The sequence below is a fragment of the Ranitomeya imitator genome, chromosome 8 (genome assembly GCF_032444005.1).
Source record: "Ranitomeya imitator isolate aRanImi1 chromosome 8, aRanImi1.pri, whole genome shotgun sequence".
In the NCBI taxonomy this organism is placed as follows: domain Eukaryota; kingdom Metazoa; phylum Chordata; class Amphibia; order Anura; family Dendrobatidae; genus Ranitomeya; species Ranitomeya imitator.
The window spans coordinates 121,346,954-121,419,042 of record NC_091289.1 but is presented as its reverse complement, the minus strand read 5'-3'; the positions used below and the strand labels follow the sequence as shown (position 1 = coordinate 121,419,042).

At 43.3% G+C, this 72,089-nt stretch overlaps 1 protein-coding gene across 1 annotated transcript; it reads left to right on the top strand.

Annotated features, from left to right (window-relative positions):
• The first annotated feature begins 26,135 nt into the window (after window positions 1-26,135).
• On the top strand, window positions 26,136-71,330 carry LOC138648112 (uncharacterized). The gene is made up of 15 exons (XM_069737618.1): window positions 26,136-27,062; window positions 27,405-27,688; window positions 28,229-28,399; window positions 32,755-32,893; window positions 35,960-36,018; window positions 45,425-45,500; window positions 49,911-49,990; window positions 50,742-50,836; window positions 55,739-55,862; window positions 56,950-57,053; window positions 66,222-66,332; window positions 66,426-66,527; window positions 66,629-66,749; window positions 67,678-67,795; window positions 71,199-71,330. Exons 1-15 carry the CDS (start codon window positions 26,136-26,138, stop codon window positions 71,328-71,330), a joined length of 2,643 nt encoding a protein of 880 aa, XP_069593719.1.
• Window positions 71,331-72,089: the final 759 nt, after the last annotated feature.

The window sequence follows — 72,089 nt, the reverse complement described above, 5'->3', positions numbered from 1 at the left end:
CAAGAGGATTTTAAAGAGGAATACTTGGAAATGTATGGGAAAGAAAGTAATAGTATCCAAGAAGACATGACGAATGAAGCAAACTCTGATATAGGTGAGAGTTCTACAATAGGCAACAATGAAGAAAATAAATGCGAGTCTATTCAGGAAAATGAGGAAGAGGATGACTTTCCTCTTGATGATATGGATAAAGAAAGCAAGCAGCCAACTTATGAATCACACAGACGACTTTCATATGAGATGAAATATGGACAAGGACAGGTTCATTACAAACTTCCAGATTTTTCAAAAGTGCCTCCAAAAGTGAAGATTCCCAAGTGTGACAATGGGAGTCCTAAGCCAAGTCATACTATAAAGAGAGCCCCAACCTCTACCAATTTAATTGGACAATCATTTCTAATTCAAGATATCCTTGATTCTATGCAACCTGTTATACAGCCGGGAGAAATAAAAAAAGACCAACAGGTGAGGGTGCGGTATCTATAATGAAATGACAAAGCTGCGGGTTTACGGCAATAACTGTTGTAATGTGATAATCAGGGAACTGTAATGACAATATCAAAATGATGTCATAATTAAAGGAGATCTGTCATTACTATTAGAGATGAGGGAATTTGTTCGGGTTCCCTCTTATTCAGCAAGCTATAGTGCTACAGAGGGAACCCGGATACATGGAGCACGCCGGCTGATCAGACGTTCAGCATCATGTGTCGTGGCTGTGTGACAGTCAGGACACATGCATGGAGAGCCTGTTTGTTGGGCTCTCCATGCATGTTCTGTGACTGTCACACAACCGCGACACATGAACAGCTAATAGGCCGGAGCGATCCAGGTATCCGTGTTCCCTCTGCAACTTATTCGGTAAGCACTGTAGCTTGCCGAATAAGAGGCAACCCGAAAAATTTTCTCATCTATAATTAATATAAAACTCTTTAAAGGGTCCAAAGTTTCTATACAAAGTTTCTCCATATTCCAATGTATATCGGAAAATTTGCAAAGTTATTATACAAATTGTCTCTTCAGAGAGGAAGAGAACTAGAACTCTAATGCCACCTATTGGAAGCAGCAATCCTAACAGTCAATGTCGACCCTTTAACGAGCCTTGTCACATGACTTAGGATAAAAGCCAAACCAGAATCTCAATTTGCAGACACTCTGTTTCGGGGTACTGCCCCTCGTCAGTGCAAAGTGGAGATCTGGTTTGGCTGATTGAGAGGCATCCAACCGGGATCCAAGAAGTATAGTTTCTCCTTTCTCCTTATAAAAATAAGCAACTTTGCAATTTAATAACAAAAAATAAATAAATCTTACAATTTCCAAGTTTTTAAAAATCCTCTTCCTTCTCATGAATGCAGTGATGTTTCATTTTATCGTTTATAGCTCTTTGCATAGGTCGCTGGCCACTACATTAATTTGTCCAATGTAGCTTATATGCGTGGCTCTAAAGCTCTCCAGGATCGCTGGAGCAAGTTGTTGGCTCTCATGCCCGGCCAGCTGTAATGCTACCTCTCACCGATGCTCTAGAGCAGAGGTCCCCAACTCCAGTCCTCAAGGCCCACCAACAGGTCATGTTTTCAGGATTTCCTTTGCATTGCACAGGTGATGCAATTATTACCTGGGCAAGACTAAGGAAATCCTGAAAACATGACATGTTGGTGGGCCTTGAGGACTGGAGTTGGGGACCTCTGCTCCAGAGGCACAGCTTTGTCATGATTGAAAGCTCACAGTTCATGTCAGTGGCGCATCAATGCCGCTGCTCCCAAGTGCACCTCCACACAGCAGGCGAGTAGCCGAGAGGCTGGGGAGTTTTGCACTGTTACTGAATATCAGGAGACAATCCCTATATAGTAAGGCATCTACGTAATGTTCTAATAAAGTTACGTTCATGTGTAATGTGGCGTGGACTGGTAGCCATGGGCAAAATACTTGTCTCTTACGCTCTGGCACGCTACATGGAGGTGTGGGTCATGGCTGGGTGTGTGGACTTATGCTGTGGGGGTGCTAGGCTCTTGAAGGCCCATTGTAACTGGGGACTTGGGTTGGCCAGGACCAGGTGTTAAACAGTTCAATGAGGTTGACCTCCAGTCAAAAATAAACTTTTTACTCAACAATAACTTGGGGAGGATTTGGGGCACATAACTTGATGAACGTGTCCTTTACAATACGGAGCATTTTCCACACACCGTTTCAGTTCCTTCCTCTTTACTTGCCTATCCTCTATCTTCAACGTTCCGCTCTACTTCACCATAGCCCGACTCAGCACTATAGTCCAGTCTGCAAGAGTCCTATTCTCACCCCGTGGGTCTGCATCTTCTTTTCCCTCTAGGGAACTATGTCGCCAGTATGGCCGCTACTTATCTTCTCTGTTTCTGATGCTCTGGAACTCCCGACAGGGCCACTCTTTGTCTTACATACTCTGTATTGTTTTGGCACGTTACCTCTATGAGTTATAAACTCCGGGCAGTACTGCTAGGCATCCCGTCTCCGATCGGTCACTCTGTTCCTTCAGTCACTTCTCTTCCACTTTCCGCTAAGATGTCACTCTCTCTCTCTGTCTCCTCTCACATTAGGGACACCCACGTCATGCGTCGCTGCTCACACTAGACCTTAGGTTTTCTTTCTACGCACATTGGGCCCGATCTGATGTTCTGACAGTCACTTCAGCTTAGCTCTTTGCATTCAGTCCCAACCGTTAACTCTTACTTTCCCTACTGTCAAACAGCACACATTATCAACACCATCAATGCATAGCACAACTCACATTACACAATAATAATTATTTTATTTTTTAGAGCACTGACATATTCCGCAGCACTTTACATTATAGAGGGGACTTGTACAGACAATAGACATTACAGCATAACAATAAATACGGTACATAGATCAACACAGATACCAAGAGGAATGAGGGCCCTGCTCGCAAGATTACACAATATAACAATACAGTTGTTGTCCAAAGGGGAAACTTGGGCAACATTTCCATCTCCTTACTGATGATTCTCCTACAGGTCAATGATTTAATGCTCAGGCCCATTCATTGCCCAATGTAAACCAGTCCAGTTATTGAACAACAAACTTTTAGTGCTTGTGGGTTGTTTGTGTATTTTTTTATGAAAATTATTGTTGATTGGGAGCACATTAATTACTTATACATAGAATATGTTGCTGGCAATGATGCAAAGTGTATGACAAAAGGGGGAACCGGTGATCACCCGAACTTTTCTATGAACGTCCATTCCGGTCATTGTCACATGTGAAGGTAAAGACGCATTGATCAACTTAAATTGTGGGCAAATCATCCATGTAAGGGCTGATTAGTAACCCATCTGGGCCTGTCAGATGAAAGGAAAGAGCTCCAATATCACATCTGTACCAAGCTTTAAACCTAGGAGGCCCAGTTAGCAATCATTCATGAATGACTGAAAAAATTAAATAGCAGTTGACCATAGACATTCTGTAATTGGGTGAAAGGAGATCTTTTGCGCATTCAATGTCTGATCAAAGTCAAACATTTTCCTGCATGTATAAATCACACTTTGTTTTATCCATCCTATTCTTTTTCTTTAAGATTTTAGTCAATTCTGATTTCCATTGTGAAGCTAGCGCCATATCTCCATCAGCTTTGGAATGGTTTCCTTCCAGTCTTCTACTTGAACAGAACCAAAGTGACACTTTTTACCTTGGACTTCGAGGTATAGTCCTTTATTCTCTTTATTCCGATTTCACACAAATGTGATAACCATTTATTTATTGATGTAGATAGTTAGAGATAGGAAAGCTGGAAGCAGCACAATAGTCCCACATTATAGGCAATGGTACACAGAATACAATAGTCCTTCTAAATGGATCAGTTTATGTACACTGAGAATAAAAAAATTTGATAATAGTTTTTTTGTATCCTGAAATGTCACATTACTCTGGATTCCTTTCTTAAAGGAATTTGTCACCAGCTTTTTGCCTTTTAACCTGACTGCAGCATAACGTAGAGACAGAGGTCTTGGATCCAACGATGTGTCACTTACTGGGCTTCTTGCTGTAGTTTTTATCAATTCACTGTTTGATCAGCAGCAGATTATCACTAGAGGACTAATAAACCTACTGCCATGTAGTTCGACCACTCTCCCTACCACTGATTGGCTGCTTTCTGCCTATGCACCGTGTACACAGAAAGCTGCCAATCAGTGATGTGGGTGGGGTTATACAGAGCTCTGCATTCAGAGGACTGGTAGATCTGCAGCAAATAAAGCTATGATTTTATCAAATCTGCAACAAGCAGCTCGATAATTGACACATCACTGGAACCAAGGTCTCTGCCCCTTTATTTTATAGAATAAAAACTGAAAATGTAGGCCCCTTAAAAAATAGTGAGGAAAGAATGGTTGTAGATGACGAGGAAAAAGCTAACATATTAAACACCTTCTTCTCCACGGTATTCACGGTGGAAAATGAAATGCTAGGTGAAATCCCAAGAAACAATGAAAACCCTATATTAAGGGTCAACAATCTAACCCAAGAAGAGGTGCGAAACCGGCTAAATAAGATTAAAATAGATAAATCTCCGGGTCCGGATGGCATACACCCACGAGTACTAAGAGAACTAAGTAATGTAATAGATAAACCATTATTTCTTATTTTTAGGGACTCTATAGAGACAGGGTCTGTTCCGCAGGATTGGCGCATAGCAAATGTGGTGCCAATATTCAAAAAGGGCTCTAAAAGTGAACCTGGAAATTATAGGCCAGTAAGTCTAACCTCTATTGTTGGTAAAATATTTGAAGGGTTTCTGAGGGATGTTATTCTGGATTATCTCAATGAGAATAACTGTTTAACTCCATATCAGCATGGGTTTATGAGAAATCGCTCCTGTCAAACCAATCTAATCAGTTTTTATGAAGAGGTAAGCTATAGACTGGACCACGGTGAGTCATTGGACGTGGTATATCTCGATTTTTCCAAAGCGTTTGATACCGTGCCGCACAAGAGGTTGGTACACAAAATGAGAATGCTTGGTCTGGGGGAAATTGTGTGTAAATGGGTTAGTAACTGGCTTAGTGATAGAAAGCAGAGGGTGGTTATAAATGGTATAGTCTCTAACTGGGTCGCTGTGACCAGTGGGGTACCGCAGGGGTCAGTATTGGGACCTGTTCTCTTCAACATATTCATTAATGATCTGGTAGAAGGTTTACACAGTAAAATATCGATATTTGCAGATGATACAAAGCTATGTAAAGCAGTTAATACAAGTGAAGATAGTATTCTGCTACAGATGGATCTGGATAAGTTGGAAACTTGGGCTGAAAGGTGGCAGATGAGGTTTAACAATGATAAATGTAAGGTTATACACATGGGAAGAGGGAATCAATGTCACCATTACACACTGAACGGGAAACCACTGGGTAAATCTGACAGGGAGAAGGACTTGGGGATCCTAGTTAATGATAAACTTACCTGGGGCAGCCAGTGCCAGGCAGCAGCTGCCAAGGCAAACAGGATCATGGGGTGCATTAAAAGAGGTCTGGATACACATGATGTGAGCATTATACTGCCTCTGTACAAATCCCTAGTTAGACCGCACATGGAGTACTGTGTCCAGTTTTGGTCACCGGTGCTCAGGAAGGATATAATGGAACTAGAGAGAGTACAAAGGAGGGCAACAAAATTAATAAAGGGGATGGGAGAACTACAATACCCAGATAGATTAGCGAAATTAGGATTATTTAGTCTAGAAAAAAGACGACTGAGGGGCGATCTAATAACCATGTATAAGTATATAAGGGGACAATACAAATATCTCGCTGAGGATCTGTTTATACCAAGGAAGGTGACGGGCACAAGGGGGCATTCTTTGCGTCTGGAGGAGAGAAGGTTTTTCCACCAACATAGAAGAGGATTCTTTACTGTTAGGGCAGTGAGAATCTGGAATTGCTTGCCTGAGGAGGTGGTGATGGCGAATTCAGTCGAGGGGTTCAAGAGAGGCCTGGATGTCTTCCTGGAGCAGAACAATATTGTATCATACAATTATTAGGTTCTGTAGAAGGACGTAGATCTGGGGATTTATTATGATGGAATATAGGCTGAACTGGATGGACAAATGTCTTTTTTCGGCCTTACTAACTATGTTACTATGTTACTATGTTATTATTAGTATAGTAATGTCACGCTAAATGGGTTTTTTGTTGCAGTGATAGATGTAAATCTGTGATTTAAAATAATATTTGGATAAAGCTATAGCTAAAATCTAAGTATGGTAACTAGCTACTCAATTTATATATAAAACATTGGTTGTATTTAATTAGTATAGAGATCATATAATTATTGTGTATTCTCTGCAGAAAGTCACCCTAAACTATGTGGTTTGGAGGAAGCAGTCACTGAGGAGGCACAGAACATGGAGTGTGCACGGGGACCAACTGAGGGAGAAAAGATGGCCGGACTGTTAATGGAGCAAGCCCAAACACTGAAAAATGAAGTAATTAGGAAACATATCTGCTTCATATGAATGTTGGTGTATGGCCGGTCAGAACCTCTCAGGGCTAGTAGAAAGTTAGTAAAGGCCTCGAAGTAGTTCCCCCGGACCTTCTCCCTTTTTAGCCTCCTATTAATCTGATCCTGTCTATAGAAAGAAAAATCTATATACTGTCAATACAAGAAGGATTGTTCCTACTTAAAAAATATATATTCTGATACTATTTCTTTCATCCCCCTACCGAGAGCCATAACTTCTTTCTATCGTTGACATTGCTTAATGATGGCTTGTTATTTCGTGGGATTTTTTTTTGGCGCCGTAGTGTGGGATGACCAAGAACCTCCTGGTTTGAAATGCGTAGACCATGCGTCCTCTAAGGCCACTAAGTTCTGACTGAACATTTTCAGGGGTTGTCAAATAAAATGAATGTGTAATTGTTTTTGTACTGCAGTTGCTGGAACTTCCATTTTTCTTTCTTTATGCCATTGTATGGTACCCCAAGGGAAGATAACCCAATCTTGGTCATGGGATTTCCGAGGACATAGTCAGATGTATGTTACATGGCGCTTGGTTCTTTGGTCAACCCAACACCGATACCTGTGATTGGCTGCAGGTGTCATGTGACAGAAGAACGGGATATCATCAATTCCTATCATAGTTTAGACCACCGGAGCAATGTGGAACCAGAGCAGTAGATATCCATTTTGTTATTTTTTTGCCATTATATTCCTCTATAGACAATTTTTGAAATCCACCACATCCTAACTTTTGCTTGTTAAAGGCCCCGATACACTTGAGATCATGTACATAAAGTATATGGTGGGTGCTAGGAGGCGAACGTTGATATTAATCTTCTGATTCATGTAGGGGGTGGGCACACAACCCTTCTGACCATCACCGTGTAATGCGGATTGCTAAGAAGCCGAGGACGTGATATATTTTACCCACCTTTTCCAGGACTATTACTTCACTAGAATACAATAATTAGAGAAATTCACTTTTAAAGGACACCTGTCAGCATAAAACCTGGTATACACCTTCAGGGATAGTGGTGATCTGCAGGAAAATACTGTTTTAACCCCTTCATGATTGGGCTATTATTATTTTTTTTTGCTGGACGGGTTGTGCTTTCGAATGACATCATTTATTTTATCAGGCGATGCACTGGAAAGCGGAAAAAAAAACTCCAATGCATTGAAATGACAAAAAAAAGTGCAATTCCACAATTGTTTTGTTGTTTTTTTATTTACCATGTGCAATATATGGTAAAAGCGATCTGGCAATACGATTCTCCAGGTCAGTATGATTATGAAACCCCAAACTTGTGTATATATATAAATAAAAAAAAAAAAAAAAAATATATATATATATATATATATATATATATATATATATATATATATTTTTTTTTTTTTTTTTTTTTTTATTTAAGTGGTAAAAAAATTAGCAAATTTGTAAAAAAAAATAAATAACAAAATACCAGTGAATACATTTTTTTTGTATTTGACGCCATTTTCGAGACCTGTAACACTTTCAGTTATCGGGATCTAGGGCTGAGTGAGGTCATATTTTCTGCGCCCTCAGCTGAAGATTTTTACTGATAATTTTGGTGTAGATATGAAGTTTTGATCTCTTCTTATTGCATTTTATTGTAGTGTTGCATCTGCAAAAAAAAATGTAATTCTGGCATTTTGATTTTTTTTCTCATTACGACGTTTACCGATCAGATTAATCTATTTTATAATGTGATAGATCGGGCCTTTACAAAAGTAGTGATACCAAATATGTGTATTTTTAATGGGACAAAAGGGGGGTGATTTGAATGTGTGTATTTGTTTTCATACATTTTTCTTTTCACGATATATAATGGTCTCCTCAGGGGACTTGAACCTACGATCACCCGATTGTTTGTATTATGCACAGCGGTGGAACACCTACAGCACCCCGGTGTATAGCCACAATCACAATCTCCTAACTATGCCAGATAAATGCTGGCTTTCACAGGAGAATTGCCATGACTAGCACCGATATCCGCGTGGAATCACGCCCCCTCCTGGCATGTTAATGCCACTGTCAGAGATTGCATAAATCAGCCCTCATCTGCCAACCCGACATATGATGTAACTGTACGTCATATCTCGGGATGGGGTTAAATATATGCAGTAGTCTTATTGGAAGGGTGGCTGCAGGGAGAGAATTAATTTTTTTCTCCCTGCAGCTGATTGGTTTCTGTCACTGGGGGTGGTGCAGGGGCAGTGATCAGTCAGCGCTCAGTATAAAAAAAAAACAAAAACATGGGCCAGCACACCCGTTGGTGTAAGTGTAATGTATAGGTGCACATTCACACTGTAACTTGCACTAGCAAACACAACCTAAAATAAAAGCAATACCCTGCAGTAGGTAATAAATGGTAGTCATGATATTAAATCACACATGGTACTTAGTTGACAGGTTTTTTTTTTTATAAAAAAAAGCGTAAAAGCCATCCCACCTCGACAAGGTGTACCCAATCAGGGATAGTCCCTAGCTCCAGTATCTCACCTCACTATGTGCCAAATGGGAACAGAGAAGGACCTGAGCCTAGCTGTTTTACACCTGCCTGTGGAAAGCTAAAGCTACTTTCACACTAGCGTCAGTATGGGGCCGTCGCCATGCGTCGGCCCAACATACCGACGCCAACTGCGAAAAAAAAGAACAACAGGGGCAGTGGATGCAGTTTTAAAACGCATCCGCTGCCCCATTGTAAGGTCCGGGGAGGAGGGGGCGGAGTTCCGGCCACGCATGTGCAGTCGGAAATGGCGGATTCGACGCACAAAAAAAGTTACATGTAACGTTTTTTTGTGCCGACTGTCCGCCAAAGCACGACGCATCCGTCGCACGACGGATGAGACATGTGGCAATACGTCGCAATGCATCGCTAATGCATCGCTAATGCAAGTCTATGGAGAAAAAACGCATCCTGCGGGCACATTTGAAGGATGCGTTTTCTCTCCAAAACGACGCATTGCGACGTACAGCAAACAACGCTAGTGTGAAAGTAGCCTAATCAGGCAAGGTGCACAGCCCAAAGGGGGAAAGGAGGGACGCACCCCCAAATATATCAAGGACAAGAAAATAAAGCAAATCTGGAGTGAGCGCACTGTAACTCCTCTGCTCTGGTTCATAAGCTGCACTTCCTATTATAATAGTATGTAGCTGTATAATACCACAATAGAGACAGGTAAATGCTGCTTTTTTGCTGACTGGTTCTCTATAAATGTATTATGTAATCTGTGTAATAATATTTTTCACCATCTCCGAGCATACAAACACAACACGATTGTTGTTTTACAGATGGAAAGCTTTTCTGATAGTCTTTGCAAGAAGGTGTTGTCTAGAAAGGAACAGCTCCTGGTAAAAGTTGTGGTGCTTTGGTTTGCAGTGGTTGTGCTTTGTGTTGTGTTATTCAGTTTATTGTGGTGTGTCTACACTTATATGCCATGGAGAGAATCTGCTTTATTTCAACATTTTACCCACCATCACTTGCAATGTCTGCTGAATATTTACCTCCATGAAGGATGGTCCACGGGAAATATTGCCTTATGCTCTTGTCTAATCTGTTTTTTCAGATAAAGGTAAGCTGTCGTTAGATCCATGTTGCCTGAGCCACAGACAGCATAAATTAGGCCTCGTTGTGTGAAGGCAGTCAGTCACGATGCGGAGTTTCAGGGAAGACGTAGTTTGAAAAAGCCAGCAGAGGAGTATAGGAAGACGTGACCTGTTCTATTGTTTGCCCCACCCTGCTCCAGATGATTGACAGGTCTCTCTCTATGCACATGCCTCTTTACACATTGCAGCCTTTCAGAGTAAACCATACTTGATTGCAATCGGACCACCAGGCTCTGGTTCATGCTCTCCGTTTGATAAGAGTGTGATCCGATTCTCTCGGATGAGAAGATGGAAAAAATAATTTCTCTGTCTTCTCCATTCTGTCAGTCCGTGGAAATTGGACTGCACTAAGATGTTTTTCACGGACTCATTGACTTGCATGCCAGAGTGCGATCCGAATATTGGATAAAAATCGGGCATGCATTGGACCGAAAATATGGCCGTCTGCACAAGCCCTTAGGGAAACCAGTAAAATTTAGCTTCTTTACCATATGTAAAGACTTCTCTTAGACACCATTAAACAATATTTATGTCAGCTTTGCAGAAAGAGACTATAGAAGCCATGGTGACCTGTTGCACCATAATTATGACCTCTCAGTGTCAGATTAATGGGGGTCTGACACATGGCACTTCACTGATCAGCTGTTATTTGTTCCAGTGGAGGCCAGATGTAAACTGGTAGATCAGAGCTGCACAGCACAGCTCCATTCTACAGTGGGGCAAAAAAGTATTTAGTCAGTCAGCAATAGTGCAAGTTCCACCACTTAAAAAGATGAGAGGCGTCTGTAATTTACATCATAGGTAGACCTCAACTATGGGAGACAAACTGAGAAAAAAAAATCCAGAAAATCACATTGTCTGTTTTTTTAACATTTTATTTGCATACTATGGTGGAAAATAAGTATTTGGTCAGAAACAAAATTTCATCTCAATACTTTGTAATATATCCTTTGTTGGCAATTACAGAGGTCAAACGTTTTCTGTAAGTCTTCACAAGGTTGCCACACACTGTTGTTGGTATGTTGGCCCATTCCTCCATGCAGATCTCCTCTAGAGCAGTGATGTTTTTGGCTTTTCGCTTGGCAACACGGACTTTCAACTCTCTCCAAAGGTTTTCTATAGGGTTGAGATCTAGAGACTGGCTAGGCCACTCCAGGACCTTGAAATGCTTCTTACGAAGCCACTCCTTCGTTGCCCTGGCGGTGTGCTTTGGATCATTGTCATGTTGAAAGACCCAGCCACGTTTCATCTTCAATGCCCTTGCTGATGGAAGGAGGTTTGCACTCAAAATCTCACGATACATGGCCCCATTCATTCTTTCATGTACCCGGATCAGTCGTCCTTGCCCCTTTGCAGACAAACAGCCCCAAAGCATGATGTTTCCACCACCATGCTTTTCAGTAGGTATGGTGTTTGATGGATGCAACTCAGTATTCTTTTTCCTCCAAACACGACAAGTTGTGTTTCTACCAAACAGTTCCAGTTTGGTTTCATCAGACCATAGGACATTCTCCCGAAACTCCTCTGGATCATCCAAATGCTCTCTAGCAAACTTCAGACGGGCCCGGACATGTACTGGCTTAAGCAGTGGGACACGTCTGGCACTGCAGGATCTGAGTCCATGGTGGCGTAGTGTGTTACTTATGGTAGGCCTTGTTACATTGGTCCCAGCTCTCTGCAGTTCATTCACTAGGTCCCCCCGCGTAGTTCTGGGATTTTTGCTCACCGTTCTTGTGATCATTCTGACCCCACGGGGTGGGATTTTGCGTGGAGCCCCAGATCGAGGGAGATTATCAGTGGTCTTGTATGTCTTCCATTTTCTAATTATTGCTCCCACTGTTGATTTCTTCACTCCAAGCTGGTTGGCTATTGCAGATTCAGTCTTCCCAGCCTGGTGCAGGGCTACAATTTTGTTTCTGGTGTCCCTTGACAGCTCTTTGGTCTTCACCATAGTGGAGTTTGGAGTCAGACTGTTTGAGGGTGTGCACAGGTGTCTTTTTATACTGATAACAAGTTTAAACAGGTGCCATTACTACGGGTAATGAGTGGAGGAAAGAGGAGACTCTTAAAGATGAAGTTACAGGTCTGTGAGAGCCAGAAATCTTGATTGTTTGTTTCTGACCAAATACTTATTTTCCACCATAAAATGCAAATAAAATGTTAAAAAAAAACAGACAATGTGATTTTCTGGATTTTTTTTTCTCAGTTTGTCTCCCATAGTTGAGGTCTACCTATGATGTAAATTACAGATGCCTCTCATCTTTTTAAGTGGTGGAACTTGCACTATTGCTGACTGACTAAATACTTTTTTGCCCCACTGTATGTGTAGAGGTCACTCCTGGTTACTCCAGAACAGTTCGTATACAAAGCAATAGGAGCTGTTCTGTGGTAACCAGCAGCGGCCACTACACTTTGGGAAGAGCTGCAGCTCCGTTCCATGTTTTCAGATCTGGCTAATGGCAGAGATATTTTCAGCTGATCGGTGGGGGGTGCCGTGTATCAAACCTCCAATGATCTCATATGGTGCGGTGTGACCAGTCAAACCTTTTAGGAACACAATGTGTATTAATACATTGTTTATGTGTAGGATTTCTTATGTTAATTTTTTTTTTATTTTAACTTCTAAGTAAAGAAACATAGAACAGATAAGATGGAGGTAAAGCGACATGTGGGGTGGTCTTCACCAGCGTGTCCTAGCCAGTCTAAGTGTGCCATCATGTGGAATACTGACCCAAGGAGTCCAGAACTTTTCAAATATTTTTGGGCTTCTTGTCCCACTTCTACCTCTTGGCTCCTTTAGGGATAAATTGGCAAAGTGTAAAAGCAACAGTGCTACAACTTGTGGGAAAATCCTGAAACTGGATATTGTAAAAGTGGTTCCAAAAGACTACGATATAATTCTAGAAGAATGTGATGCCATACCTACAGTCTGCTTTCTACACTTGCTCTGTAATTTGTTTCTCCTTTTTCTTTTTTTCAAAGTAATTGATGCAATGTCCTCTTCAGTATCTCTCTATCATCCACTTTTGGCTACGAAGTGGTGCATATACTGTAATTAGTGACCTGAATACCCAGCAGTGTTTTCTTGTGTATTTCCACAAGATCCGCTATGGAAAAAGCTACATTTATTTTTCTGCACTGTTTCCTCTGGGCGTCTATGTGTAGTCAGTTGTTTGCAGTTACAGGTCAGATATAGATCTTGTTAATCCATATAAATAGATTAAACACTCCTGTTTCCGCAGTCAGATGTCGACTGATGTCCTGCTCTAACTTTTTATTTGTTTTCTTAATATAAAAATCTGGCTTACTGTTTATTAGCTTATTTATTTTGATGCATGCAAATGCAGAATACTACAATAATGACCCATTTAGACAGGCCAAGCCAGGCTGTTAAAGGGACACTGTCACCTGAATTTGGAGGGAACAATCTTCAGCCATGGAGGCGGGGTTTTGGGGTTTTTGATTCACCCTTTCCTTACCCGCTGGCTGCATGCTGGCTGCAATATTGGATTGAAGTTCATTCTCTGTCCTTCGTAGTACATGCCTGCACAAGGCAAGATTGCTTTGTTCAGGCATGTACTACCGAGGACAGAGAATGAACTTCAATCCAATATTGCAGCCAGCATGCAGCCAGCGGGTAAGGAAAGGGTGAATCAAAAACCCAAAAACCCAAAAACCCCGCCTCCATGGCTGAAGATTGTTCCCTCCAAATTCAGGTGACAGTGTCCCTTTAAACGTCTGCCTGTTGGCAATATACAAGCTGGTCGTTGGTTGCTTACTAACCTGAGAAAACAGGAATGGAGACGTAATGATCACTAATGGGAAGACTCTATCACTATATGGGATCATGTCATTGGCGACACAGAGAAAGCTTCTTCTTCTACAGCGACGATGGTCGCATTTCTATAGCACCCTTGCAGCATGCTACACACCCTGAGTCCCAGCAACTTTGTGCATGTTTGAGAAAAATCCTATTGAGTGAAATATCAGAACATTCTTTGCACATTACTGGACTGTACATAATAAATCTAATTTCATCTTTGAATTTGGGGTTCCAGTTTCTTTTCTTCGATTGTAGACCCTATCCGAGCACCCTACAAATCTTGGAGTGCCTTACTTGCCTATCAAATATTGACGCTCTTTAGGGTGCAGTCAGATGACCATATAAATCGTACAGAGATCCAATCGCAATGCTTGGATTGGGCGGTGGCTCTCCTAACCCAAAAGTGACAGCTGCCTAGAATTACACGAAGCTGTCATGTTTGGGTTGGGAGAGCCATTGGCTAGTCTGTGCACTCCATTCTGATCTTGTTCCGATTTATATTGCTAACTGCGCCCTTACATAGGACAAAAAAAGAATGATTTTTATAGACAACTGAGCATTTTACCCTTTTGTCGGGTGAATGCTGGCTTGACTAGACGGACCAGTAATCTGATCGTTTCTACAAATGCTCACTGGGAAATCATTGGATCCAGTTTGATGGACATGTACATAGGCTGCCCTGCTGGAGTAATTCAATTCTTCAGAAGTGATGATGAGAATAAGATTTTGTATTCATAACGCATTTCAACGTCGCATCTTTATCAAGTGAGAAAACCAATGTCACATTTGCTTTGGTCACTTGATAAAGATGTCGATGTGGTGTTTAAACTCATTGTGAATGAAAACCCTAATTGTCATCATCATTTCTGATTTACTCCAGCAGCGCAGCCCACCTACAGTATGTGTTCATCCAACTGGATCCAATATCCCCTGGAGGATTTATCCTCTATCCTCCAGCCTCGGGCCAGCATCATCTGTTTTTCTTCATGCCTACATAGGAGTTGTGCCTGTCACACCTCCACCAGGTGGGCACAACCATCACTCTCCTACTTTCCCTCCATAGGGTACCACCCAATTGTGCGCGCTGTTCCCCAGTTCTAGATTTACACATTTGACAATCATTGGCTCATATAAATGGGCCAGTATGCTAGTACCGCCATTGCATCACAATTCTGGTTTAAATGGCCATACTATGGATACATTTTAGGGTCCTTTTGGACTTCCTGCAGTTTGGCTATTCCCCTACATAGATCATATTGGGGATCAATGGAGCTATTGAAGCTGTAGCAGGCATGATAAAGTAACCTTATCACATTCAAAGAAATCTGAATGAAACCTCGTTTAAAAAACCTGAACATAATGGACATTGTAGGATCATTTTCTAACTGTATTTTGACTTTTTTTAAATCTTTTTTTGCTTTGGTGTAGGTTTTCCAAAACTTAAAATCCTGCATAGAGATGTTGGAAATAGACTATCTGTCTACAAAAGAGAAGCACCGTGACTTGCAGCTTCAAATATACAGGACAGGAAGCCAAACAGTAGGAGAGTTCGATATAGAGAGGTATGATTTAACACAGAATCTGTCAAATACTTTAGAAAAAAAACCTGTCCCCTCCCCAACAGAACCCATGGCTATGAAGGTCTTGAAAATACAAGTTATTAGATAAAGGTATGTCCCATAAGTGCTGCTCCAATGCGGAGAAATCCTGCCCTGAATGTATATGCTAATGAGGCTAGAGCTGCATTCAGAACGGAGCAATGCACAGCATCACTCCCATCCATTGCTTGATTGACAGCTGTCAATAACAAAAAATATATATAATTACAACATCATTGAGGATATTGATGAGACTGCAAAGAAAGGAAAAATATGTATCACAAATAGTTCTATATTGTGAATCATGAGTATGACATTTATTTGGAATTAAATCTAATCGAATCTAATAAATCTATCATAGCTACCAAAATGTCATAATGATGTTACATGTTATGTGGGCTGTCTAATTAAATAATTAGGTGCCAGCCTGATGACCTATTAAAAAGTCTGCATGTTAGGCTACTTTCACACTTGCGTCGTGTGACGTCCGTCGCAATGCGTCGTTTTAGGGAAAAAACGGATCCTGCAAATGTGCCCGCAGGATGCGTTTTTTGCCCATAGACTTGTATTGCCGACGGATCGCGATGTGTGGCCATACGTTGCGTACGTCGTGCACTGGATGCGTCGTGTTTTAGCGACGGACCCGTACCGACGCAAGTGGGAAAGAAGCCTAAGTCAGACTGTACTCTCATTCAGGAGAAGCCATTAATGTGATTTACTGAGAGAAGAACCTTAGGCTGCTTTCACACATCAGGTTTTTTCATTCCGGCTGATTACGGCTCTTTTCAGAAAAACCGGAACCGGCAAAAATAAAAACCGGAACTGGTTTTTCCCCATTGACTTGTATTAGCGCCGGATTGCGCCGGATGGCCTAGCGTTCCTTCCGTTTTTTTCCGGATCCGGCGAACATTTCGATTCCGGCGTCTGGAAAAAACACCTACTGTAATGTTTTATGTCTGCGGCGAAAAAGCCGGAAGCGCCAGATCCGGATCTTCCGGCTTTTCGATACAATGCATGTCTATGGACGCCAGAATGCGCCGGATCCGGAAAAAGGCGGATCCGGCGGCCTGATCCAGTTTTTTTAATCTGAGCATGCTCAGATCCTATAGGGCTGCCCCAGGACACATATATAAAAGAATGCCATTGAGGCCCTCACTTATTTCCAGCCTTCCAGCAAGAGAGCCAACACCCTGCCACACCCTGCCTTCCAGCAAGAGCCTGCCTGCCTTCCAGCAAGAGCCTTGCCTCACCCTGCCTTCCAGCAAGAGCCTAGCCTGCCTGCCTTCCAGCAAGAGCCTTGCCTGCCTGCCTTCCAGCAAGAGCCTTGCCTGCCTGCCTTCCAGCAAGAGCCTTGCCACACCCTGCCTTCCAGCAAAAGCCTAGCCTGCCTGCCTGCCAGCAAGAGCCGACCTGCCATCAGCCATGTCTTCTTCTGGAAGCCCTCCCTCTAGTCAGCAGCGCATTGAGGTGAATATATCTTTTTTATATAATTTCTTGCTCAAGCTCTCTTGCGCTCTCTCTCTGTCTTGCTCTCTCTCTGTATGTATGTATATATATGTATTTCACCATCTTTCATTTTTGTAGGAAGCTGCTACTACAGAAGAGGTGCTTCCGGAAGAAGATCGAAGGGGTGGAGAAAGATCTGGAGCGGGATCACAAATGAATGATATGTTTCTTTCATGCATCGCGGAACCACAAACCACACACTATACCCAACACATAAAACAAAAGATTACAGAAAGAATAATGCACACAACACATAGAAACAGATGATTGGACACATCGCACAACATGAACAGAATGATCATTATAGATATCAAAATGTACACAACACATAAAAAGGCAAAATACAAGCACATAATTGTTATGTTTTTCTTTGGAGTACGGATTCTGGTGCTCCATCAAGAGGTCCTCCGAGTGGCTCCCAGGGTCGTCGGCGTGAGAGCCGTGGCGGCCGTCATCGTGTAAGCATCTTTTTTTTTTTTTTTTTTGGTATTTTCTTTGTTTTGAATCTAATTTTCTTTTTTTTTGGCCTTTTATATAACAGGCTTCATAGTGTGCTCCTGATTCGGACAGTGAGGAGGTCGGCCTCAATATTGACCTCCTCATCGATCTGATCCAAGACAGGGAGCCGCTGTGGAACATGGGTGACCGCCGCCATGCTGATGTCATAGTGACCCGTCAACTCTGGGAAGAAGTATGCCAACAGCTAGTTGAGAGCTGGGAGGACCTCGATGTTCGGGCCCAGAATCAAGAACGTAAGTATACACAGTTCTGTTATGTTGATGCGTTCAAAGGATTGTATCTTAACCAATTTGTGTTTCTCCATTTTTACAGGTGAGAGGATTGTGAAGCGGTGGCGGTCTAACAGGGATCGCTTTAAGAAGGAGTTCAACAAAGAGATGCGGGCCCCGAGTGGTTCTGGAGGACGCAGGAGCAGATACAAATATGCCCTAGCCCTGTCGTTCCAGAGGTCAACGATGGTGACCCGAATGTAAATATTACCCACCACATGTAATAAGCAATGTTTTACATGTCTAACCCTCTTTTGTTGTTTCAGCAAGGGCCATGCAATATCAGTATATTAATTACTTTTTTTTTCTTTGTTCCACAGCACTGTCGGGAGCACTCGGGAGCCTGCAGCACAGTTGAATCCTTCTGGGGCGATCCCTCAGGAGTCCGCCATCGAGGGACACTTCGACAGTCCCGGCCCCTCTGCACCTTCCCACTCTGCACCTTCCCATCCATCTGATCCCTCAGTCCCATCCACCAGCGCTGGAGCATCCAGGCCGGTTCCATTGCATGAATCTGCTGGTGAGGATATAGCTTTTCCTGTACCCCACCCCTCTGCTGCTGCCACCTCTAGTACACTTGTGGCTTCGGGGCGCCAGCGGCAGAGGGGTCAGGTACAGAGCTATGCACCCGAGTTCTTGCACCTGAATGCATCCTTTCAGAACTGTCTCAAATGGCTGCAGGTTTCAATTTAATAAATAAAAGCATACTCGAGTTGCATACACTTCTGCTAACGATGCATTCAGAGGCAAGTCAGTCACCGAACCACACTTTATTCCGGTTGGTACTCGAGCAAATGGAGAAGCTATCTACTGATCAGCAGATGCAAGTAATGGAAGCCTGCTAGTCTACTCTAGTGCTCATTGCCTCCAAAGCCACCACACTCGCCACCCCTCCTGCACCTGCCCCCCTTCAGCCACTGTCCCTCACTACAGCCACTACCATCCTCCTGACCCGTACCAGCAACGTGCCCGAGCCCCGTCCCACCAACCTCACCATTACCCACATCGTGACCGTGCCCCATCCCACCATCCAGACCACTACCAGTGTCCCGCCCGTGCCCCTTCACTACCACCAGCCTCATTCACCCGTCATGTCCCAACACCCTTCTCCACCCCTCAACGCTTCAGCCTCCCAATCCTCCCAAACCATCAGCTACACCCCTCCATCATACCAAATTCCTAACCCAACTCCCAGTTTCCTGTCCACCCATTCACTTGCTTTCTCCACCCTTTCACCACTAGCTATTGATCCTTCCCCTCCACCACCACCACATTCCTCTCTCCACACTCCCACTGTCGAAGTGTCCCTATCTGACAGCCCCTCCAGCACTATCTCCACACCGACATATTCAAACCTCTAAGTTTGAGGTTATTTTTTTGTGTTGCCAAACAGAATTTTATTATTGTTTTGTTCAAAAAAATTGTAATAAAACTGTGTTTTTACAGCAAATTTATATTTTATTTTATAAGGTATAGTTAACACTTGGGTTAAAGATGGTTTATTGGTACAGGTAAAATACTTTGAGTGGAACCCAAAGAGGTACACAACTTGGGTAAAAGAAGGTAAAATACTTTGGGTAGAACCCAAAGAGGTACACAACTTGGGAAAAGAAGGTAAAATACTTTGGGTAGAACACAAACAGGTACACAACTTGGGTAAAAGTAGGTCAAATACCGTTACAAGGTCAAAGACAAATTGCTCAAACTCTCTCATCCTGCCAGTCTATTCTTCCTTCCGGTGACAAGTATTCTGCGAATTGATCTCTAATTTGGGAAACTGTCACAGAACTTCTATACATTATGTTATTATAATCAGCCAAGGTGTTTTTTTCAGAGTGGCCCTCAATGGAAATCTGTTCCTTGGAAATCACAAAATTGTGCAGGACAACACAAGCTTTCACCACCTTGTCAAAAGTGTCTGTATTCAAGTTTATAGATGTCAGTAGAACTCTCCATTTGGCAGTCAAAATCCCAAAAGCGCACTCCACCATTCTCCGTGCACGTGTGAGGCGGTAGTTAAAAATTCTTTCAGTTTGGGTTAATCCACGACTGGAGTAGGGTCTCACAGATGTTGTGACAGCTGGAAGACTTCATCCCCAACACAAACAAAAGGCATTGGTGGCCCAGAGGTTTGAGGCAGTGGTCTTGGGGGGGGGAAAGGAATTGAAAGGTGTTTCCATACAAATGACGCCCCATTGCAGACAGTTTGAAAACTTGGGAATCATTAGAATGGCCATATGCCCCAATATCCACCGCTACAAATTTGTAATCCGCATTGGTGATGGCCATCAGCACAATGGAAAAGTACTTTTTATAGTTAAAATATTGTGATCCAGATGCAACCGGTTTCACAATACAGATATGTTTCCCGTCCACCGCGCCCAAGCAATTGGGAAACTGACACACTTGCTGGAATTTCTCGGCTACTTCCAACCAAATCTCCATTGTGGGATGTGGTATAAATTCATTGTGCAAAGAGTCCCACAGTGCACGGCAGGTGCGCTTTCCAATTACAGAGATGGTGGAAATTCCCAGTCTGAACTGGAAATGTAGTGACGAAAGGGATTCTCCAGTAGCAAGGAATCTGTGAACAAAATCAAGGCAGAAATTACTACAAAATCAAATTACAATCAATTAAAGTGTACTACAAGAGTACATACAATAAAAATGGCTTACCGAAGAGTGACCATCAGACGGTAGGCCGGTGAAATATAGAATCGGCAATACGTATTACTCCTTCGGATGAGATGTTCAATTTGGTCCACCAATAGATCAAAGTTCTCCATTTTCATCCGCACATATGAGAAAAATTTCTCTGGGTTTCCTCGTAGCTCCATGTGCAGAGTAGAAAACACCCCACGTGTCATTCTCTGTGCGGTGATGGGGTCGATCCACAAATGGCGTCGGCGCAGACGCATGATGCGTTGTCTCTCTCGCTCCTTCCCCCACGTTGTTCTGCAGAATCTTCGCAATAACGACATCCATCTTCTCTCCAAACACTTGCTCCTCTCCAACCTGTGACTGATGGGCTGTAGGAAGACTGTATATATAGTTTTGAGGGGGCCAATCACATTTTGGAGCCTCCCAGGGGTGTTCTTAAAAACCGGATCCGTCAAAAACTGGATGGAAAACCGGACGAAACGGATGCCAACCGGATGGGATGGATCCCGTTTCTCGCCGGATCCATACATCGGATCCGGCTGAAAACCGGATCCGTCCCATCCGGTTTTCACAAACTACGCTGGATCCGGCGCTGCGGCGTGACGCCGGAATAGGCAGGCGGCAAAAAAACTGATGTGTGAAAGTAGCCTTAGTGTTTTCACCTGCTACAATACCGATTTCTCAGCTCCCTTTAAATATAATACCCCCAAAATGCTCACCCCTTACATACAGCATGATATGCCTACAGCTAATTCACCAATATAAGCACAATTTGATGACCCCAAAGTGACCCCAGCACACAGTATGATGGCCCACAGCTCTCTACATGCTGTATGTTGGCCCTCATAGCTCTCTAAATACAGTATGCTGTTGCCCAGCACCTTATATACAGTATGAGAGCCCACAGCTCCCCTATATGCAGTATGTTGCCCACACAAATACCCTATATACAGTATAATGGCCCCAACAGCTCCCTATATTCAATATGGTGTAAAAGCCTCATATATATGTCCCCACAGCTACCCTATATAGAGTATTATATTACCACAGCTCACCTGTATGCAGTATAGGAGCACCACGGATCCCTAAATAGAGTATGATGTCAACACAGTTCCAAATATGGAGTACGGGGGCACCACAGCTCCCTAGATATAGTATGATGTCCCCACAGCTCCTGTATATGCAGTGGGAGTAGTGGGGGTGGGAATAAGCAGGTTGTCTGGACTACCTGGCATGAGACACCTAGTCCCGCAGAGATAATTTATTTCTGATAAAACACTGATTGTATTATTAAAGCTACAGTAAACTGCTGAGCAAGTGACACATTCCAAGAATAAGGCCCTTGCACCTATATTATGCTACTCTCAGATTAAATAGCACCTACTGACAGATTCCCTTTAAGTGCCATCGTATTCATTATATACAGTATGCTATCCCCACAACTTCCTATATACGGTATGATGGCTCCCATAGCTCCCTATATATAGTATGATCATACCAAAAGCTCCCTATATGCAGTACTAGCTATTGAACCCGATCTACGCCCGGGTGGCGAGCATTTTTATTGGCAAATTTCTGGCGCCATTTTTTTTAAGACACTGTGTCTGTGAATTCGCATATAGTGTCTTCAATAACATGGTGCTGGATAGCACAGAATGGGCATGCTCTGACTTTGGCGCCATTTTATTAAAGTATTGTACTACAAAATTAAAGGAATCATTCAATCAGAAAATGAGGCTGGCTCAGGGCCGGGGCACGGTTAGAGTGGCTGCTCTGTATGCTCAGAGCAATTACTGAACTGGCACCACCGCCGACCCCATGACTGAAACCAAATGTTCCCGCATCCTGGAATATGCTCCCCCATCCTGGAATATGCTCCCCCATCCTGGAATATGCTCCCCCATCCTGGTTTATGCTCCCCCATCCTGGTTTATGCTCCCCCAATTCAGAGCATTAATCATTGACCACAACTTGGGATATGGCTTTTATTAACATATCCAACTTTCTCCTACCTGCTTATAAAAACAAGTACCGTAATACTTTCTGGCATATCATTCTAATTGTAGATTATTACAGTTCCCTTTTAAAAAAAAAAAAATCTAATTTTTAGGGAGAGTTCATTCCATAAAAATGGTAACGCTGCCTCAATTTTTATATGTATTTCGTTCACTTCCAATTCCTATACCTTCCATGATTTTTAGAACACTCCACTCGCACATACGACGTTTTATATGGAATAATAAAAAACCTCACAACAGATATTATTCAGACATAAACGACAGGGAGGTGTTTCTTTACCGAATTTTGCTCATTATTACAGAGCAGTCCAGATTGCACAATTGGCAGCCGTGAATGCAGATCAATACCTGCCTCAAATAGAAAGCTCAAATTTAGCGCCTTAGTCTCTGGAGAGTCTCATTTGGGCTATCGGACCTTTACCAAAAGACCTGGCTATACACTCACCATACACATCCCACTCACTACGTATTTGGAGAGCCAACAGGTTTCAATTTGCTCTACAGTCACAACCATCACCACTTTTGGGACTGTTTGATAACCCCATGTTCCCCCCGGGCGTAGCATCCAGGAATCATTCCTGGTGGAAGCAAAATAACATAACTAGATACCAGCGTTTAACTACTCACTTTAAATTAATGTCGAAACAAACATCTAATATATAAAGCTGAATGTGTGTATGTGTGTATGTATGTGTGTGTGTGTGTGTGTGTGTGTGTGTCCGGGATTGGCATCTGCACCGTCGCAGCTACAGCCACAAAATTTTGCACAGTCACACGTCTGGACCCCGAGAGCGTCATATGCTATGTTGTGAGGTGAAATTTTAACCCCGCGCTTTCCAATTCACCAAACAATTTTGCCCCTATCTACATAATGGGGAAAAAGTGAAAGGAAAAGTGTTGGAGGCGTCGCAGCTACAGCCACAAAATTTTGCACAGTCACACGTCTGGACCCCGAGAGCGTCATAGGCTATGTTGTGAGGTGAAATTTTAACCCCGCGCTTTCCAGTTCACCAAACAATTTTGCCCCTATCTACATAATGGGGAAAAGTGAAAGGAAAAGTGTTGGAGGCAAATTGACAGCTGCCAGATGTGAACAAGGGGGACTTAAAGAATGAGAGCGATGGCGCCAAAGAGTATATACCGTACAGTTGCTAAGGTGGGGTCCCGACATGGGATACTCACCACACATGGGGATATGAACACACACACAAAATGCGCCACACACTACCACATGCTTGAACACATATACCACCCTCAGCACACATTTCACCACACATACACCAACCTCGCCACATAAAAGTCGAAACACAAAAGTCGCCGCTCAAAACTCGCCACGCGCAAAACTCGCCAAATGCAAAAACTAGGCTCACGCAAAAGGAGGTGTCACGATCGCCGATACTTACCTGTCCGGCCGGCGCGCTCCCAACGTCCCTCCTCCTTCTGGTCGGCTCGGCTTCTCTGCTTCTCGGTGCATCTGCGGTCCGTGCAGGCGCCGTAGGGCCTCTTCCGCCGCTCTGCCTGCTGGGAGGTTGTGACCCGGTGGCTCCGCCTCCAATATGGCGGCGCCCACCTGGTATTTCTGTTCGGCGCTTCCACAGGTAAGCGCCTGTGTATCTTCGCTGTAGCGTTCCTGCTAGCGCCAGCGTCGTATTTGGGCCCATCCTGAGGATTCCTTTCTGGGTTCCGTTTCTCCGGTTTCTCCCTGTTCCTCCGGTTTTCCTCTGTTCCCTGTTCCTGCTGGTTCCTGGTTCTGCCTTATCCTAACATTAGTGTTTTTCCTTTTCAGCTCTCCGCCTCGTCTTCCTCTGCGTTCCAGCTCCGCTGCTTCACCCAGTCGTCCCTTTGGCTCCGGCAGTTGCGGTTCCATCCACCTTGGGCCTGCTCCTAACACTCCCTGTATAGGGGGTGCATCTATCAGGTTTGCTCGCCCTGGGGGGCTTTGGGACCGTGACCCAGAGGGTCCACTATTGGGTTCACTACGTCTCGTCATCTCACCCCCGTGTAGCGTTATAGTATACACAGGCCATGGATCCCGCTGGAGCCTCGGCTGCTCAGAAAGAGTTGCTCTTTCTTCGTGAACATCAGTCCCGTATGATGGCTTTCATGAAGTATATGGATTCCCGTTTGTCCTCGCTGCAGTCTTCCGATCCCGGGAATGCGTCTTTGTTGCTTAGTTTGCAGCAAGAACTGGCGCAGCAGCGCGACACACAAATGCAAATTTTGTCTTATATGGCTGCGATAGATTCTCGCCTTCTCTCTCTGCAGACCTCTGCATCCGCTCCCGCTCCGGTCCCCGCTTCTCACGCACCACCTCGTCTGGCCAAACCCCCACGTTAAAATGGAGACCCTAAATTATGTCGGGGTTTCTTAAATCAGCGCCGTCTCCACTTTGAGCTCTTGCCCTTACAATATCCCACCGATCGGGCTAAGATAGCTTTCATAATTTCTCATCTTGAGGGGGATGCGTTGGCGTGGGTAAATCCTCTCTGGGAGCGTGACGACCATCTTATGTCTCACTTAGCCGATTTCTTTGAAACCTTCCGTCGAGTTTTCGACGAACCTAGTCGTCTGGCCTCTACTACCGAGTCTCTATTCAGCTTACAACAGGGGACTCTATCTGTGGGTCAGTACGCCATTCAGTTCCGCACGCTGTCGTCTGATCTTGGGTGGAATAATGAGGCCTTGGTAGGGGCATTTTGGCGGGGACTGTCCGGACGCATTAAGGATGAGTTGGCGGGTCGAGATACTCCTACCAATTTGGAGGATTTGATATCCCTGGCTACCCGTATAGACCTCCGATTTCAAGAGCATGCGCGTGAGAGAAGGATTCCTCGTCCTTCCCTGCCATTACGAAGACCATCTAGTCCCAGACCCAGGGCATCTACTATTGTGCCAGCGCCTGAGCCGATGCAAGTGGACCGGCTCAAGATGTCTGAGCAACGGCGCCAGGAGAGGCGCACCCAAGGCTTGTGTTTCTACTGTGGTAGTGCCTCCCATCTCCTCCGTGCTTGCCCTGATCGTCTGGAAAACTCCTCCGCCTAGGTCAGGTAAGAGAGGCCTTCCATAGGTACTTGTGATACCTCTCAACCCCTTACGCTTTCCGTCTTACTTCATGTCTCTGGTAAACGCTATTCTTTGCTAGCCTACATTGACTCGGGTGCTGCCGGGAATTTTATTAGACAAGAGGAGGTTGTTAGATTTTCTGTTCCCGTTAAGACCCTAGAAAGTCCTCTTTTTCTTGCTTCGGTGGACGGCAAACCCTTGCAGGAGACTGTAACCCAAGTCACTCAGGTAGTAGAGCTGCAAGTAGGGGTTTTACATAAGGAGAAAATTGCGTTTTACGTTTTAGCCAATATTTCTCATCCAGTCCTTTTAGGTTTACCCTGGTTACGGACCCACGAGCCCGCATTTGATTGGCATAATGGCAATATTCTTTGTTGGGGGGATTCCTGTCGGACTCGGTGTCTGTCGTCAGTACGTCCTGTGGGTGACTCTTCCTCTTCCCTTGTTCTTTCTGGTCTGCCTTCTGTTTACTCTTCTTTTTCTGATGTTTTCAATAAGAAGGAAGCGGAGAGTCTTCCTCCACATCGGTCCTACGACTGTCCTATAGACCTGGTTCCTGGTACCATGCCTCCGCGAGGAATAATCTACCCTCTCTCCCCTGCAGAGACTCAAGCCATGTCGGAGTACGTTCAGGAGAACCTTGCCAAAGGTTTCATTCGAAAATCCTCTTCGCCAGCTGGAGCCGCTTTCTTTTTCGTCAAGAAAAAAGACGGCTATCTTCATCCATGTATTGATTATAGAGGTTTGAACAACATAACGGTGAAAAACAAATATCCATTGCCATTAATCTCTGAGCTCTTTGACCGTTTAAGAGGAGCACGAGTGTTCACTAAGCTGGATCTCCGTGGTGCATACAATCTGGTACGAATTCGTGCAGGAGACGAATGGAAGACCGCGTTTAACACTCGAGACGGCCATTATGAGTACTTGGTTATGCCTTTTGGACTCTGTAACGCTCCTGCTGTATTCCAAGAATTCGTAAATGACATCTTCAGAGATTGTCTGTATGTTAGTGTCGTGGTTTATTTAGACGACATTCTCATCTTCTCTCCGAATCTCTCCACTCATCGACGTGACGTCCGTCTGGTTTTACAACGTCTCCGTGAGAATCATCTTTTTGCCAAGATTGAAAAATGTGTCTTCGAACAATCAAGTGTACCTTTCTTGGGATATATCGTTTCCGATGCCAGTCTGAAAATGGATCCAGCCAAAGTGTCTGCGGTTCTGGATTGGCCACGACCAGTAGGAGTTAAAGCCATTCAACGTTTCCTCGGCTTCGCCAATTACTATAGGCAATTCATCCCACATTTTTCTTCATTGACCAAGCCCATCTCGGCTCTTACTCGCAAAGGAGTTGATTCCAACAACTGGTCAGCAGAGTCGCAAAATGCATTTCTAACTTTGAAACAGAGATTTGCTGAAGCTCCGGGGCTTCATCGTCCTGATGTCAACAGACCCTTTGTTCTTGAAGTGGATGCATCTTCCTTGGGAGTTGGAGCAGTCCTCTTACAAAAGGCAGCCTCTGGACGTATCGTCACGTGTGGTTTCTTCTCCAAGTCATTTTCGTCTTCGGAACGAAACTACTCCATCGGAGACAAGGAACTGTTAGCCATTAAGTTGGCCTTAGAGGAGTGGCGTTATCTCCTCGAGGGGGCTGTCCATCCCTTCACTATATTTACGGACCATAAGAATCTAGCCTATGTGCAGTCGGCTCAAAGACTTAATCCTCGACAAGCTAGATGGTCCCTGTTTTTTGGACGTTTTGATTTCGAACTCCATTTTCGTCCTGGTGACAAGAATGTCAGAGCTGATGCTCTCTCACGGTCCTTTCAGCCGTTGTATGAAGTGGAGACTCCTGCACATATTATTGACCCTGCTAGGATCATTTCCGTTACTCCTTTAGAAGTAATCTCTTTACCTCCTGGGAAGACCTTCGTGGCAAGTGAGGACAAAAAGAGAGTTCTACTCTGGGGTCATTCTTCCAAACTTGCTGGACATGCTGGAGTTAAGAAGACCCTTTCTCTTATTGCTCGCCACTATTGGTGGCCGTCCCTTCGTCAAGATGTCCGAGATTTCATCGCTTCGTGTCCTTCTTGTGCTAAAAACAAGGTTCCCCGGCAATTACCTTCCGGACTCTTACATCCGCTACCAGTACCTTCTACTCCTTGGAGTCATATCGCCATGGACTTTATCACGAATCTCCCTCGCTCCTTTAATTGCTCCGTTATCCTGGTGGTTGTCGATCGATTTTCCAAAATGGCTCACTTCATACCCTTATCTGGTTTGCCATCTGCTCCCGAACTGGCGAAGATCTTCATCCGCCATATCTTCCGACTTCACGGCTTCCCTCTTCATATTGTTTCGGATCGAGGAGTCCAGTTCATGGCTCGATTCTGGAGAGCTCTGTGTGGCTTAATGAAGGTAACTCTGGATTTCTCCTCCGCTTATCATCCTCAGTCTAATGGCCAAGTGGAGCGCGTCAATCAAATTCTCACATCCTATCTACGACATTTCTCCAATGCTCATCATAACGATTGGGTTTCCTTGCTTCCATGGGCGGAATTTGCCTATAACAATCATCCTAATGAATCTTCTTCTAAATCTCCTTTCTTTGTGGTCTTTGGGCAACACCCTGGCATTCCTTTTCCCATTTCCAGCACGTCAGGCGTACCGGCGGCTGATTCTCTGTCCCTGGAGTTCTCCAAGATTTGGCTAGAGACTAAGGAGTCACTTCTAAAGGCTACTGATCGTATGAAAAGGTTTGCAGATAAAAGACGACTAGATGCTCCTCCATATCTACCGGGGGATAAGGTTTGGCTCTCCTCTCGGTACATTAGGCTAAAGATCCCTTCTCATAAATTAGGTCCTCGCTACATTGGTCCTTTCGAAATTTCTAGCCGAATCAATGAGGTGGCATATAAGTTAAAATTACCAGCTTCTTTGCGTGTGCCTAATGCCTTTCATGTCTCGCTCCTTAAACCTGCTGTATTTAATCGTTTTCACTCTGCGTCATCTTTTGTCCCATCCTTTTCCTCTTCCGACGATCAGTTCGAGGTGAGGGATATTTTAGCTCAAAAGACAGTTAAAGGCCGAACGCTATTTCTTATTGACTGGAAGGGATTTGGTCCTGAAGAGAGATCTTGGGAACCTCGAGAGAACATCAATGCACCCCATATTTTGAAGAGGTTTCTTTCCAGCTCTAAAAGAGGGGGGAGTAAGAAAGGGGGTACTGTCACGATCGCCGATACTTACCTGTCCGGCCGGCGCGCTCCCAACGTCCCTCCTCCTTCTGGTCGGCTCGGCTTCTCTGCTTCTCGGCGCATCTGCGGTCCGCGCAGGCGCCGTAGGGCCTCTTCCGCCGCTCTGCCTGCTGGGAGGTTGTGACCCGGTGGCTCCGCCTCCAATATGGCGGCGCCCACCGGGTATTTCTGTTCGGCGCTTCCACAGGTAAGCGCCTGTGTATCTTCGCTGTAGCGTTCCTGCTAGCGCCAGCGTCGTATTTGGGCCCATCCTGAGGATTCCTTTCTGGGTTCCGTTTCTCCGGTTTCTCCCTGTTCCTCCGGTTTTCCTCTGTTCCCTGTTCCTGCTGGTTCCTGGTTCTGCCTTATCCTAACATTAGTGTTTTTCCTTTTCAGCTCTCTGCCTCGTCTTCCTCTGCGTTCCTGCTCCGCTGCTTCACCCAGTCGTCCCTTTGGCTCCGGCAGTTGCGGTTCCATCCTCCTTGGGCCTGCTCCTAACACTCCCTGTATAGGGGGTGCATCTATCAGGTTTGCTCGCCCTGGGGGGCTCTGGGACCGTGACCCAGAGGGTCCACTATTGGGTTCACTACGTCTCGTCATCTCACCCCCGTGTAGCGTTATAGGAGGAGGAGATGACACACAGGTATATACTATATACAGGAGCAGATGACCTACAGGTATATACTATATACAGGAGGAGATGACATACAGGTATATGCTATACGAGGATATTCTCCATTGCTTCCATTATTTTTGGAGATTTATAACAAACCCCTATCAGTAATTTATTATTTTTCCCCCTCCCCTTATCTCCACCCACAGGGATTATACATTTTCATTAAATTCACCTATATTATCACGCAGGATGGGTTTTAAGGACGATTTTACATATAGACACACCCCACCCCCTCGCTTATCTGTACGGTCATTTCTGTACAGGCTATAGCCCTGCAAGTTAACAGCCCATTCATGGCTCTCATCCAGCCATGTTTCAGATATCCCCACCATGTCATAATTATGCTCCAACAACATTAGTTCTAATTCATCCATTTTGTTGGCGAGGCTTCTGGCATTAATAATAATAATAATAATCTTTATTTTTATATAGCGCTAACATATTCCGCAGCGCTTTACAGTTTGCACACATTATCATCACTGTCCCCGATTGGGCTCACAATCTAGAATTCCTATCAGTATGTCTTTGGAGTTAGTATACATACATTTTATGTTCCTCTCTGCACCTCTATTCTTTCTTAAATTATTAACTGTTCTAACCCCACCCCCCATGCCACCGCCACCCCCAACTTCCTTATTTGTGCCCAGGTCTCTATCTGCACTATCTTCCCCTCCTATAAAATGAATACCCTCCCCCCCAATTCCTAGTTTAAACACTCCTCCAACCTTCTAGCCATTTTCTCCCCCAACACAGCTGCACCCTCCCCATTGAGGTGCAGCCCGTCCCTAGCGTAGAGCCTGTAGCCAACTGAGAAGTCGGCCCAGTTCTGCAGGAACCCAAACCCCTCCTTCCTACACCAATTCTTGAGCCACTTATTAACCTCCCTAATCTCCCGTTGCCTCTCTGGCGTGGCACATGGTACAGGCAGTATTTCGGAAAATACCACTTTGGAGGTCCTTGCTTTCAGCTTGCAGCCTAATTCCCTGAAATCATCTTTAAGGACATTCCACCTACCTCTAACTTTGTCATTAGTGCCAATGTGCACCATGACCGCTGGGTCCTCACCAGCCCCTCCCAGTAATCTGTCCACCCGATCAGCGATGTGTCGGACTCGAGCGCCAGGTAGGCAGCACACCATTCGACGATCCCTGTCTTTGTGACAGATTGCCCTATCTGTTCCCCTAATAATTGAGTCGCCCACTACCAGCACCTGTCTGGCCTGCCCTGCTCTCCTATTTCCCTCCTTACTGGAGCAGTCACTCCTCCGGCTTTCAGAGGACATGCCTGGCTGCAGCAGTGCTACCCCTGTACTGGCACCCCCCTCATCTGCCAACTTAGGAAACTTATTGGGGTGTGCCAGATCAGGACTAGCCTCCCTGGCACTCTTCCCTCTACCCCGCTTCCTAACTGTCACCCAGCTTGCTACATCATCGTCCTGCAGCTCCATCCCACCATCCCCCCCCCCTCATCTGTCCCATTGAGCGTCTGCTCCGTGAGCAGAAGACTCCTCTCCATATTGTCTATGGATCTCAGTGTTGCCAGCTGCACATTTAGAGTCAGAATCTGGTTTTCCAAATGCACAACGTGCTCACATCTCGCACAGCAGTATGCACCCTCAATCGGCTGCTCAAGGACTGCATACATGTGACAAGATGTGCACTGGATGGCATTAACAAGAGTGGAGCACATTTCCTAATGGGGATTGCACCAGACAGAAAAGTTAAATAAAAAAATAAAAAAATAAATACAAAGTATTAATAAAAAAAAAAAAAAAACAGACAGCAATTCAGTAATTCCTCCCTTGGAAACTCCCTGTCTCCAAAGTCACTGAATCACAAGTCACACTTACCGCCGTTCACACTTACGCTCAGATCACACTCAGCTCGCTCACACTCGCTCTGCTGAAGATTTATAGATTTTTTTTTTCTCTAGTTCCCTTAACAGCAATCCACCTTGCTGTCCAAATGCACTTCCAAAAAATTATGTTCTTTTTCAGGTGAGTTTGGAGCCGGTCTGTTCTGTAATCTGCTTAAAAAGCACTTAACAAAAGAATGAATGTGAGCATTTCTATGTAACAACGACTTGCTTTGCATGTGTCCAGTATTTAAAATGCTTTTTAGGTGATTCAGCTTTCCAAAGACGTCAAGTGATTAAAAGAAGTGACCGTACTATTCTTCAGGCGGCTTCTCCTCTGAAGACACTCTGTAGTGTATAATTCAAGCCAGAGGGGTATCTAGGTTTTCTGGCACCCAGGGCAAGAATTCAGTTTGGCGCCCTAACACGGCGGGCAGAGCTTGAATTGTATTTACGTCTGTTAAACGTGAGTACAATTGAACACTGGGAGCTGGCGCGCTCCAGCTTCTCTGTGCTGGCTGACAACTCCCGACTCCCACTCCAGGGGGCGGCAGAATTCTGCCGCTGGGGGAGAAACTTTAGGCCGCCACACTAGCCCCCCTAGATACGCATCTGTACAAGCCAATGGGAAGGAGACGCCAGGATGTCTTTGTCCAAATAGTCTCTTCAGAGAGGAAGATGACTAGAACTCTAGTGCCACCTATAGTAAGTAGCAATTCCAAAAGTCAATGTCAACCCTTTAACCCTTGTCACATGACTTAGGATAAAAGCCAAACCAGAATCTCAATTTGCACACACTGTGTTTCGGGGTACTGCCTCTCGTCAGTGCAAAGAGTGAGATCTGGTTTGGCTGTGTGAGAGGCGTCTGACAGGGATCCAAGGGATAACGTTTCTCCTTCTGGAGAGTGACATGTTAAAAACATGCCGAGATGAGGAGACTTAAGCCGCAGTGCTCCTCTGGGAAGTATGCAAATTATGTCTTCAGAGAGGAAGAGGACTTGAACTGATATATGTTCTTATGATGATAGTTTTGTCAAAATTTTTGCTTCAAAACCTGCTATCTGTTTGTTTATTGCTGAATGGAGTTAAAGAAGACAAAAGTTGGAAAAATGCCCAAAAAACAACCCAGCGGTCAAAAACATTGGAAAATTGCTTAGGAAATGACAATATAAGATACTTCAGGTTTACAAAATGCAATGTTTTTATGAGTTTTTTATTGCTTTTATTTTTAATCTTTTTAACCATGCCATCCAACACATTCCATTTTTATGGGATTTTAAAATTAAATGGGTTTTATATTTGACGAGAAGGGGCACACCTGTGATTTGTTGGGGTGTTCCCCGTCACATTGGTGGGTGCATTTGTTGGTAAGTTTTCAAGAAACTGTTTACGTAATCTTTTGGGTTTGTTCTAGAGAAGTGGAAGGACAGATATTCAGACTAGGAATGTTATTGGAAGATATACAAGAACAAATAAGTAAAAGTGATGAGAATAAAGCCGAGTCTGCATCTCTGACTGCTTCGAGCACATCATACGTGTTGTCTCCCGCTCAGGTAAGGAAATTGATTTTAATGGTTTATTGAATGCATAGCGCTACTATTAGGGATATTTGTAAAATGCCACTAATAATGGCATACATTGTATAGCAGGGACTGATGTGAGTGATGACAATCTCAATACAGCACTGTGGAATATGTTAGCAACATTTAGGCATCAGAGAAAAAATCCATGAATCAATTAAAATAATGTTAGATATAGGGTTGGAAGTACAGTATAATTTAGCAACAAATATCTTGCTCACTTCTGCTCCTTGGCCCTCTGTAGTATTCACTTGTAAAGAATTAGTGATATATTTTATGAACTTTATAGCTTAGGGTACTGATTGGAAAGGGTTGCCGCTCATTGCCTCTTCATCACTTTCCAAAGGATTAGACATGTGAAAAAAGCAACACAACAAAAAGGCATTATATTGTTTCAGTTGATAGGGAAAAATCTGAATTTTGCAGAAAAGATCTAATCTTCACAGGTCGTATAAATAGAAAGGAATTTCTTCATTTCTTTAGAATACAAATTAAAGTTAAAAAAGGTGTAGATAAAGATCGTACATAAAAAAAGACGCATATGAAGACCCCCTATGAATATAAGAGAGGGGTCTGACCTACATTTAAGTCAGAATTTTGGCTCACAGCCATGGATGTTTTGCGCATGCCCAGACCACAAAATGTTGAACATCTGCAATAATTAATGCAGAAGCAAAACATCAACAATTATTAGTTTTCAATGATTGCAAAAGACTCTGAGGCATCTAGTTTCTGTGAGATTATCTTATCAATAGCACAGCATCTTACAGAACATGACTCTTGGATATGGGACGGAGCCCCATTCTACCTTAAAACAACTATAACTGCAGTAAACCGAGACCTGGGCACCACATTTAAAAAAAAGACATTGAAAAACTGGAGCAAGTTCAGAGAAGAGCTACCAGGATGGTGAGCAGACTGCAAAGTATGTCCAACGATGAATGGTTTAAGGATCTGGGAATGTTTAGCTTGCAAAAAAGAAAGCTAAGAGGAGACTTAATAGCTGTCTATAAATATCTGAAGGGCTGTCACAGTGTAGAGGGATCATCATTTTTCTCATTTGCACATGGAAACACGAGAAGCAATGGAATGAAACTGAAAGGGAGAAGATACAGATTAGATATAGGAAAACACTTTTTGACATTGAGGGTGATCAATGAGTGGAACAGGCAGCCACGAGAGGTGGTGAGTTCTCCTTCAATGGAAGTCTTCAAACAGAGGATGGACAGACATCTGACTGTGATGGTTTATTGAATCCTGCATTGAGCAGGGGGTTGGACATGATGACCCTGGAGGTCCCTTCCAAATCTAACATTCTATGACTCTATGATTCTAAACACTGGAATAAATACACAAAAGACAGCTTTGTTTAAATCACAGAATTCAAACAATCACAGTAGGAGTCAGGTGAAGCACTTGTACATTGGGATTCACAAGTACTGTCATACCCCCAGCTGTCTGACATACAGCATCAGGAAAGACAGCCACAAAGGGGCGGCACGCACTGGATTGCCTTTCAAGTAGAGCCAGAAAACTCTCAGGGCACCAATGACCCTATTATCCTCACTCCTGTGCTTAACCACAGTGTCCGCCCCTGATTGACATTACCATTATAACGTCCTTGAGGCTGGCCACCAAAAGCCAAGACTGTTCACCACCATGAGATTTTACAACCATCAGTCCAAGCCACAAATTACACTTTTTAGCCTTTTTTTTATAATTAAACACCTATTTCAGTTTGGTAAACATATAAAGTAGATGTTCCTGCAAAAGCATTAACAAGGGGACTAAACTTGGCAAACCTCCGACTCACAAAGAGTCACCCTACAGCGCTCAGGAGAAGAAAAAACCTGTGGAGGAAACCTCTAGGGAACTATGGTTGAACAATTGCCCTTCCCTTGGGCTTATAAGATTGATGCTGACATTAATTCTTTATAGCCATTATAGAATTGGACATGGTACAAGATATACAATGGCAATTCAACAAATTCAATAAAGCATTCATCATTATACAAGTAATAGTTAAATAAAGCATTGTAGGACAGGGATTATAACAGGGCAGGAGGACAGGTGATGTTTCCTCCAGTTCTTCCCGTGAGAGAAAGCGGGAAATGGAGATAAGACAGAGAGTTACCTCCTCTATATAAGCGCCACCCTCCTCACAGTAACACACCAGGCACAATACATACTGTGCTCCTTTCTCTCAAAGCAACACCACTCTTACTTAAAGGCTACACCGCTATAGAAACAGAACTGCAGACCTTAAAGGTCCACCCCTCCCAAAGTCATGTCCTCCTCTGCTTAGGGGTGTCTTTCTAACAGTACCTGCAGGCTTGCCATTGTTTTTTTTTGTTTTTTTTTTTTTAGCGGAAACAAAACATGATTTTATAAAGATGATATATAACTGTTATACAGTATATCATGTAATATTGGCGACTTATAATTTATTGTTAAAGCATTGTTGTTTCCGTGGTGCTGCACATGTGAAGAGGGCTTACATATAAACCACATAGGTAAATCACTGCGACAGACTGGTACAGAGGGGTGGAGGATCATGCCCTCAGGGGATTAGTCTACAGAGATTATATTGGTTATTTTCTTTATCACAATCTACTAACAAAAACTTTGTGTACATCACCAGGTTTATAAGATTGGTTTATTTTCCCTGGATTCTGGATGATAGGCAGCCCAGATTTAGGCTGTTCCAAACTTTGCATATTATGAGAAAACTTTGGTTTTTTCTAATTGACCGTGCATTATCCTTTCTTCTCGTCTAAGTCCAGCGGGCATCGAGTCGGTAAAATTGAAGATGTCAGATCTCCAGCCTTTCGGCCCATCACTGGATGGGAGCACACGTTACCTGGCGCTCTCTTGCCATGTGCCACAAATCCTCTAGTTTTGAGAGTTGTAAACAATAACAATACTAATTTTTCATTGCTTTTCTAAATTCAGGCATGGCATGTTTATTTAGAGATTCATGTAGTAACGAAACTACGCTAAAAATCTTAACCAAGGGATTTGTTGTTTTCATATGTGAAGGAGACTGAGGTTGTTGGTGACCCAACAACAGGCAGCAACACTGACAAAGCAGTCACACGGTGAGTGCCGATACAAATCTTCATGTATTATATCAATTATTTCTGTATGATTTGAAAACCTGGAATATGTAAACTTGGTGACCATTTTTGCTTTAATTTACAAAAAAAAACTCAACCAAACAAAAACAATCACAACTGTTAAATTGGCAGCATGGTGGCTCAGGAATTAGCACTGCAGCCTGTAGCGAAAACCTAGCGACAGATTCTTTTTAAGAAAAACGACTGTGTAATGAGTTTTAGTTGTCATATATACAGTATTTCTCCATTGGTTACCGCTTGTATTACCAGGAATTAAGAATTGTAATTATAGGCAACCATCCGCATTAAGGCGCCCATACATCTTAACCCCTTAGCGACCGCCGATACGCCTTTTAACGGCGGCCGCTAAGGGTACTTAAACCACAGCGCCGTTAATTAACGGCGCTGTGGAAAAAGTCCATAGCGCCCCCCAGAGGCCGATTTTCTCCGGGGTCTCGGCTGCCGAGGGTAGCCGAGACCCCAGAGAACATGATTCGGGGGGTTTTTAACCCACCCCGCATTTGCGATCGCCGGTAATTAACCGTTTACCGGCGATCGCAAAAAAAAAAAAAAAGCAATCTCTTTTTAATTTCTCTGTCCTCCGATGTGATCGCACATCGGAGGACAGAGAAAAGGGGTCCCAGGTGGCCCCCCAATACTCACCTAGCTCCCCCGATGCTCCTTGTGTCTCCCGGTGGGCGCCGCCATCTTCAAAATGGCGGGCGCATGCGCAGTGCGCCCGCCGGCCGGCACCGGGAGAATCTTTGGGGTCTCGGCTGCCGGGGGTAGCCGAGACCCCAAAGAGCATGATCAGGGTCGGTATTACCGACCCCTGTTTTGCGATCGCCGGTAATTAACTGTTTACCGGCGACCGCAAAAAAAAAAAGTAAAGTAATTCTCTGTCCTCTGATGTGATCGCACATCAGAGGACAGAGAAATAGGGGGATTCGGGGACCCTAGCATACTCACCTAGGTCCCTGGATCCTCTTGCTGCTCCTCCTGGCCGCCGGCAGAAGAACATGGCGGACGCATGCCCAGTGCGCCCGCCATCTGTCTCCATCTGCCGGCCGGCAGAACAGCAGTTGGGGCTAAAATTAGGGTTAGGGGTAGGGTTAGGGGTAGGGTTAGGGTTAGGGGTAGGGTTAGGGGTAGGGTTAGGGGTAGGGTTAGGGGTAGGGGTAGGGTTAGGGTTAGGGGTAGGGTTAGGGGTAGGGTTAGGGGTAGGGTTAGGGGTAGGGTTAGGGGTAGGGTTAGGGTTAGGGTTAGGGGTAGGGTTAGGGGTAGGGTTAGGGCTAGGGTTAGGGTTAGGGCTAGGGTTGGGGCTAAATTTAGGGTTAGGGTTGGGGCTAAAGTTAGGGTTGGAGCTAAACTTAGGGTTAGGCTTCTTTCACACTTACGTCGCTACGGGGCCGTCGCAATGCATCGGCCCGACATACCGACGCACGTTGTGAAAATTGTGCACAACGTGGGCAGCAGCTGTAGTTTTTCAACGCATCCGCTGCCCAATCTATGTCCTGGGGAGGAGGGGGCGGAGTTACGGCCACGCATGCGCGGTCAGAAATGGCGGATGCGACGTACAAAAAAACGTTTCATTGAACTTTTTTTGTGCCGACGCTCCGCCAAAACACAACTGATCCAGTGCACGACGGACGCGACGTGTGGCCATCCGTCACGATCCGTCGGCAATACAAGTCTATGGGCAAAAAACGCATCCTGCGGGCACATTTGCAGGATCCGTTTCTTGTCCAAAACTACGGATTGCGACGGAATGCCAAACAACGCAAGTGTGAAAGTAGCCTTAGGGCTAGGGTTAGGGTTGGGGCTAAAGTTAGGGCTAGGGTTGGGGCTAAAGTTAGGGTTAGAGCTGGGATTAGGGTTAGGGTTTGGATTAGGGTTGGTATTAGGGTTAGGGTTGGCATTAGGGTTACGCTTGGGATTAGGGTTAGGTTTGGGATTAGGGTTAAGGTTAGGGTTGTGATTAGGGGTGTATTGGGATTAGGGTTAGGTTTGAGGTTAGGGTTGAGATTAGGATTAGGGGTGTGTTGGATTTAGGGTTTTGATTAGGGTTATGATTAGGGTTGACATTAGGGTTGTTTTGGGGTAAGGGTTGTGATTATGGTTAGGGTTAGTGATTAGGATTATGGATCAGGTTGGGATTAGGGTTAGGGGTGTGTTGGGGTTAGGGTTGGAGCTATAATTGGGGGGTTTCCACTGTTTAGGTACATCAGGGGGTCTCCAAACACGACAGCCAATTTTGCGCTCAAAAAGTCAAATGGTGCTCCCTCCCTTCTGAGCTCTGCCGTGCGCCCAAACAGTGGGTTACCCCCACATATGGGGCATCAGCATACTCGGGATAAATTGGACAACAACTTCTGGGGTCCAATTTCTCTTGTTACCCTTGTGAAAATAAAAACTTGGGGGCTACAAAATCTTTTTTGTGAAAAAAAAAAAATTTTTTATTTTCACGACTCTGCATTCTAAACTTCTGTGAAGCACTTGGGCATTCAAAGTTCTCACCACACATCTAGATAAGTTCCTTGGGGGGTCTAGTTTCCAAAATGGGGTCACTTGTGGGGGGTTACTACAGTTTAGGTACATCAGGGGCTCTGCAATCGCAACATAATGCCCACAGACCATTCTATCAAAGTCTGCATTCCAAAAAGGCGCTCCTTCCCTTCCGAGCTCTGCCGTGCGCCCAAACAGTGGTTTACCCCCACATATGGCGCATCAGCGTACTCGGGATAAATTGGACAACAACTATTGCAGTCCAATTTCTCCTGTTACCCTTGTGAAAATAAAAACTTGGGGGCTACAATATCTTTTTTGTGGAAAAAAAAATATTTTTTATTTTCACGACTCTGCATTCTAAACTTCTGTGAAGCACTTGGGCATTCAAAGTTCTCACCACACATCTAGATAAGTTCCTTGGGGGGTCTAGTTTCCAAAATGGGGTCACTTGTGGAGGGTTTCTACTGGTTAGGTACATCATGGGCTCTGCAATCGCAACATAATGCCCACAGACCATTCTATCAAAGTCTGCATTCCAAAAAGGTGCTCCTTCCCTTCCGAGCTCTGCCATGCGCCCAAATAGTGGTTTACCCCCACATATGGCGCATCAGCGTACTCGGGATAAATTGGACAACAACTATTGCAGTCCAATTTCTCCTGTTACCCTTGTGAAAATAAAAACTTGGGGGCTACAATATCTTTTTTGTGGAAAAAAAAATATTTTTTATTTTCACGACTCTGCATTCTAAACTTCTGTGAAGCACTTGGGCATTCAAAGTTCTCACCACACATCTAGATAAGTTCCTTGGGGGGTCTAGTTTCCAAAATGGGGTCACTTGTGGAGGGTTTCTACTGGTTAGGTACATCAGGGGCTCTGCAAACGCAACATAATGCCCACAGACCATTCTATCAAAGTCTGCATTCCAAAACGGTGCTCCTTCCTTCCGAGCTCTGCCGTGCGCCCAAACAGTGGTTTACCCCCACATATGGGGTACCAGCATACTCAGGACAAATTGGACAATCACTTTTGGGGTCCAATTTCTCTTGTTACCCTTGTGAAAATAAAAACTTGGGGGCTAAAAAATCTTTTTTGTAGAAAAAAATGCAATTTTTTTTTTCACGGCTCTACGTTATAAACTTCTGTGAAGCACATGGGGGTTCAAAGTGCTCGCCACACATCTAGATAAGTTCCTTAAGGGGTCTAGTTTCCAAAATGGGGTCACTTGTGGGGGGTTTCCACTGTTTAGGCACATCAGGGGCTCTCCAAACGCGACATGGCGTCCAATCTCAATTCCAGCCAATTCAACATTGAAAAAGTAAAACGGCGCTCCTTCACTTCCAAGCTCTGCGGTGCGCCCAAACAGTGGTTTACCCTCACATATGGGGTATCGACGTATTCAGGAGAAATCGCACAACAACTTTTGTGGTCTAATTTCTCCTGTTACCCTTGTGAAAATAAGAATTTGTGGGCGAAAAGATCATTTTTGTGTAAACAAAAGCGATTTTTTTGTATTTTCACGGCTCTACGTTATAAACTTCTGTGAAGCACTTGGGGGTTCAAAGTGCTCACCACACATCTAGATAAGTTCCTTAAGGGGTCTAGTTTCCAAAATGGTGTCACTTGTGGGGAGTTTCCACTGTTTAGGCACATCAGGGGCTCTCTAAACGTGACATGGCGTCCGATCTCAATTCCAGCCAATTCTGCATTGAAAAAGTCAAACGGCGCTCCTTCACTTCTAAGTTCTGCGGTGCGCCCTAACAGTGGTTTACCCCCACATATGGGGTATTGGCGTATTCAGGAGAAATTGTATAACAAAATTTATGGTTACATTTCTGTTTTTACACTTGTGAAAATAAAAAAAATGGTTCTGAATTAAGATGTTTGCAAAAAAAAGTTAAATGTTCATTTTTTCCTTCCACATTGTTTCAGTTCCTGTGAAGCACGTAAAGGGTTAATAAACTTCTTGAATGTGGTTTTGAGAACCTTGAGGGGTGTAGTTTTTAGAATGGTGTCACACTTCATTATTTTCTATCATATAGACCCCTCAAAATGACTTCAAATGTGATGTGGTCCCTAAAAAAAAATGGTGTTGTAAAAATGAGAAATTGCTGGTCAACTTTTAACCCTTATAACTCCCTAACAAAAAAAAATTTTGTTTCCAAAATTGTGCTGATGTAAAGTAGACATGTGGGAAATGTTATTTATTATCTATTTTTCGTGACATATCTCTCTGATTTAAGGGCATAAAAATACAAAGTTTGAAAATTGCAAAATTTTAAAAATTTTCGCCATATTTCCGTTTTTTTCATAAATAATCGCAAGTAATATCGAAGAAATGTTACCACCATCATGAAGTACAATATGTCACGAAAAAACAATCTCAGAATCAGCGGGATCCGTTGAAGCGTTCCAGAGTTATAACCTCATAAAGTGACAGTGGTCAGAATTGCAAAAATTGGCCTGGTCATTAAGTACCAAATTGGCTCTGTCACTAAGGGGTTAAATTACTTATTTAGCTCATGAAAGTTTGGGCAACTATTCATGTATTTTCGAAGAGATGGGGGCAAAGCCCCTCTGCCGTACACCTTTTCACCTTTTATTTTCAAGAAAAATAAAAGGATTGGCTGTTTTAACTAAAATTGCCCAATCTTTTCCTATTCCTAAATCATTTGTAAGGGAGAATCAGGAGGCCCCTATACATGTTAGATGGTTGGCCAGACTCACTAAAATTATTGTGTTCAGATGACTTTTTTTGGAATATATTTTGTCTCATAGTTTCTAAAGTTGAAGGTAGACATAAGTCCATTGACTTCAACCTATAACCTAACATGTTGTTTCAGGGAAGGCAAAAACCCCATGAGGCAGATGCTAATTGCCCCGTATTATAGGAAAAATTCCTTCTCGACTCCACATACGGCAATCAGACTAGTTCCCTGGATCAATGTCTCATCACAGAATCTAGTGCCCATAACCTGTAATATTAAATTTTTCAAGAATGTCCTTCGGGCCTCCTTGTACTTTTAACAACAGGTTCCACTAATGCATATCAATCAAAAAATCACGGGGATAAACCCATAATTTGGACAACAATTAAATATCAGGAAAAGCTTCTCAATCAGATATATCCTACAACAAAACTCGGAGCATATAATTCCAAGACCGTAATAAAATGTAATGATTATATTTATTAATGTAAACAAAATATACATACAGACTTCATAGACAAGGTACAGACAGAGCAGGTATATGGGGACAGAAACCACTAAAATCGCAACATGGGTTCAATTTAACAAAGCACTAAGGACATGCCATGCTGAATACATATATAATAAGTTGTTTCAAAAAAGTGCATAGTGCCTAATAAAACGCAGCAGTACATCTGCCTAGTTTGGCCGCAACATTAACTTGTTATATATCCTATAGTAGAACCTTAGATAGGAAAAAAGGGAAATAATAAGGCCATGTTAATCTCACCCATAAGGTCTGTGCCAGTGTCTGTAAGTTTTATGAAAAAAAATTTTTTTGAAAAAATTTGTGAAAAATATTTTTAAGAAGTATAATTCATATTGAATATTTGTCTGTGTTTTCACATGGCCTAGATTCATGTACATGTGCTGCTGTGTTCTTTTTTTTATCTATATTGCAGTTTGCAGCTTGCACGTGTTCACAATAGGAGTGCTGGTTGTTTTTGTTTTTCTCTCTCTCTCTATATATATATACTGTATATACAGTGGGGCAAAAAAGTATTTAGTCAGTCAGCAATAGTGCAAGTTCCACCACTTAAAAAGATGAGAGGCGTCTGTAATTTACATCATAGGTAGACCTCAACTATGGGAGACAAACTGAGAAAAAAAAATCCAGAAAATCACATTGTCTGTTTTTTTATCATTTTTTTTTGCATATTATGGTGGAAAATAACTATTTGGTCAGAAACAAACAATCAAGATTTCTGGCTCTCACAGACCTGTAACTTCTTCTTTAAGAGTCTCCTCTTTCCTCCACTCATTACCTGTAGTAATGGCACCTGTTTAAACTTGTTATCAGTATAAAAAGACACCTGTGCACACCCTCAAACAGTCTGACGCCAAACTCCACTATGGTGAAGACCAAAGAGCTGTCAAAGGACACCAGAAACAAAATTGTAGCCCTGCACCAGGCTGGGAAGACTGAATCTGCAATAGCCAACCAGCTTGGAGTGAAGAAATCAACAGTGGGAGCAATAATTAGAAAATGGAAGGCATACAAGACCACTGATAATCTCCCTCAATCTGGGGCTCCACGCAAAATCCCACCCCGTGGGGTCAGAATGATCACAAGAACGGTGAGCAAAAATCCCAGAACCACGCGGGGGGACCTATTGAATGAACTGCAGAGAGCTGGGACCAATGTAACAAGGCCTACCATAAGTAACACACTACGCCACCATGGACTCAGATCCTGCAGTGCCAGACGTGTCCCACTGCTTAAGCCAGTACATGTCCGGGCCCGTCTGAAGTTTGCTAGAGAGCATTTGGATGATGCAGAGGAGTTTGGGGAGAATGTCCTATGGTCTGATGAAACCAAACTGGAACTGTTTGGTAGAAACACAACTTGTCGTGTTTGGAGGAAAAAGAATACTGAGTTGCATCCATCAAACACCATACCTACTGTAAAGCATGGTGGTGGAAACATCATGCTTTGGGGCTGTTTCTCTGCAAAGGGGCCAGGACGACTGATCCGGGTACATGAAAGAATGAATGGGGCCATGTATCGTGAGATTTTGAGTGCAAACCTCCTTCCATCAGCAAGGGCATTGAAGATGAAACGTGGCTGGGTCTTTCAACATGACAATGATCCAAAGCACACCGCCAGGGCAACGAAGGAGTGGCTTCGTAAGAAGCATTTCAAGGTCCTGGAGTGGCCTAGCCAGTCTCCAGATCTCAACCCTATAGAAAACCTTTGGAGGGAGTTGAAAGTCCATGTTGCCAAGCGAAAAGCCAAAAACATCACTGCTCTAGAGGAGATCTGCATGGAGGAATGGGCCAACATACCAACAACAGTGTGTGGCAACCTTGTGAAGACTTACAGAAAACGTTTGACCTCTGTCATTGCCAACAAAGGATATATTACAAAGTGTTGAGATGAAATTTTGTTTCTGACCAAATACTTATTTTCCACCATAATATGCAAATGAAATGTTAAAAAAACAGACAATGTGATTTTCTGGATTTTTTTTTCTCAGTTTGTCTCCCATAGTTGAGGTCTACCTATGATGTAAATTACAGACGCCTCTCATCTTTTTAAGTGGTGGAACTTGCACTATTGCTGACTGACTAAATGCTTTTTTGCCCCACTGTATATATATGAATATATATATATGGTGGAGTGTACATTGTAATAAGATGACCCCTAAGGCTAGGTTTGCATCGTGTTAGTGCCATCCGTTTAATGGATCCGTTAAACGGATGCGCTAACGCTGATGCACAAAATGTCTTTTTTTCTACAATCGCACTTACGCATGCACTAACGCATGCACTAACGCATGGTACCATTGCGTCGGCATGCGTTAGTAATGGAGGTCTATGCACAGTGAACGCAACTGTTCGCTGTGCATTATACCTGATGTACCCGAAAACATGGTAGACTGCGTTTGAGGGTGCGTCACAAAGTAACGCATCATCGCTAACGCATGCTGATTTTGACATGCGTTAGGATGCGTTATGGCAATGGGTGCGTTAACGGATCCATTACATTGCGTTAGTGCCTCTTAGTAATGGATCCGTTAAACGGATGGCACTAATGCGATGTGAACCTCTTCACTACATATGATATACATTTGAAGACACAAAAGAGCACAGTGAGGTCAAAAATACTCTGTTGTAAAAAAAAAATCACAGTAATAAGCAAGTGCTAGTCAAAAGATGGAAAAAAACAGGTTGATACGTTTTTTTGCAAAAAAATGTATACTAAGCTGCTCCACCAATCATCAAGGTATACCCATATAGAGCAGTCTTAACTAATGTATATAATCCCTATCTGATGATAGCTAATTTAATCTGCCATCATGTGCCTCTAACAGTTAATGCACTGCTATGTATGGTACAAGCGATCTGACAATCACAGCTTCAAGTATTAAGTACAGTAAAAAATAAAAACCGCTCCCACATGTCATTCCCAAATTCATTACTAATGCCCAGGTCACTATCTACACTATCTTCCACAGCTTTGCAGTAATTGCCCAATCCACCAGTCCCTAGTTTAGACACGCCTCCAACCTTCTAGCCATTTTTCCCCCAGAACAACTGAACCCTCAACATTGATGTGCAGCCCATCCCTAGTGTAGAACCTGTAGCCAACAGAAGTTAGCCCAGTTCTCCAGAAGCCAAAACCCCTCCTTTCTACACCAATCCCTGAGCCAATTATTCACCTCCCAAATCTCCTGCTGCTTCTCTGGCATGGCACGTGGTATAGGCAATGATTTAGTGAATATGGTATGTGCAAAAAACTGGACCCTGGACAACCCATAATTTACAAGGAGTCTGTAAGTACAAAATGTTCCAATCAAGCACAAGCATTAAGTGCACCTTGGCATGGTTGAGCAGTTCAATGAAATGTTCTCTTACTTGTTTTCCGCACCCCTTTTTCTTGATTGACCGGTCTGACTTTACAGAAGACAGAAGAGGGTGGAAATAGATGGGAAACAAGTTGGTGAGAAGGTGAACTGAACTATTAGGCCATGCCAATGGTTTACCGGGCACTTGTGCTGGCTTACACAATCGTTTGGTGCTGACAGAGTCCCTCTAAGGTCAATGTCCCACATGGTTGCACTAGAACACACTTTTTCTTACGTGTCTCAAATATTAGAGAAGTTACAAAAAATGTATTTAAATTTATTTTTAGAACCACAGTGTCAGAGTCGCAGATACAGCAAGAGTTACCCTTTGTAAAAGAAGCAATGGACAGGCTACATTCCCTGGTAATTATGTGTGATAAAACTCAATGCATGGCAGTTTCTTCTTTGCCTTGATACATTTCAATATGCAAATATATTTTTCCACTCAATCTGATTGGTATAAATAATACTAGATCATATTATTGCAACAATCCTGAAAAATAATACATTAAGTTAGACTGGACTTTACAGTACCATAGGATTGCTTCATGTAAATGATCAAATCTAGAGAATCATAGTGCTCTCCTTAGAGGAGTCCTCCTAAGGCTACTTTCACACTTGCGTCGGTACGGGGCCGTCACCATGCGTCGGCCCGATGTACCGACGGACAGTGTGTTAAATGTAGCACAACGTGGACAGTGGATGCAGTTTTACAACGCATCTGCTGCCCATTGCAATGAGCAGGGAGGAGGGGGCGGAGTTTCGGCCATGCATGCGCAGTCAAAAATGGCAGTCACGACGCACAAAAAAACGTTACATTGAACTTTTTTTGTGCGTCGCGTCCGCCAAAAACACGACGGATCCGTCGCACAATGTATGCGACGTGTGGCCATACGTCGCTAATGCAAGTCAATGGAGAAAAAATGCATCCTGCGGGCAACTTTGCAGGATGCGTTTTTTCTCCAAAACGATGCATTGCGACGTACGCCAAACAACGCAAGTGTGAAAGTAGCCTAAGACTATGTTCACACAAGACAGATTTGTAGCAGAAATTTCACCTGCAACAATTTGTTTTAGAACTTTACAGTGTTATGTAGAAATATATTGAGAAATCATTTAAAGAAAATATAAACCATATATATCTCACATACAAGGGTATATCGTAAAGAAGACCTGTGACTTGTCAAAATGTATATACAGTATTTTTTTTTACTTGGTGTAAATGTCGTATTCCTGAATTTTTTTGTTCCTTTGCCTTTCCTTGAGATATGGTTCCCTCTTACCTGTATGTATGGTAGATTTATTGTTTTTAGCCAACTGGTTTTGGCCCATTGCAGAGTGAGATGAGGACGACACCTAGTTGGATAAAAAGACTAGATTACCAAATTTTAAAAACTCACAAGGAAATATTCACAATACTGCTTTTTGCTTTATGCTAAATACTTGTATATAATCCATATTACACAGACACAAAGCATGTAGGACAGAAAATGAAGGGAAGCAAAAATATATTTGCCCATTTCCACCAGGCTTTCAGATGGCCGTATGAGGCGCGAGGAGTCATTGCTGAGGCAAACAAGCATGGAGTCATGCTTGTCACATTTTCAGGGTGTGCCCCTTTCACAAACAGGAGCTCTGTAGTCACAAAGCTGGACAAATACCCGTCATCACGAGTTCATAAACCTATCAATGATGGACATTATTAACATTTCAATAAATATACATAAGAACAAATAGATGCACATAACACTTATGATTTATTTACTAGTGCATATATGTATATATATTTTTTCTTCATTTTCATACCCAGAGTCTATGTAAATTAACACTAAAACGGCATCTTGTGGATGAAACCCCCTATAGGAGACAAAGAAGTGAATAAGGCCAGTCTCACACGTCCAGATAATTCCGGTAAAAGAAAAATCGGTACCGGAATTATCCGTGTCCGTGTGCCGGTGCATTTCTGTGGCACATCAGTGTGGCACACGTGTGGCACACGTGTGCCGCCTGTGTGCCAACTGGGTACCACACGCACCGTGCCGGAGACAGCGCTAAAGTTTAGCGCTGTCCCCTGCATCATGCTGAAGCCGCGATTCATATCTTCTGTACAGCAGCGTTTGCTGTACAGAAGATATGAATAATCCATTTTTTTTGTGGTTTTTCTTGTTTTAAAATAAAGGTCCATGTCCCCACCCCCTGTGCGCCCCCCGCTGTTCTGAAAATACTCACCCGGCTCCCTCGCTGTCGCTGCTTCCGCTCCTGGCCGCACCTTCTACTGTATGCGGTCACGTGGGGCTGCTCATTTACAGTAATGAATATGCGGCTCCACCCCTATGGGAGGTGGAGCCGCATATTCATGACTGTAATCGGCGGCCCCACGTGACCGCTCATACAGTAGAAGGTGCGGCCAGGACAGGAAGCAGCGCCAACCAGCGAGGGAGCCGGGTGAGTATTTTCAGAACAGCGGGGGGGCGCACAGGGGGTGGGGACATGGACCTTTATTTTAAACAAGAAAAACCACAAAAAAAATGGATTATTCATATCTTCTGTACAGCAAACGCTGCTGTACAGAAGATATGAATCGCGGCTTCAGCACCATGTGGGGGAGACAGCGCTTACTGGAGCGCTGTCTCCTGCATGGCATATGGACTGCACATGGACAACGTCCGTGTGCGGTACGTGTTTTACACGGACCCATTGACTTTAATGGGTCTGTGTAATACGTGCGCTCCCACGAACACTGACATGTCTCCGTGTTTGGCACTCGGAGACAAAAAATCAATGACATCTGCACAGATGCATTGATTTTAAGTGTCTACGTGTGTCAGTGGCTCCGGTACGTGAGGAAACTGTCACCTCACGTACCGGAGCCACTGACGTATGAAACCGGCCTAAAGAGGTGCAAACATAAAGAAGCAGATCATTTTGTACTTCCGAGGGCTGCACTACAAATGGTCTAATAAAAATATATTGAAATCAAATGTTTCATTCACAGAGCTCATAAAATCCAAGGTAAAAATCCTGAATACCGTACTTCACTTTGAAGTCATTTTAGCTCATTACTTTCTATGTCAACTCCATCCACCTCATCCAAAATGAGCCATCTTAGCTCAGTGACTTATGTCCACTTTCAAAGAAATATCGGGTGATTGCTGTCTCATCAAACCTATTGGCATTTTACTGTTTTTTCCTTATACTGTATATCCTTCATTATTGTTCAAAACCGTATGTTCAATTTATGATGTATGTATGCTGGCTTGTTCAATACATGTCTTCTCACCAATAATAACTTGTCTTAACCATTTTTTTCTTAGATCGTTCTCTTTCTCTTGGTAATCTTCCAAACTTTATTTCCCCATTCATCCTCTAGCATGTCCCCAAAACCATGCAGTGTGACTCCATGCTAGATTTGCCTCGGCAGTGTCTCCACATGCCGCATACAGCCGTCTGGATGGCTTGTTGAAGGGATGAGCATGTTTTTGCACTGCTTCATTTGCTCTACTATGCGACTTTTGTGCAAATCATATGGATTATGTACAAGTACGAGTATTTTGGAAAAAATAAAAAAATAAACAAGCCTGAGGAAAAAGCTAGACCGGGTCCAAAACAGAGTGTGCTGATTCATTATTCACGGTTTATTGAAGTGACTTTTCTTTTTCTGTCTTAGGGCCCCTTTCCACTTGTGTGAGAAAAAAGCGGTCCGATTTACGGACCGAAAAAACAGATGTAACGTGTGCGATTGTCATGCGAGTGTCATGCGAGTGTAATGCGATTTTTTAATCGCATCATCCGTTTTTACATCCGTATGCAATCCGTTTTTTTTCTCTGCAACTATTTTTATACAGTCATTTACAGGACTATTTACAGTGTTCTGTGCCACAGAATGGTAAGGTATCCGTAAAAAATGGATGGAATACGGATGGTCCGTATTCCATGCGTTTTTTTTCTCGCACCCATTGACTTGCATTGGCGAGTCTCGTCCGAGAATCTCAGCAATACGCAGCATGCTGCGATTTTTTTCTCAGCCGACACAGATTTTTCTCAGTCCGATTTCGGCTGGGAAAAATATCGCAAATGGAATGTCACCTATTGAAAAACATTGGTCCGAATGCAATCCGATTTTTTATCGGATTGCACTCGTCCGTTTTTCTCACAAGTGGAAAGGGGCCCTTAGGATATGTCCGAACATTTTTTTTTTTTTGCAACAAATCCTTCAAAATGATGCATGTAGTTCATGAATTTGATGAAAAATAATAAAAGGTTTTGTTTTTCCAAATTCAGTTTTTATTAAAGGATTTTTACATTACAAAAGGCAAAATAGAAAACCTGTTTTCAACAGATGCATACTGTAAAGTAAGGTGATAAAAAAGACAGAAGGAAGTGGGGACAATAACATTCTAATGTAAGAGATAAGTAAACACTTTATGGTAGTTTGTCAGTACAGGGACAGCGGACCAGCGTGAAGCACAGCTGGTGGACCAGGGACACGTTCCAAAGAAAAGGTTTTGTTTTTAATCAATTTTTGTGACTTTTTAGCGCCAACAGGCACAAATGTTTTAAAAAGTCTCAGTTCTGGTAATGGTGTATTATATATAGCATTAAAATGACCAGATTTACATACAAGGAATAAGGGGACACATCTCAGGTACAAAGACGCAGAAACAAAAACTAGACAGATTCAGAACAGCATCTACATCAGGTAATAAATTATGTACTTATGGCAGGTGAAAATAAAACTGTTTTTTTAATACTTTTACTTGTTTATATTTTTAGCACTTGTATCCTGATATGTCCACGGTATTACCAGACCCAGGGGTAGACTCAGTACTTATTGATCACAGCCCGGTAAATAGGTAAGCTACTGTAAAGCTACGTTGAAGTCTGTCAGTAAGATCACCCCTCCAAACTGCATGTATGAGCAGGCAGGTCTTTGACGTCCGGGCTGAAGCTGATCTCTGACTTCATCATGTTCAATCTGTACGAAGACAGGGACAGTGACCCCAACGTTGATTGTTTGCTGGGGTCATGTGTCACAACACCGCACGAGAGCCACGGCGGGTAGAGCGAGTCCAGACACCGTGAAAATGATGCCAGCCTTTTTATTTTATTGGGGCTAAGAATAGGTTTAGCAAGTTTCAGAAATGGAATCTACACGTGTCTGATATTTATGGCATATACTGTTTGTGTCCAAGCTGGGGCCTGTCCATAAAAGAATGGAGTCCGGCACTCTATTCATTGCGATTTATTCACTCCGAGAATTATATATACTGATTGGTGTCTCCACCATTCATCAGATGTACACATCCACGTGTACGAGAGCAGGAACCCAATATTTAGTTTGGATAAGTAGTAGATTAGTCGACATCCATCGACAGAGCAGTAAATCAGAGAGGTTTTAAAACCTGACATGTCACATTCAGCAAATGTGGCATCCTATAGCGGTGCCATATAGTTGCACATAACCTTTAGGAAATGTTACTTTTTCCATCATGGAAAAAAACAAACAAGCTGTAAAATCTAGCAAAATCCATTTGTATAAATGAAAAAATCAGCTGCATGTGGTCATTTCTATCTATATACCTATCTAGAATTATTGTTTTTCAGTGCCAATCAGCTGGCCATAAAGGAAGCTACTGTAGTCTCCAATGACGCTGTTCCTCTTATTCTGAGTGGTCAATCTTGTAAACTGAAGGTTCATGGTAAGTCAATAAAATATTTCATATTTAGGAATGGTGAATATTTCTCATGTTGCAATACAAACAATAAAAAGATTTAAAGCAAGTTCACATGTGGCAGATTTCTTGCAGAAATGTTTGCCAATACGATGCAGAAACAATCCTTAAAGGGACTCTGTCACCTGAATTTGGCGGGCTCTGTTAATGGTCAGATAGGCGGTGTTTTCTGTTCTTTCATGCACCCCTTCCTTTCCCGCTGGCCGCAATATTGTCTTGAATTTGATTAGGTTTCCTCTGTAGTACACGCGTGTGCAATGTAATCTCGCCTTGCGCACGCACAGTATACTTTGCCCAACTGCTGGCAAAGCCGAAAAGCATTAATGCGCATGTGCTGGCGCACTATGTCCCGGAACACAGCGAAATACTTCCGGGACATAGTGCGCCGGCACATGTGCACATGTGCACATTCACACGTTCAGGTTTTGGTCAGTATTTTACCTCAGTATTTGTAAGCCAAAACCAGGAGTGGAACAATCAGAGGAAAAGTATAATAGAAACATATGCACCACTTCTGCATGTATCACCCACTCCTGGTTTTGGCTTACAAATACTGAGGTAGAATACTGACCAAATACTGAATGTGTGACCGTGGCCTTAAGCATTGACTAGAGAACATACAGTATACATAGCTGCCAACTGTCCCAGATTGCCTGGTCCATGGGGTTTATGTAAGTTCCACCCAAACGTGGTTCTTTTGAGGTGGATCAAGTCATTCCTGAGAGCAGTGGGAGAGGGTTTTGGACGAGGACTTAAACATCTGCAGAAACATTGGCTACTATACACATACAGTTGTGGCCAAAAGTATTGACACCCCTGCAATTCTGTCAGATAATACTCAGTTTCTTCCTGAAAATGATTGCAAACACAAGTTCTTTGATATTATTATCTTCATTTAATTTGTCTTAAATGAAAAAACACAAAAGAGAATGAAGCAAAAAGCAAAACAATGATCATTTCACACAAAACTCCAAAAATGGGCCAGACAAAAGTATTGGCACCCTCAGCCTAATACTTGGTTGCACAACCTTTAACCAAAATAACTGCGACCAACCGCTTCCGGTAACCATCAATGAGTTTCTTACAATGCTCTGCTGGAATTTTAGACCATTCTTCTTTGGCAAACTGCTCCAGGTCCCTGATATTTGAAGGGTGCCTTCTCCAAACTGCCATTTTTAGATCTCTCCACAGGTGTTCTATGGGATTCAGAGCATTTAACCATATTCACAAATGGAGTTCAAGTCCAATTTAGTATATAAAAATATATCAATTTTATTAATCTTCAATATTAATAACAATCATAATAAAATACCATATATCTAACATTACATGCTCAGCAAGGGAAAGCAACAACGGTACCAGACCTGTGTGATCAGCCACTCAATGCCATAACATAAATAAAGTGCTTAGTGCTACTATCATTTTTAATGGGACAAAAAAGACCCCCAGGACCAAATATTGTTGTCTATCTAACATCAAATGTAACGTAATTCCTGGCACTCTTCCTTACCCATATAACAGGCAGCAGATGGTCACACAGCACAGCCCCAACGCGCGTTTCGCGTTGGCTTCGTCAGGGGGCGGTACTGTGGTGTGTGTAGGGGAGATATTTATATGGTAAATGATCATCCCTAATTGCGCACAAAATATGGCGCATGTGCGCCGCCGTCCGCGCCGGGTACTGCATCATGTCCAGCGCCCACCATGACGCAACGCATCAGCGACGCCAAAATGACACCACTGAGGCGCAAACGGCACTCTCAGGCGTCGTCCACAATGCCCTGGGATGCCAGCCACGGCAGACATGCGCACTGTGCGAAGGAAGATGAACCGCCCATGTCACATAGGGGAAGAGCTACGCTGCAGCGTCTGTGAATATTAACTCATCGCTAACCAGTGTAAAACCCCACCATTTATACAAGGAACTCCCCCATTACAAATTTTAATAAGAATGCTGTGCAAATATACTTTAAATGTCCTTAATACTGAACCCATGTTATGCCGTGCTAGAATTCTAAAAAACAACAATAATAACTGTGCCCAATACAACAGGTACAGTGCTACATAGTGAATAAGATATATTTCCAAATAATTGACATTATATATGTGACATCGGAAAATAGACAAATGTCATAGTGTTATTAAATATACAGATGTGTATATGGTTAAATGCTCTGAGTATGGAGTGTCCTATTGTAACTTTGTGGCCCAGTGTTAATGGTTCATCTATGGTAAGATGAACGAACATAGGAGCAGGATTGTATCCATTATGGGATTTAGTTATTCTATGGGATTCAGGTCTGGACTCATTGCTGGCCACCTTAGAAGTCTCCAGTGCTTTCTCTCAAACCATTTTCTAGTGCTTTTTGAAGTGCGTTTTGGGTCATTGTCCTGCTGGATGACCCATGACCTCTGAGGGAGAGCCAGCTTTCTCACACTGGGCCCTACATTATGCTGCAAAATTTGTTGGTAGTCTTCAGACTTCATAATGCCATGCACACGGTCAAGCAGTCCAGTGCCTCAGGCAGCAAAGCAACCCCAATACATCAGGGAACCTCCGCCATGTTTGACTGTAGGGACCATGTTCTTTTCTTTGAATGCCTCTTTTTTTTCTCCTGTAAACTCTATGTTGATGCCTTTGCCCAAAAAGCTCTACTTTTGTCTCATCTGACCAGAGAACATTCTTCCAAAACGTTTTAGGCTTTTTCAGGTAAGTTTTGGCAAACTCCAGCCTAGCTTTTTTATGTCTCGGGGTAAGAAGTGGGGTCTTCATGGGTCTCCTACCATACAGTCCCTTTTCATTCAGACGCCGACGGATAGTACGGGTTGTGTTGTGAATTCCGTTCTTGGGCTCCCTCCGGTGGTTGTAAATGGCACTTTTGTGAATTCTGCCCTTGGGCTCCCTCTGGTGGTTTTGAGTGGAACTGCCGCTCCTTGGGTTTAGCTTTAGCAGCTGCTTTCACTAATCGTCTCTCCTGGCTCTGCTATTTAGCCTGGCTCTAGTCTTCAGCCTATGCCACTTGTCAATGTTCTCTGGCTGGATTCACATCTCTGCTTGGATTCTCCTGGTTTCCTGACCAGTTCTGCAAAGGTAAGTTCTGGCTTTGCTCATTTCAGTCCACATGTTGTGGACTTATTGTTCTGTGCATTCTATTTTTGTCCAGCTTGTCTTTATGGATTTTTTCTGTTAGCTGGAAGCTCTGGGAAGCAGATTTACCCTCCACACCTTTAGTCAGGTGTGGAGATTTTGTAAACTCTGTGTGGATTGTTTTGTAGTTTTTATACTGACCGCACAGTATCCTTTCCTGTCCTATCTATCAAGCTAGACTGGCCTCCTATGCTAAAATCTGATTTCATCTCTGCGTATGTTATTTTCCCCTCCTCTCACCATCAATATTTGTGGGGGGCTATCTTTCCTTTGGGGATTTTCTCTGAGGCAAGATAGGTTTCCTGTTTCCATCTTTAGGGGTAGTTAGATCTTAGGCTGTGCCAAGGGGTCTAGGGAGCGTCAGGTACCCCCCACGGCTATTTCTAGTTGCGCTGCTAGGTTCAGGGTCTGCGGTCAGTACAGATACCACTTCCTTCAGAGCTTGTCTCATGTTGTTCCTAAACCACCAGATCATAAAAGGGTTGACACTGTTGTACCCTCGGACTGCAGGGCAGCTTGAACTTGTTTGGATGTTAGTCGAGGTTCTTTATCCAACATCCGCAGCCACAGTACCATGGGCTTTAAACTTCTTGATGACACTGCGCACGGTAGACACAGGAACATTCAGGTCTTTGGATATGGACTTGTAGCCTTGAGATTGCTCATGCTTCCGCACAATTTGGTTTCTCAAGTCCTCAGACAGTTCTTTGGTCTTCTTTCTTTTCTCCATGCTCAATGTGGTACACACAAGGACACAGGACAGAGGTTGTGTCAACTTTAATCCATGTCAACTGGCTGCAAGTGTGATTTAGTTATTGCCAACACCTGTTAGGTGCCACAGGTAAGCTACAGGTGTTGTTAATTACACAAATTAGAGAAGCATCACATGATTTTTCGAACAGTGCCAATACTTTTGTCCACCCCCTTTTTGATGTTTGGTGTGGAATTATATCCAATTTAGCTTTAGGACAATTATTTTAGTGTTTTTTCTTTTAAGACAAATTAAATGAAGATAATAATAACAAAGAATTTGTTTGCAATCATTTTCAGGAAGAAACTAAGCATTATCTGACAGAATTGCAGGGGTGTCAATACTTTTGGCCACAACTGATGTCATCATGCCTTCTGGAAAAAAGAAGTAGGAGAGACTAGCTTAGACCTTATCAAAATTGGACAAAGTAGTATGACAGAAAGTTTATTAATATCACATTTTAGGTCAATTAAACTTGAGCTCTACTCACCTGCTCTAACACCCCCGGCTCCAGAGCAGCAGTTAATGTCACTCAGGTCTGTTATTAGCGGTGGCAGTAGTCAGGTTACATCGGATGTATCCAGCCACACTTCTCATGATGTCCTAGTCCGGTCACTAGACCTCTACAGTCAGATAATTCAGCAGTCAGGTAACTGAAGAATAGCTCCCTGTTCATGCAGACACCTGTGGAGCGGCAGGCACTGGAGCAAGGGAGTTTAAATCATATGATTATAGCTTCTTATTACACATTTCAAAACTTTTTTCACCAAGCAGATTTGCTGTTACAAGGTAGTTTTTTTTTTTTTTAGTAAAACCTCCATTTATGAGAAACTGTTTATAAGTTCATGAAATGCAGTAGCTTACTGTTGTGCAGAACACATTTTTAAGCATATACAATCTTTGGGAAAACTAAAGTATATAAAAACATACTTTTCGTTTCCTTTTATTAATATGAACACACATTTTTTAGGTTCTTTTTCCCAGGAGAAGTGTTCTGAAGACTGGATATTTGCAAAACCTTCAGGGTTTGCTGAAAAAAGAGAAATTACAACAAAACCAAATAAAAATATTGAAGAGAGTTCTCAACATCTCAGGTATTTTCATGTAATAATTTCCCCCATCCTGGTATAATGACCTCCATCATGGACCCCTTCATGGTATAATGTCCCCTATCCTATAATAATGTCCAACATCCTGGGCGCCTTCTGGAATAATGACCCCCATTCTGATATAATGACTTCCATCCTGGACCCCTTCATTGCATAATGACCCACCTCCTATAATAATGTCCACCATACTGGGCCCCTTCCTGATATGACACCCTTCCTGGACGCCTTTCTGGTATGATGACCCCCTTCCTGAACGCCTTTCTGATATGATGCCCCCCTTCCTGGACGCCTTTCTGGTATGATGACCCCCTTTCTGGTATGATGACCCCCTTTCTGGACGCCTTTCTGGTATGATGACCCCCTTCCTGGATGCCTTTCTGGTAAGATGACACCCTTCCTGGTCACCTTTCTGGTATGATGACCCCCTTTCTGGACGCCTTTCTGGTATGATGACCACTTTCTGGACGCCTTTCTGGTATGATGACCCCCTTCCTGGATGCCTTTCTGGTAAGATGACACCCTTCCTGGACACCTTTCTGGTATGATGACCCCCATCCTGGACCCCATTCTGACATAATCACCTCCATTCTGGGTCCTTGCCTGGTATGATGTCCATTCTGGGTTCCAAAACACACACACAAAAAACGAAAATAAATGTATATCTGTCGGGACAACAGCCGGGGTAATCACACTGCCAGTACTTGGCATGGTTGTGATGGCTCCGGAAGTGCCCACAGTCTAAAATCTTGTTGATTGGCTGTGCAGCAGCCCTTCAACAAGATTTTCTCATCCACAAACCTAAATATTCTAATGGACTTTCGGGAAAAAGTCAGTGACAGGGTGTGTGCACGGATGCTAGGAGTCTAGTACGGACCCCGAACTTTACCGTTTGGGTTCACTCATCACTAATCATGATTCTTTTTAGTGGGAGGTAAGTGACAACAGTGATGATAATGCATGTGGGCAAGGACTTTGGTGTTAGTGCAGATTGTTCCTCAGTATCCGTATGTGTAGCAGCTGTATACAGTGCATTTTTTACATTATGTGTTTTACGGTGTTTTATGTACTGTAGATATCAAGCAGCGGAAATTAGAGAAATTGAAAGGAAATTCAGGAAGCCAAGAAACCTTTCCATTTCTGTTCAGGAAACGGCTGTAAATCTGGATTTGGCAAATTGTAAGTTGTGATGTACATTCAGGTGAGAAATATGTTATACTTAGAGCACGATTCATTATTGTATTTGCGCCCCTTTTTGTTTAGTTTTTGGTGTTTTACACCTGTTTTTCATTTGCACCTTATTCTTCTTTTCAATTATTTTATGCGTTCACTTTTTTTTTTTTTTTTTACTATAATGTTTGAGGGTTGGGGTTTTCAGATGTTTTTGGCTAATTTCATCAATTGCACATTTTTTTTTTAATGGTCACTACTTTTTTATGTAAATGGACATCACCTTTAGTGATTTTATGTACACCAGAAATGTTTTGTGCAAATGTTGAGACTCTTGAAAGTTTTTGCTCTGAAAAGTCGCAAAAAGGTTAAAACAGAAATACAGAGCATTTTTACTTTTGTGCAAAATTCTTGAACCATGTGCCAGTTTGATAAATTTGGTAAAAACCATATGACAATAAAGGAAAAGTGACTTAAAAACCCATAAAGGATTATTTGTCCCCTTAGACAGCTGTTGTTCTGGTTGTGAAAATTAGTGCTGAGATAGGTCAATAAAGTTCCCCCATTTTTTGCATTTTTTTTTGGAGTGTTGCCTTTTTTTTTACTATTTCTAATATGTTACCCATACATGTAGATATACAAAAAAGAAATGTATAAAATATTCCAAACCAATGGCAATGTATGGAGGCACAAACAAGCAAGGTAAGTGCACAATTCAGAAAATATTCCGGAAAGAAAGCATGTACACATAGTATACAAACAATCCATTATATTTTGTGCCAGTTTGTTCATGTCTTCCTACATATAAATAGCTTAGCTATTTTGCAGTAGCATAATTAACACATGCAGATTGTACGGGCGTATACGCTGTATATCAAGTATTGTTGCAGTTTGCAAACGGTTTTTGGTAGATCACAACAATCTGTATTCTCCTTAGACCTCCATTTTCACCATCCCAAAGATTCACACATATGTACAATTTGGATCTGAAGTGTAAGATATTATTTGGGTTCTATAACAATTTTTTTTTTTTTTAGAACTTCATTTTTTTTAATTAACTTTCAACAAACTTTTATAAAATTAAAAAAAAAAACTCCAAAAACAATAACAACATAAAATGAAACAATAAGCAGCAAGCTAACATCAAAGTAGTTCTTGGTTAAGGCTGCACGATCGCGTCCTTTAAATGATTGCCGATAGGTTTACGTGCAAGGGGTCGTTTACTTGCCCATTTAGACAGTCCGGCCAGAGTTCTATATGCAACGAAGGATCATTAATACAATCGTTCTGTGTACATAGAACTTCATATTATCAGCAGCACATCACAAGACAATGTGCTGCCGAGAATTATCAGTTTTGCTTGTTTGTTTTGCTTTTTCATTGGGCAATTACCGGCTTGTTTAGACCAGGGGTGTCAAACTGCATTCCTCGAGGGCCTCAAACCATGCGTGTTTTCAAGATTTCCTTAGCATTGCACAAGGTGCTAGAATCAATCTGTGCAGGTGATTAAATTATCACCTGTGCAATGCAAGGAAATCCTGAAAACATGACCTGTTTGCAGCCCTCGAAAATTTCCTATAAACCCTGAAATATATTATGATAATAAAAAGAGGGTATTGGGAAATGAGAAAATAGGGTAAGGTATGGATGCCAGATTAATGGAGCGTAGAGGCAAAAGGAAGGTAAAGAGAGATGTTGGGGTAAGTCTGCAAAGATCCCATCATCAAATGTTTAATCAGTTTGCATCAATAAGATAACTATTAGTGATGAGTGAATATACTCGTTACTCGAGATTTCTCGAGCACGCTTGGGTGTCCTCCGAGTACTTTTTAGTGCTCGGAGATTTCGTTTTTCTTGCCGCAGCTGAATGATTTACATTCAGAAAATACAGAAAATCTTACTTTACTCCATCCAGGGAAATATTAGTAATATATCCCCATCTGGTGCTTGGGGACGGGGCCAACATGGGCCTGTGTGATTTCAAATGCCAGGGCTGAATTTCAGCCCCAGTCCGTACCTGCACCTGCCCGTGTGTCTGAACTATTGCACTCAGGATGCAGAAAACACTGCATCCTGAGTGCACTAGTGCTGACACCTGGGCAGGTGAGCATTGTTGGCCCTTGACCTTTTTTGCTGTATTAATATATATATATTTTTGAGGATTTTCATTCCTCTTTGTGTTTTTGCCACCTCATAGCTCCATTACGCATACAAGAAGCAAAGCTGCAGTGTAAAGCAAATAAAAAAGAGGAGCTGTAGATTGTGTGTCAGGGAGATATGAGGTGGCCAAAACACAGTGTGTGTATATGGCGACATGTGTGTTGATGGCGCACTGTGTCTGTTGCCGGCGACGATAGAGACAAAGATCAAGCAATGATTTGGGGAAAACACAAATTTCTTTACAAAAAAATTAACTTTTACTAACTGAGGGGGAAATGTTATGGACCTGGGGGATGTGGAGCTGGGAGGATTGGCTACGAGTGGATGATGAAGGGTTTCCAGGGGAAGGGGGAACTAAACTTGTGGGGTCTGTGAGGTCAAGGATGGAAGAAGACACATTAGGAGTGGAAGCATGGGATGGGAGAGACACATTGGAAGGGAGAGAAAAACTGGACAACACCGACACATTGGGAGGTGAAGGTGGAGGTAGCATGACACTTCTGCTGCCACGAGTCCTTTTGCCTTTCTGTCCAGTTTTATGTGGAAGCTTCCTTTTTTATGTCTCCTTGGGAGGGTGGGAGTGGTGGGGTCAGCAGGTCGTTCACCTTGTCGACCCGGCCTGGTGGTGGCGGTGGACAGCCATGTGGGATCTTCTGACCGCCTAGTGGTGGTGGCAGTGGGCAGCCGTGCCGCATCTTCTGGTGGCCTAGTCACGGTGGCAGTGGGCAGCTGTGCATGATCTTCTGGGGGTCTAGTGGTGGTGGCGGTGGGCAGCCGTGCATGATCTTCTGGCGGCCCAGTGGTGGTGGCGGTGGTCAGCCGTGCAGGAGCAGGACTCGGTATGGTGGTGGCAGAGTGGCTTGTAGCAGCACCAGGCATGGTGGTGGCACTGTAGTGGTGTGCGGCAGGACTGGGCATGGTGGTGGCCGTACAGTGGTATGCAGCAGAACTTGGTATAGAGGTTAAGTGTGTAATTGGTGGCACAGGTGGAAATACCACATGTGCCTGGTGGTAGTACTGACTCTGCTGCATAGCCTGAACATAAGCAGCATTGCAGGCCTGCATCACAATGAGTTGGAGATCAGGCGTAAGGTGTTCCGACATGCCCTGCTCTATCTGATTCAAAAAATGGTGTGCTGGTCTCTGGAGGTCGGCTCCCAGATGGTTAAGGCGTTGGTTGACATCCTGGAAAAGTGTGTTAATATGGGTCAGACCACTTTCCAGTCTATCTGCCAGTGCCTTAAGGCCATTCTGGAACACCAAGCTCAAGTGAAGAAACTCGGACATGAGTGACCTGTCCGAGGCCTTCTGCCGTTGGCGGGAAGAGCCCCCCCCCCAAAAAGAGGCAGAAGACTGGGACAGGGGAACACCTGAAGGACCAGCTGCCTGTTCTCCAGCCTGTGACGCCAACCCACTTGCTGCTTCACTGGTGGATGGCTGGGACTGGTCTGTGGCAGTTCGATGAGGTACCGCTCCAGAGGAAGATCCAGGTTCGAGGGTGCTGCTACAGGTTCTGTGAAAAGAAAAGAAAAACATTACTACCAAAAAATAACAATTGTAAAAGCGCCAACTCCTGTGGAATAGAAAAATTCAGTTTAGGGAATACAACACAAAAATACTTACGTTCTCTGAGCAAGGACAGGCCTCAGGAAAGACCACACCTGGTGATATTTGTATTTCCCGAACCTTGCTGCAGCACCACTGCGAACTTGGATCTCCTGTCTCAGGTCCTTGTTGAAGCGATCCTTCATCGAACGCCAACGGGTTTTGAGTTTGATCACTGTGAATATGGAAAAAAAATTGTTAAACAATGCACTTTAGGTAGGATCCCACAACCATGTGTGATGCAACAAACTTGCAGTACAGTTGTGTGATTCCGGCCTTCAAGTTCACTGCCGCATCAGACCACACTGCAATACTTATGAAAAGCCTTTCTCATCTGTGACATGGCGTTGTCCCAGTCATCCATCAGCGCTTGGGCCACCTCATTCCACAGCCGCCGAATCACCACAGCGTCACAGTGCTGCTGCTCCCGGGTGTCCCACAACGGAACTCGCTCCTGCACCAGGGTGATGAGGAGGTCGTTATCAATTAATTCCTCCTCCCCTTGTTGGACCTAGAAATGAAAAGAAAAGTTAGAAAGATAAAACACTAGGGCAGAGACACACTGCCGTATTTCTCGTGCGAGAATCGCATTGTAAAACTCATACTGGCTGTCGGCTCTCCTGACCTGAACTTGACAGCTGAATAGTAATCCATCATGCTGTCATGCTAGGGGCAGGAGATGTGCTGGCCAGTCCATTCAGTGCGATGTGATTATCGCAGGAGGAATACGGCAGTGAGTGTCTGCCCTTAAAACAAAAACAGTCAAAAAAAAAAGGTAAGTCACAAAAATAGTCAAGAAGAAATTAAAAAAGGCAAGAGTAACAACAACAGTCAAGAATAAATAAAAACAGTCAAGAATACTTGCCGTCTTGCCACCGGAGCTTGGGCCTGAGTCTGCTGCTCCTGATCATATTAACTGGAAGGCTTCTGTAAAAATAAAAATAAATTTTTTGTCACATGTGTAAAATAGTGACAGTGAATATTTACTAATCAGGAGCAAATGTATTCACTTCAGTCTCCAGTCCACTGTGTGAGCTCTGATCTTCAGAGGAGGACATGATGAGGAATGCTGCAAGAGAGACAGAAATGATTACAGACTGCAGGGAGAAAAACGGACAGGCAGACATATAGCTTGTATACTTACATTTTGTAGGCGTCTTCCACACTTGAGGCTGCAAGTCTTGTGTCGCTTCCAGAGTCTTGAGAATAATGGAGTTCTACTGCCCACTCCTACTTTTATAACCTTTGCTTGGGGGGTGGCTTCAAACAAGTTCCTAGACATGTTTACTGAGAAGAACGCATGCGTACGCAAATGCAAGCACTTGCGTACGCATGAGTTCCCATAGACTGTAATACGTTAATTTGACGCATTCTTTCCGCAGGCATCCGCATGCGTATGGTGGTGGAAATTTGTCACCAGAAAAATTCTAACATGGCGCGTCAGCCGCACACCTTCAAAATATGCATGCGTAGGCAAACGCGGGCTAGCGCAGCGTCTACAATGTTAAATATAGGAAATCGAGACACATGCGGATGTATGCATCCGAAACGCTGCAGACACAACCGCAAATGTGAAACCGGCCTTAAATAGAACTTGTCAGTGCGATTTTGTAATGTAAAGACATGGCTGTAATGGCACTGTTATACTGATTACATTAATACCTTGAGCTAACTAGTAGTGATGAGCGAGTGTACTCGTTAGTCGGGTGACCTCCAAGTATTTGTTAGTGCTCGGAGATTTAGTTTTCATCACGGCAGCTGAATGATTTACAGCTACTAGCCATTCTGAGTACATGTGTGGGTTGCCTGGTTGCTAGGGAATCCCCACATGTAATCAAGCTGGCTAGTAGCTGTAAATCATTCAGCTGCCAGGATGAAAGCTAAATCTCCGAGCAGTCATAAATACTCGGAGGTCACCCGAGCAACGAGTACACTCGCTCATCACTAATAACTAGCAGAAAACTTCAAATGCTGATTAAAAAAGAACAACAAAGCGGATTTCTTCACCAAAGGTATCAATGTAATCAGAATTACAATGCCAAGTTCTCTTTAAATAAAAATGAGCTGCAGTACCAGACTCAGCCCATGGACCGATGTGTTGCTGTCTTGTTTCGTAGTAGACATCCCATATAACTTGTGATTCCTGAATAGGACAAATTGTTACATCAATCATGGAAATATGGCTAGCTTTAAAGGGAACCTGTCGCAGATTTTGCCGCTATAAGATGCGGCCACTGCCTTTCAGGGCAGCATTCTATAATGCTGTAGATAAGCCCCCGGTCTGACTTGCAAGTGAAGAAAAATACTGTAAGTTATATTATACTCACCCGGGGGACAATCCGGTGCCTCCCATCTTCTTCCGCCACCGCCCGCCTGCTTCTTCATCGCTAACCAGCATTGGCACTCCTGCGCAGGCGTATTTCTCTGCCCAGTTGAGGACAAGCACTGGGAAAGGTCACGAAAGACCCAGTGCCTGCGCACTGCAGTACTTTGCTCGGCCCTCAACAGGGCAGATAAGTGCGCCTACACCGGAGCGCCGATGCTGGGGAGTGATGAAGAAGCAGGAGGGCGTCGTCTCAAGAAGATGGGAGGTGCCGGACCCAGACCTGCGACACCCATCGGACCAGACCGCCCCCGGGTGAGTATAATATAACTTATTTTTCTTCACTTGCAAGTCGGACCAGCAATATAGAATGCTGTAGATAAGCCCTGAAAGGCAGTGGCCGCATCTTATAGCGGCAAAATCTGCTGACAGGTTCCCTTTAAGGTTATGTGCATATGGAGTTTCTTTTAGGCCGGTTTCACACGTCAGTGGCTCCGGTACATGAGGTGACAGTCACGTGGGGCCGCCGATTACAGTCATGAATATGCGGCTCCACCTCCCATATTCATTACTGTAAATGAGCGGCCCCACGTGACCGCTCATACAGTAGAAGGTGCGGCCAGGACAGGAAGCAGCGCCAGCCAGCGAGGGAGCCGGGTGAGTATTTTAAGAACAGCGGGCTGGCGCACAGGGGGTGGGAGGGGGGTGGGGACATGAATCTTTATTTTAAACACGAGAAACAAAAAAAAATGGAATATTCATATCTTCTCTACAGCAAACGCTGCTGCAGAGAAGATATCAATGGCGGCTTCAGCACCAGATGCAGGGGACAGCGCTAAACTTTAGCGCTGTCTCCTGCACGGTGCGTGTGGTACCCAAGTGGGCACACGTGTGCCACAGAAACGCACGGGCACACGGACACGGATAATTCCGGTACCGATTTTTCCGGTACCGGAATTATCTGGACGTGTGGGACTGCCCTTAGAGTCTGGAAAAAAAACATCTGAAAAATCACTTATGAAAAGCTTGAAAGACTCTTCCTATTTATTTTTATTGCAGAACCAGTTTGCTGGTTGTATATATGAGTTTTTCAGCATTTTTTTTTCCACATCAGGCTTGGAAACAGGCATTGAGCTAGTCTAAATTAGGCTACTTTCACACTAGCGTTGTTTGCTGTACGTCAATGCGTCATTTTGGAGAAAAAACGCATCCTGCAAATGTGCTTGCAGGATGCGTTTTTTCTCCATAGACTTGCATTAGCGACGCATTGCGACGTATTGCCACACGATGCATCCATCGTTCGACGGATGCGTCGTGTTTTGGCGCACCGTCGGCGCAAAAAAAAAAGTTACATGTAACTTTTTTGTGCGTCGTGTCCGCCATTTCCGACCGCGCATGTGCGGCCAGAACTCCGCCCCCTCCTCCTCGGAGCTTACAATGGGGCAACGGATGCGTTGTAAAACTGTATCCGCTGCCCCTATTGGCGACGGCCCCGTACCGACGCTAGTGTGAAAGTAGCTTTAGACTGCAATTTAGAAATGCTTCAAGAAAAAAATTTTTTAAAAAAGGTTTCCAAAGGAATATTTCCAAAAGCGGTATACCTTTAGGAAAACTAAATGTGGCCTATTCATAATGAAGGTGTTATTGACAGTTTTTTTTTTTCATATAAAACAACTTTAAATGTTACCAAATTTTTGCACAACTCGAAGTTACACAAATATGTTGTGACTTTTGGCGTTACATCAATCCCAGCCATCATTGCCAAAGAAGGCGAATCTGGGATAGGGTGTGGCAAAGCCCTCCCAATTCATCAAAATAGTGGTGTACACTTCACCATAAATATACTCCAGTCCCTGACTGGAGTAACATTTCTGGAGGAGGCACAGTACAGTTGTAAGGTGTGCCTAAGGCCGGTGTCACACTTGCGTGTGCAATGTGAGAGACTCGCGCCAGTCTCTTGCATCAATACTTGGCACTGCCGCCAGCACTCGGAACTGGAGTGAGCGGCTTCATGTATTTCTATGCAGCTGAACGCTCTGGTCCGAACCGTCGGCGGCAATGCCGGGTATTGATGCCAGAGAATTACGCAAGTTTGCCGCATTGCACACACAAGTGTGGCACCGGCCTTATTCCTTAAGTGACACCTTACTACAGCGGTCCTGTTCGTTATCGCTGACTTGCAAAACAGCAGTAGAATTAGTAATTAAAGCTCTGTTAGTTTGTTTTTCTAAAACAAACTGCAGCTGGGAACAGGGATTTTCCAAAACCAGAAAAACACTTTAAAGGGGTTGTCCAATCAGAGCAATGTTGGCGATTATTCATATACAATTGGGCTTCAATTCAACCTTGGCATCTTTTTCTTTGACCTTTTTTGTACTACTACTACTACTTCAAAATGTTACAAGTAGGTTATTAAGGCTTGTTATTTTTTGCATAATTTTTAAACAACAGGATCCTTTAATAAAATGTCACACATTAGTCTGACATTTCGCAAAATAATAAAAAAATAGACAAAATATTGCACTCCACATGGGTACAATTGGACAAAAATTATGAGAGATTTCAAAAAGTCGAGAAAACCAAGTGAATGTAACTTAAAAAGGTTTAAATTAAAAAATAAGTCATATACATAATAGTCTGTAGTAAAACCCTTTTATTTCAGAAAAAAAGGTGCAAATCTATGAAGAATCAGGATGTTAGGGTAGACATCTCGTTGTTGGTCGCATCTCTGCCCATCCATGGTCAGTCACTTAGGTGTTATTTTCTACATTCAGTTATATAATGCCACCATAGGACTGTCTCTTATTTAGATGTAGATAGATATCTGAAGCTTGTCCTGTGGAGTGTTTCCATATTTAGAGGATATTTGACCCCTTTGGATAAGGTTGATGCCATAATGGAGATGATGGAGGTTTTCTCATGAAGACACTACTTGGACATATGGCAGTTGGATCCCTTCCTCAGACAGAACGGAGGCCATTTAGCCATCTACATATTACATGATTGATGACCATTTATATGAAGTATCGCCATGTCTATATACCTATATATAAATGTAATTGTAGTTTGCCTCATTTGTTCTGGTTTAGGTAATGGGACACGAGACTTTCTGACTTCTGAGTTGTTGGTGTCTTCGCATTCTGGTTTGGTTCAGTACAGATCAAAGAGCCCAGTAAACGACAGGACTGACTTGTATGAAGGTAGACTGTGCATGAGATATAGGAAGAAATAATATTTACTTCTAAAAAACTATTTTGAAATTTGAATTTATTGAAGAACTTCCATTCTTTCAGCATTGTCATCGTCATCTTCATCATGTAAGAAATCTACCAATAGAAGAGTGCCTCCTGCGGACAAACTTAGTAACTTACCGCACCCTGAAACAACTGTGAAGGGTAATTTTTTGCATGTTCAGATTTGTGGCATAATAAAATTCTGGTAATTTTATTTTTATTTAATTTGTATAAAATCTGAATGTACATGTATTTGTACCCAGAATATCCTAAACAGAAGTCAATGTGGCCTTCTACATTTCCACTTTGTGTACAGAATCAGAGTGGACTGTCCAGAAGACTGCATCCCATCTGCAGCGTCAGCCACTACATGACATCCAGAAGGTGAGTTTTTTCCATAAATCTTTAGATAATCTAAATGTTCAGTTGTGAAATTAATAAAACATGCCATATGTATACATATATTGTCCTATGTTCCTCTTACTGCCATCATAGTGTTTTACTTAAAGCGAACCTGTTAGCAAGATTTTTCTAAGTAAACTACAGGTATTATCAGGTTGGCAGTGTAAAACTGATACCTGGAGTGAAGAAATCTGCCTTGTGGTTCTTGTGTGATCAGTGATAGAAGTTTTCAGTTAATGAGATGCCCGTATTCCGGGGCGGGACTGTAGGCAGAGTCTTATCTTCCCACTCTAAGCCAGAGAAACCAAGGAAAGACCTGCCCACCGGCTCCGAAGCACTAACATGTCCCTTATCATAGAGACTTTTCTCTGGCTTAGAGCATACTCTAAGACTCTGTCTACAGTTCTGCCCCGGAGCACAGTCATAACATTAACTGACAACTTCTGACACTGATTACACAAGAACCACATGACGGATTTCTTCACCCCAGGCATCATTTTAATTAGTATAATAGCATGAAATATGACTATGGCTGTACTTTGCTTAGAAAATCCGGCTAACAGGTCACTTTGAAGATGTGGACTGATCTATAATCAGGAGCACACTGCTCCTCTGCCTTCTGATTTCCTGCTTGCCGAGGGTGTGGTGCACTCCTGAAGATTGACAGCTCGGACCAGTAGCATCGTCACATTACTAGTCTGAATTGTACACTTTTAGATGCTGCTATAATATGCAGCATTCCAGGTGCACAGGGACAATGAGACAATCCCTTTTAATATCTAATCCATCAAGTATCATTTTTGTAATGGTGATAGCAGGCGTACATGCAACTTTGATCATATTACATTATACATTGTTGGTGGTACAGTCACAGTGGGATTCATCCAAAATCATATTCCATGCTTTTCAGATCCAGTGGGAAATCTGTTTTTCAGCACTCCCAGTTGACAAACTCCACTATATCCACAGTACAAAGAAAAAGATGGAGGAATGTAACGCCAAATAATCTAGATTACATAGATAGCAAGGTAAATGTTTATTTTCTGACCATATAACTCAACGTCTAACAATGGAAATGGTTTGCAGTAGTTTCTGCACAGATCACTTATTATAAATTATATCTGATAGGCATTGCATTAAAATACATGGGATATGAAAAGCTTACAGACCCATGTTAAAAATGCCAGGTTTTTGTCACGTTGAAGAATCATTTCAGACCTTTTTCCATCTTTAATATCACATATAATCTGTCAAATCCATTGAAGGTGTAAAATATTGTGGTTGCATAACTATGAACACTCAGCCTAGGATTGTTGATGTACGATTTAAATTTATGACAGCACTCAATCTTTTTGGGTAGGAATCTATCAGCATGGCACATCTAGAATTGGCAATCTTTGCCTACTCTTCCTTAAAATAGCACTCCAGTTCTGTCAGGTTGCGAAGACATTGCCTGTGTACAGCGCCCTCTTCAGGTCACCCACATATTTTCAATTAGATTCAAGTCTGGGTCATTCGAAAATTTTAATCTTCTTCTAGTGTAGACATTCTTCTGTTGATTTGGAGGTATGCTTAGAGATGTTGTTGTTCTGAAAGGTGAAATTCCTTTTCATCTCAAACTTTTTAGCAGTGGCCTCAAGCTTTTGTTGCAAAATTAACTGATATTTGAAACTGTTCATAATTAATTCCACCTTAACTAAAGCCCCAGTTCCAGCTGCTGAAAACCGGCCTCAAAGGATAATGTTGCCTCCAACATGTTTCACTGATGGTATGTTGTTCTTTTGGTGATGCACAGTGTTGGCTTTGTGCAAAACATACCTTTAGGAATTATGGCCAAAACATTCAATCTTGGTCTTATCAAAGCATAATATGACAGACTTCACACGTGGTCAAAATTGTTGATAGCCCTCGTTTAATGACAGAAAAACCCACAATGGTCACAGAAATAACGTGAATCTGACAAAAGTTATAATAAATATAAAATCTATGAAAATGAACAAATGAAAGTCAGACGTTGCTTTTCAACCATGCTTCCACAGAAATAAAAAAAAAAAAAAACTGTGCAGCGGTCTCTTAATTTTTTGCCAGAGCTGTATATACATGGTGCATGTCGTGTTTCCCCCTTTGATGTGCCCTCTGGCACTGAGACCGCATCTTTCTGGCACATGTCAGCTGATTTGATCAGCTGACATGTGCCCCTAACAGCTGCGGGTGGAATCGCAATCCAGCCTCCGATGATAATATGTTAAGTGCCTCTCTCAATCTCTGACAGCAGCAATTAGCATGCATGCGCCGGAAGTACATCACAAACCCTGTCCATCAGCGACCATGTCACATAACCGTGGTTCGCCAGTGGGTTGGCATGACAACCCGGGGTCTACAGGAGACCTCTGTGGTTGTCATAGCTGATCTGCTATGAGCACCACCCAGTGGCTGGCGCTTACAGCAAATGAGCATTTCTGCTACACAGAGCAAGGCTGCAACCCTGCTGTGTGTAGCACAAGCGTTCGGATGATCGCAGCTTCTAGTCTCCTAAGGAGACTATTGAAGCAAGTAAAAAGTGGAAAAAAAGATTTTTAAAAATATAAAAAATAATATAAAAGTTCAAATCACCCCCCTTTAGCCCCATTCAAGATAAAACAAAAAAAAAAAATCAAAAATACACATATTTGGTATCACCACATTCAGAATTGCCAGATCTGTCAAAATATAAAAATAATTAATTTGATCGGTAGATGGCATAACGAGAAAAAAATTCTAAACAACAGGACTATGTTTTTTGGTTGCTACAACTTTGCAATAAATGCAATAACAGATGATCAAAACATCAAACCCACACCAAAATGGTATAATTAAAAACGTCAGCTCGGCACTCAAAAAATAAGCTCTCACCCAGCCCCAGACCCTAAAAAATAGAGACGCTACGGATGACGGCGTTTTTTGTTTTTAACAAACTTTGGGTTTTTTTCACCACTTAAATAAAAAAGGACCTAAACATGTTTGCTGTTTACGAACTCATAATGACTTGGGGAATCACAATTGTGGGTCAGTTTTAGCACTTGGTGAACATGGTTAAAAAAAACCCCAAAAAACTATTGTGGGGTTGCACTTTTTTGCAATTTCACCACACTTGGAATTTTTTTCACGTTTTCCATTACACTATATTCTAAAACCAATGGTGTTGTTCAAAAGTACAACGTGTCCCGCAAAACAAGAAGCCATAACACAGACATATTGACGGAAAAATAAAATAGTTATGGCTCTGGGAAGAAAGAGCGCAAAAAGCAGAATCGCAAAAACGGAAAATTGCCTGGGGGTGATGGGGTTAAAGGGAACCTGTCACCCCCAAAATCGAAGGTGAGCTAAGCCCACCGGCATCAGGGACTTATCTACAGCATTCTGTAATGCTGTAGATAAGCCCCCGATGTATCCTGAAAGATGAGAAAAAGAGGTTAGATTATACTCACCTGGGCGGGCGGTTCGATCCGATGGGCGTCGCGGTCCGGTCCGGGGCCTCCCATCTTCTTACGATGACATCCTCTTCTTGTCTTCATGCTGCGGCTCCGGCGCAGGTGTACTTTGTCTGCCCTGTTGAGGGCAGAGCAAAGTACTGCAGTGCGCAGGCGCCGGGAAAGGTCAGAGAGGCCCGGCGGCTGCGCACTGCAGTACATTGCTCAGCCCTCAATAGGGCAGACAAAGTACGCCGGAGCCACAGCTCGAAGTCAAGAAGAGGGCGTCATCGTAAGAAGATGGGAGACCCCGGACCGGACCGCGACGCCCATCAGACCGTACCACAGCCGGACCCCCCCTAGGTGAGTATAATCTAACCTCTTTTTCTCATCTTTCAGGATACATCGGGGGCTTATATACAGCATTACAGAATGCTGTAGATAAGCCCCAGATGCCGGTGGGCTTAGCTCACCCTCGATTTTGGGGGTGAGAGGTTCCCTTTAATAAAAGGGACAGACATTCAGTTATCGGTTTTCAAAGTAAGCCCATCAGCCTCATCAGGTCTTAGCAATCCTTTCAGTATGCATGCATTTTTATTGTAAAATCTGGTGACAGCAGTTCTGGAAAAAAACTTTTATGATGTGTAACATACCACGCGGGAGGGTATAAATTTGGTGTATGAAGATGCCGCCTCCTTTTTTAACATTAGTCCCAATATTTTGGCTACACTTCCCTGCGGTGGCTGATGCTATGGAAATAAGGCTGAATATTCCAGCAGCCCAAATATCTAGATGGGCTTGGTCTAGCATAGTGGGAGCTTTCCGTCCAGCCCATAGTCCTACCCTAGCACAGCACATGGATAAGGGTTTACACAGAGGATTATGAAGTACAGTATGTATATTTGGTTTAGTCCTACAACTACAGGGTCCATAATACATAAAAATATTAGTTACACTCTCTCATAATTCTGTTTATGTGCAGATCTTGCATTATGTTTTGGATAATGCTTTGAGAACAGCCAAGAACATGCAGAAAACAACCGAGAAGATGGTGCAAAGACTGGCTTCAGATTTAGCTAACCCTCCATCTTATCGCAGCTCCTATGCAGTGTGAATGTCCTGTAATCAGCGGTAAATAAATGGCAGGATTGAAAAGATTTTTTGTATTAGTGTCTGTTAACTTGTTCTGCTGCCTAAACTCTTTGTTTAAAAAAAAAAGTCTGAACTATGAAGAACAAGAAAGCAAAAACAATGGCCCCAACTCATCATACAGTCGTCGCCAGTTCGCAAAAAAATTGGGAAACTTTTGCCATTTTTGCACCATTCTTGGGCAGCTGTGCCAACTTTTTAGCAATAAGGGGCATGACCCAATGCTAACCACAAATTCAACAAACTTATACAACAAAAGAGGTAGGTCTTCAGGTTCTTTTTGAAGGTTTCCACAGTAGGCAAGAGTCTGATGTGTTGGGATAGAGAGTTCCAGAGTATGGGGGGATGCGCAGGAGAAATCTTGTATGCGATTGTGGGAAGAGGAGATAAGAAGGGAGTAGAGAAGGAGAGCTTGAAAGGATCAGAGGTTGCGTGCAGGTAAGTACCGGGAGAAGAGGTCACATGTATGGAGGAGACAGGTTGTGGATGGCTTTGTATGCCATGGTTAGGGTTTTGAACTGGAGTCGTTGGGTAATAGGGAGCCAGTGCAGGGAATGACAGAGGGGAGAGGCTGGGGAATAGTGGGGGGGCAGGTGGATTAGTCGGGCAGCAGAGTTTAGAATAGATTGGAGGGGTGCGAGAGTGTTAGAGGAGATGCCACAGAGCAGGAGGTTGCAGTAGTCAAGGCGGGCGATGATGAGGGCATGGACTAGGGTTTTTGCAG

What these genes read in the sequence shown, in the direction of transcription:
- LOC138648112 (XM_069737618.1), top strand. Translation starts at nt 26,136, where the DNA reads ATGCCTCCGCGAGGAATAATCTACCCTCTCTCCCCTGCAGAGACTCAA. An exon ending in GATCACAGCCCGGTAAATAG is followed by an intron (nt 49,991 to 50,741) that starts GTAAGCTACTGT and finishes ATTGTTTTTCAG; the next exon opens with TGCCAATCAGCTGGCCATAA. An exon ending in CCCTGAAACAACTGTGAAGG is followed by an intron (nt 66,528 to 66,628) that starts GTAATTTTTTGC and finishes ATTTGTACCCAG; the next exon opens with AATATCCTAAACAGAAGTCA.